The sequence below is a fragment of the Marmota flaviventris genome, chromosome 16, assembly GCF_047511675.1.
Source record: "Marmota flaviventris isolate mMarFla1 chromosome 16, mMarFla1.hap1, whole genome shotgun sequence".
NCBI lineage: Eukaryota > Metazoa > Chordata > Mammalia > Rodentia > Sciuridae > Marmota > Marmota flaviventris.
The window spans coordinates 40,103,856-40,175,944 of NC_092513.1; the positions used below are offsets into that span (position 1 = coordinate 40,103,856).

At 36.6% G+C, this 72,089-nt stretch overlaps 2 protein-coding genes across 2 annotated transcripts in view; both read right to left on the reverse strand.

The window, feature by feature from the left end:
• Positions 1-847: 847 nt before the first annotated feature.
• Positions 848-28,697, reverse strand: Dsg3 (desmoglein 3). Its single transcript, XM_027935635.2, has 16 exons — positions 28,650-28,697; positions 19,200-19,235; positions 18,555-18,686; positions 17,527-17,682; positions 16,942-17,086; positions 16,123-16,289; positions 15,164-15,292; positions 14,720-14,905; positions 12,393-12,664; positions 11,355-11,494; positions 10,000-10,227; positions 8,281-8,538; positions 5,942-6,081; positions 5,559-5,622; positions 3,968-4,215; positions 848-1,942 (listed from the first exon to the last, which is right to left on the reverse strand). The coding sequence occupies exons 1-16, from the start codon at positions 28,695-28,697 to the stop codon at positions 1,328-1,330; spliced, it is 2,964 nt and encodes a 987-aa protein (XP_027791436.2). The 3' UTR covers positions 848-1,327.
• A 42,366-nt stretch (positions 28,698-71,063) lies between these two features.
• The window catches only part of Dsg4 (desmoglein 4), a gene marked incomplete at its 5' end in the record, with an annotated part of 25,751 nt that continues 24,725 nt past the window's right edge, over positions 71,064-72,089 (reverse strand). Inside the window, 1 exon segment of the mRNA XM_027935743.2 lies at positions 71,064-71,831. Within this exon segment, the coding sequence (XP_027791544.2) occupies positions 71,064-71,831 (768 nt within the window).

The window sequence follows — 72,089 nt, forward strand, 5'->3', positions numbered from 1 at the left end:
TTAAAAACTGTATTTTATATACAATTAGAAATAATGAAGTTGAACAATGACCCTGTAAAGATTCCGTTTAAACCATAACATGGGGAAGCAGGTGAGGTAGGGTGTTCTCTGTGGGGTAAAGGGGTAATATCTTGAACGAATAGAAATGACTGGAAGAACACCATTACCATGAGGGTAACATATGTAAAATATATTCTACACTTTCTCTCACCTAACATTGCTACACTCAAGTATTAAATTGTGGTAGCTGTTAAATTTAGAAGCGATGGTTAAAAAAAATAGTTTACATATAATCCCACCTCCACTTCCTTTTTTTTTTACTAGAAAAGCACGTCACTAATCATTTTCCTGAAATTCTGTTTATAATACATACTCATAAATTTCACCTTGTGTTATTCTAGTTCATAGCTCCTTTTGCTTATAAGAAAAGTTGTGTTTTGTATTTCCACAAAGTCTGTAGACACTGTTTACATAACATCACTCTATGTCATATGTAAATTATACCTACCTAGTGACACTTTCTAAAGAAGGACCCATTTTAAAGATTAACACAGGATTTACTACTGAGAAGTATTTAGGAGGGAGTTCAATGTAAAGTATTTTTTTTTTGATAGATTCTTTCAAGAATACAAAAATACACAAAATATTATTTACACTAGACTAGAATTTCTTAAACATTCTATGATGTTTCTATTTCAAAACTGTCTTAGTGTGAGCATATGTGGAATTTGTAGATGTAGCAAGTTGAATGCATAAGCCCACAGCCCGTTAGCTTGAGCAAAAGATGCATACTAATGGTTTCCCAACACCAAAAAGACAGAAAAAAAACTTAACTGAAGTTATTTCTTTTATTCTGAGCAGCTCAAAATGCTTTGGCAAATGCCTTGAGATTCTGAAGTCATTAGTAATAATGTTCTTATATCATTAGTAATGATATAAGAAAAGGCAACAGAGACAAGAATCAGGACTCTTGACTCCAAGTGCTAATCCAGTGAACCACATTTCTGTTCAAAGTGATAAACACCTTTCTTTGGCAATGCAAGCATATACATTTAAAAGTGTTTAGGAAAATTTCCCACCCAATATGATCATAAGATTTTTGAAAAACATAAATGTTTACCACAATTTGAAAAATATTCCAGAATTAGGAGTGATGACACATCCTATTTGAGGTACGAACCAGAATATTTAAATTATAATCATGAACAGTTTATCAGAGTATCCAATAAATGCTAAATTCACACAATGTAGAGAGGTTTGCTGCTATTTTAAGAAATTTGGTCCAAATACTCAGATTCTTCCAGAACGTTATTCTGTTATGTGCTGATCATAGGTGGGAGCAAGGACTTTCTGTATAGAGCATATTGCATGACTCCCGTAGCTCCGTTGGGACAGCTATGTTGCCAGGAACACTGGAAAGGGGACAAATCACCCTTTCTGTCACTATTACATTTTGTGTGAGAAGTGGATCAAAGATTGCAGTGGTAGGTTGCACAAAGGATCCAGAAGCAGAGTAAGACTCCTTTACCAAATAGTTACCATGCTGCAGAGGGTCATGGATGGAAATGGCTGGTTGGACAGACCCAGAAGCGGACCAAGCAGAAACCCCTTGGCTACCAGACAGAGTCTGGCACCTGTCAAATCCTGGCTGCTGGACTTCCATGGTGCCACCACAGGAGTCAATGCCAGAACCCTTGTCTTTAGAGCATGGCTGAGCTTGTTTGGCTTCATCATCAATACCGAGGCTTATCTCTGCAAGTTTTTTAAATTTGGGGCCGAGGGAGTCCAAGAAACTGTCATCCAGATCATCAGCAATAAAACTGCAACAACCCAGGGAACCTATGGGAGAACCCGGGGCATCATCCACGCCTTCATTATCATAGATCAACAAACAGTCATTTGCTTCCTGGGTGTCTTCTTCCTCTGCACAGGCAAATGCTTTCTAAAGATGGAGAGGGAAAGAAAAAGACTTCTTAAAAAAAAGAAGAAGAAGAATTTTAAGGAAGATTCTTGAACAATCTATAACTGTTCACAGAACTCTAGGTTGGATTATGACTGCCCAAATTTGGTAATCCATAGAAGTTAAGAAATGTTTTTATATGAACAATATTATTATAGAAATTATCTGGGATTTGGATAATAACAGGGTTGACATTCCGTCAACATTGAGTCTAGCTTGGGCTTATGTTTTAGTTCTCAACTTTAAAGCCACTTGCAAGGATTTAGGTCTACATAGCAGATCTGTATGATGTCTGGAGGTTATCACCTGACTTCAAGTGAGGGCTTTGTGGATGCTTGTCTGTGTTGGGGTGGTGGCAGTGGAGGTCTCCTACTGTGCATGGAGACAGTGCTCACCCTGACAGATGCACAGATTCTACAATCCTTGCAGGAGCCTGACTTATAAATAAAATAAAAATACTCTAAAGTGTCCTCACTCAAAATAAGCACTTCCTGCCAACCTTGCCTCAAATATAGTGTCAGTCTTGCTGGGCACGGTGACACATGCCTGTAATCCCAGTGGCTCAGGAGGCTGAAGCAGGAGGATGGCCAGTTCAAAGCCAGCCTCAGCAACGGGAAGGCACTAAGCAGCTCAGTGAGACCCTGTCTCTAAATAAAATGTAAAATAGGACTGGGGATGTGGCTTAATGGTTGAGTGCCCCTGAGTTCAATGCCAGGTACCCCTCCACCCCCCAAAAATATATAGTGTCAGCCTTTATCTGCTATCAGAATCTATCAAGGTTCTGGTATCAAAAATCTAGGGGGAGGTTCCATCTAAACATGCCTCTTATCCACTAGCCTATGGTTACTGTCGGGGGTGCCCTGCGCATGAGCTAAGAACCCCGCCTCAGCCTTGGGTAAAGGGGGTATTGGACTGGCATCACATGCCACACGCTGTGGGAAGCAAGTGGCCTTTACCTCCAATTGGCAAGGAAATGCCTCAGCTCTAGGCTTGAGAGTTACCCAATGGGATTGGGCAACCCCCCTTTTGAAACACTATCCCCTGCCTTATTTGGGTGGAATATTCTACCCAATGTCTTTTCCCTAATAAATAGAGGGGTTCTGGGTGCACTTGCTCCCTTTCCAGCACCATCCAGCATAGAAGCTGACCCTTAAGGTCACAGAACAGTCCCACCTCGGCCTGAGAAACTCATGTCCATGTGTTGCGTGATTTCTTCTCTGTTTTCTTAGTGTTGCAGCCTGCTCCTCTGAACCCAGTTCATCTTGACAGCGCAGGCAGTTGGCGAGAAGTTACCAAACCAGGGGTAAGCAACCCACCCCCGAAAGCCCTCTCTGTTCCAGCACTCTTGTCCCTTTTCTGATTCATCTTTCCAGACATTCATTCCTCCAACCACTGATCTTCAATTCCATTCTTTCCTCTCCTTTGACTTTTGGGTCATTAATTCAGTGGTCGTTCAACTCTTCTTTTTTTTTTATAATTTATTTTTTTTAGTTGTTGATGGACCTTTATTTTATTCATTTTATTTATATGTGGTGCTGAGAATTGTGAGGCAAGTGCTCTACTACTGAGCCATAACCCCAGCCCTGCCGTTCAACTCTTTTGGCCATGGATTTCTTTGAAGAAATGCAAAGAGTACTATCAATCACTCTCAGGAAAATATATGTTCACATGTCTCAGCATGCTTTGTGGTACAGAAAAAGCAAAGCAAACTGCTTTGTATTCAGTGCTGGCATTCTCAAAATGAGAAAGAGTTTTGCCTTTCATTGTCTTTCCAGTTGGGAAAGGAGGGGACACTTGCCATATTTTCTTGGTTTTGGGCTATCTCCCCACTCTTCTTTTTGACTGGTGACCCAAGTTATCTGTATTATTTTGGCAAAAAGAAACCATTTTTTTTTTAACATTTTAACATGCCTTAAGAACAATGAATTACCCAACTGAGGTATATCATCAAGTAAAATCAAATGAAAATAAGATAAAAAAAAGCCACACAATTTGCCATCCAATTACCTGAGAAAAGTAGGACTCTAGGAAACTCATGTTCACGGCCCCATCAGTGTAGTCCTTATTGGTTCCCCCCGTGGAATGCCTTGTCCTCATTGTTACTGACTGTCCCGAAGAGTAGGTGACAAGTCCGGAGGCTGCTCCAAACCCTGTGGCAGCTCCGGATCCAGTAGCTGCTCCAAGCTTGGTTGTCATTTCCATTCCCGAAACTCCTTCCATGACTGTGCCTCCAGCATATGTATTTGTACAAACTTCTAAAAATAGGGGAGAAAAATTCTTTGACATCTCATGCTGTGAATTGTATTTTTATTTTTTTTGTGGGACCAGGGATTGAACCTAGGGCCTTGTGCATGCTAAGCAAGCACTCTACCAACTGAGCTATATCCCCAGTCCCTTATGTGAATTATATTTTTAAAAAAGTGATTTCTAATGTCCAGGAGCCATTGCTATGTAAAGCATGAATGTGGGAGAAAATACAATTATGTGATTAAAGGCTCCAAGAACACCCCAGAGTGTGTTATGTGACAGTAACATAAGAGGGGACATCAGCAGATGAAAAGGTTGAAACCCTAATTTAAAAAGTGTACAGAGGAAATAGATTTTTGATGACAATGGACAGAAATAGAAAAGTAAGACTGGGGATATAGCTCAGCTGGTAGAGTGCTTGCCTCACATGCAAAAGGCCCTGGGTTCAACACCAGCACCAAAACAAAAACAAAAACAAACAAAAGAAATAGAAAAGTAAGAAGAAAATACTTGGCAGATAGGCATGGAAAGCTTCTAAGGAAGTCCTTGTTTGTTCTCATGAAAAAGAAAAAATTGTAATGTGCAGTTATGTTGGCTCAGTTTGGAATCAAAGAGGAAATATATATATTATGCAATCATGTATATAGTTGATGCTAATTTGGTATTTTGGTGCCTAGAGAAATTTAATGCATTATGATTTTTCTGCCAGATAACTTTACATTATGATTTCATGCATTATTTTTTTTTCTAGAGAATTCTGAATATAGTTCTTGCTATGTCATTATAATGGGAGAAGCATATAAAGACTAGAGCAGCTGACAAAGGCAAACAATTACATATTTTGGGAATTATCATGCAGATTCTGTAGGCTGGACATTTAAAAACAATCTAATGCTAATATGGAAGAAAGAAGAAATTTTACTAGTAGGCCTCAGGTCTTACCTTCCTCTAACTTACATTGTAGTTGTGGAATTGAGATAATATGAATAAAATAGTCACTTGATAAAAACAAATAAATAAATTCAGTTATAAGATAACAAAGCTATCATGTTACGTTGTGACTGAATATAAGAATTAGTAATTGAGCTCAAAATAAATATACTGTTGGTTTGAAGGAAGGAAAAAGGGAAAACAGGATTGAGGATGTGTCCACAGGAGACTTTAATGGCTAATGTGACTGCGATTAAGAACAGACAGAAGTTGGGCTGTGGATACATAGATGTTGGTTACCTTTTCCTTTACATTAACATACACAAATTAATAAAGTAATTTTGAATGTGTCTCAGTTTTAAAAAAATCTTTCTCATTTAACCCGCTGTTGCTATCAAATAGACATTTGATGTTTACTCACCAGAACTTTCCATGAAATCTGCTCCATTGGCCGTTATAGCTGGTACACAAATATTTGTGATTTCCTGCAAATATTCAGGTTTTCAAAACATAAATACATTTAAAAGCAAAGTAGACTTTAGAGCAATACAGATGAAATGTGGTCCTTTGTTAATGGTAACATTTGTTAAGAGTACCAAATCCTTTTAGGAGTAACCTTATTTTTAGGATTTGACATCTAAAGAGCTAAAATCCTAAAAGATTCTTTCCATTACATCAGTGACTCACACTGGGGTCAAGAAATCTCTTCTTTTTGTACTCCTCTCCCCCCTTTTCTATATCAACATTAAATACATTTTTTTCTCTATGTGATTATGATACATATGTTACAAACAGAACCCCTACCTTGTCCTCAGGTTGGGCTCCTTCGATTCCCCACTGATGAATTGTCCCTTCAGAACCATCAGGAACTGGGATGAAACCACCTGTCACCCCTCCGATGGGAGTTGTCCCACAGGAACAGGTCAGCAGCAGAAGGGGGGCCACTAGTGAAAAACAAGACCAAATAATCAGAACATTTCGATTACTCAAACACCATTTGACATGACAACTGTCAGACATGTTACAAAGAAAATAAAAATTTTAAAATACTTAAGGAAAAATTCCTAATAAAAAGTAAAATTGATTTATACAGAATAAAATGTAGGGGCTGGGGTTGTGGCTCAGCGGTAGAGTACTTGCCTGGCATGTGTGAGGCACTGGGTTCGATTCTCAGCACCACATATAAATAAATAAAATAAAAGGTCTATCAACAACTAAAAAATATTAAAAAAAATAAAATGTAGTAAATTGAGCATGCTAGAATTTCAAATTATTACAAAATGGAAGGAGACAGGCCAGATCATTTCTCGTTGCAGGTATATTGTTGTTGAAGACACACTTTGTTTGATGAATGATAAAGGGGGGGTTGCTCAGTTCCTCAATCCTTTTCCTGCATATATTTTTTGATGATTGTGTTTCTTTGTACATATTGAGGCTAAATATATATTGTGTTAGGTGAATGTGGAGATGACTATGATACCTGAATGCCCAAGACTTTAGGTGGGTATGATATTGTTTTAGTAATTTGGTTTCTAATTGGTTCTTAGTAAATAGTACTTGATCAGCAAACACCTTAAGCACCTAGAGAGATGACTCTAACAAATGGTGATGAATGGATTCTTAATTGTGACTTGAGAATGAGTCCCTGGCTCAGAGGGTTTTTTAAAAAAAATATTTTTTTAGTTGTATTTGGACACAATACCTTTATTTTATTTACTTATTTTTTATGTGGTGCTGAGGATCGAACCCAGGGCCTTGGTCATGCCTAGATGAGCACTCTACTGCTGAGCCACAACCCCAGCCCTATAAAAATGATTTTCTTTTCTTTTATTTTTTAAGAATATTTATTTTTAGTTGTAGTTGGACACAATATCTTTATTTTATTTATTTATTTTTATGTGGTGCTGCGGATCGAACCCAGGGCCTTGCACATGATAGCTACAATCCCAGTCCAAAAAATGATTTTCTTAATTGAAAAAAAAAGTGATCTGAGGACATATTTGTTAAGTCTGAGTGATGGTTATATGTATGTTTTTAATAAAATTTTCTGTTCTTTTTTAGTGGTTTAATTGATTCCATAAATCAAAAGAAATTTAAAAGAAGGAATTGAAGTAGAAAGTATCATCATGAAAATTTAGCCCTAAATATCTATGACTCTATAATAAATTGGGGTAGTTATTGTGAATGGATCAAGGATTTCTCTTATTTATACATGAATTTGTCACAAAATTCTTTTAAATAGTGACCTCTTACTGTTTGATTCACAGGATTTTGATTTGAATGAAAATTTCCAGAAATCTGTCTGCTGAATAAAATAAATTTTAATTTTATTAAAAAATAATACATATGTGTAGCTTCCCTAAATGTGTTCAATATACTTAACCCTTAAGTCTTAAAATGATATATATTCAGGTAGTTAGCTCTTTCTTTGAGGAAATGCTGGATTAAACAATAACTTCTCAGAGCCATGCTCTTTTAATGCACATTGTAAAGCTCAAAGTCTATGACAGGCCTGTTTATTTCCCCTAAGTTTGTTTGACTAGGGTTTTCTTTCTATTTTAGAATCTCATGGGACTTGAATATGGAGAAGCATCTTAGAAAGTGCTGGGGCTGGGGATACTGGTCAGAGCTGGAGTGTTAACAAGGCCCTGGGTGATCTTCAACACTGCAAAGAGAAAAAAAAAAAAAAAAAAAAAACCACAAAGAAGATAAAGAGGAAAAAAATGCACCATGCTTATGGCCCATGAATATTACTGGCAGTAGGAAGAGAATCTTCTTGATTTTTTGTTTATTTTTCAATGTTGGGGTTTGAACACTAGGCCTCATGCATGCTAGGCAAGTGTTCTACCACTGAGCTACATACATCCCCAGCTTCATGATTTCTTTTTCTCCCTCTTGATTCTCCTGTGCTATTCTAAATGTCTGCATATATGAGTTTCTTTGCTATGTTCATATAGATTGATAGCAAGTGACAAGTTAAACTTTCCAGATTCTTTCCAAAAGAATGCCATTTCCTCCCAGCTATGCGTATAAAATGATTTGAGAATGGCTCTTCTCACATTGCACAGAAGAGCACGGGAAACACAAAGTCTTTGCAAGTATTGCCACCCTAGTGGACACAGAGCTAGGCGGTGGATACTCACACAGCAACATCAAGAGTCCAAGGAGGAGCAAGCCAATGGCATCAGGTCCCAGTCTTGAGGGCCCATTTCTGTACGTGGGCTTAGGTTCTTTGTCTATGGTAGAAGTTCCACAGACATCCCTGTTGTCACAGTCACAGACTGTCAGAGTCAAGATCTCTGGTGTGTCACATTGCCTGTCCTGATTGTCCGTAATTATGAGGGGAATTCTGTACACTCCAGGAGACATCTTTTGCTGGGCTCTCAGGAGAGCAGAGGTACCTGTAGAGAAAGCCATGCAATCAATAGTAAGAACAAGTATATTCCTTTCTTAAAACGACTTATTTTTGATAACAGTGCTAGAATGCTTTACTGGCACAAACAGAGGGCTGATGTGAACGGAGCAGCAATGAGGGGCTCTAAGAGATCAATTGGGTAAATCTGTCTACATGCCTTCTTGTCCTCTCTGACCCAGACACCCCGTTGTTCCTCACCATGAAGACTCAATCTTGCTCTGCTTTTCTCACCAGAGGATAGGAGATGAGCATGATGCAAATATTAGGCTCCTATACCATGGCATTACTACTTTCCTGTATGTCTACACTCAGATGCATGTGGCCTTCTGAGTGTACGCCTTCCCCTGAACTCCATGTTCTTGGGTCTGCCTCATCAACAGTGAACTTCAGCTTTGGCTGCTGCTACTGCACCTGCTCCTCCTAGTTCTCATTCCAGGAGATGATGGCCTGTTCGATGGGATTCCCAGGGGTGTCACCTATTGCCTGACTCCTGAGCACCAGTTGTTCCCTAGTCTCCATGGCAACATTGCCCCTTTCTAAGTGGGATCCCATAGCAGTGCTGCTGTTTGAATCACTCTTGACCTCTCCATGTTCTGTCACATTGGGTCTTGTTCACCCTGTCCAACCATGGTTGCCCTGCCCAGACTCAACTGAGCTGGTTTCCTGTGCTGGCCCTCTCTTAGTGGCATCTTTAGTGACTATGTATCAGGTAAACTCATTTTGAGCCAAATGCTATATGTGTAGTTTGGAGCTAGATCTTTAACCAGCATCAGAAAGGCCCAAGGGCAGAAGGTGACACAGAACAAAATCTTTTTGACTCTGGTGATGGCTGTAATCTATGACTATAGGACACCACGGACCATGTCCATGAAAGGAGGCAGGACTGGTGTGGGTAAGAGCTAAGGAAAGTGAGTGAGTTTACAAGGGATCTGAAATGGACTGATGACCAAAATAAAATTCCCCAAAGGAACAGATTTTTATTAAGTCTAACATCTATATATATAAGACTTCTGGAAGACAGAAAATGTAAAATGAGCACAGTAAAGATTAGGAGAAAAGGAATAAATATTCTCCATTGGCTAGTGGGTTTTTCCAGTGCTTCCTGTCTGCTTACTGCCAGCCCCATTAGGAAAACCTTATGTATGGAGAGATATAGACATTTCTCTGAAAAAAAAATAGATGCCTGACCCTATTTTTTTTTCTACTGTGGAGGTAGAAATAAACACACTAGAAATATAAAAGTTATTCAATAAAAACCAGAAAATTTTAAGTGGTGCTAACATTTTATCTTACTATTTCTTTTCTGAAGTGAGAGGTCACATCTTTATAACAAAGATTTTTTTTTTAATAATTCTTGGAAACCTGCTCTCCAATGAATTCTCATACTCTTCTGGAAACGTAAAGAAGTGCAACTTTTATTTATGGAAGCAACTTTCCTCTTACTCACCATTGAGTGCTGTGATAGTCCAAACAACTGGCAACTTCTGCAGTTTCTTTTCCAGTGAAAATGTGTAGGGACCAGGGTATCTGTCCCTTTGCAGGTTTTGAGCAGAGACAACCACAGAAGGTGAGGGACCACAGACTTCGTCCTTCTCCAGGACCACTGGTGGACAATTTTCATTAAAACTGGGTACTTTAACATGCACGGTGCCTGTGGAAGTTTTACCTGTGTATTCTGTAAGAATAACATTTTAAAGTTAAAGAAGTATATCAAATAAATTTGTACCAAAAAGAAGAGAATCGTTCAAAGTTTCTCTTCGTGCAGGTAAATCAGTGTATCTTCTCATGAGAAATTATATTTGTTACTGTCAGAAGTAAAGAGATGTCGTCTTATTTCTACAGCTCACAAAAAACAACTTGAAATTTACCAAATTGCCCAGTGTCTCTAAAGAGTAGCATGGCCTATTAATTTAAGATGCTCAAAAGCAAAATCTATATGGTGTCAAGTTTACTGACTACAAATGAGATCAACACAATAATAGCTTTTAAAGCTATGTTGGTTTCATTTGCAATCAGTGTGTGAAAGATTTCTACTTCTAAAGCTTGAGCCAAAGTAAATTAAAAAAATGATTTATTTTTATTATCTAAAATATAAAATTTATATTTTATATTTATCAGAGAAAAATTTAAAATCTTGATAATTGAAAACAACAGAATAAATATCTCTTGATGGTGAGATTATTAGTCATGTCTGCTGTTACTCTTAATGCTTTTTGCAGTTTCCCCAGTAGTGTGTGTGTGTGTGTGTGTGTGTGTGTGTTTATATATATATATATATATTTTATAAATAAATAAATTTTGGGGCAGGGGTTCTATTTTGGTGTTGCTTATTACATTGGCCAAAAAAAATTTTATTCTTGAGGAAACACAAAATCAATGAGTATTATTTTAAAACATTTCATTAAAAGAAGTCTTATTGTTCAATGATATGCATAGAAGGTCTCTGTGGGTAACACACAGACTTTACTTTTGAGTTGAGCTTCCCTACTAGGTTTTCCATAGGAAACTGTATTGATTCTCTGAAACCCAGAAGTTTCTGTAGGTGAAAAATTCCTCCCTCAACCACAGGAAGGTCAGAGGGAACAAACAGAATCAGTGGTGACACAAACTCCACTGAGCAGCTGAAATTCTCAGTCTTTCTCTTAGAATAGGTTATCTAAGACTTTGAAGTCCACAGCCTCTGAAATAATGATCTTTATCTAGTGACAAAGGAAGTATGTGAAATGATTACAATCAACAAGTCACAAAGAAATGTGAACTGCACAAGCATTTCTCTAAAATCTATTGGAATATTTTTCTTACCATCTATGGCCAGAACCTCAGCTGTGATTGTGTTGTTAATGATGAAAGTAGAATCCCGGTCAATGTTTTTGACAAATTTGATTTCAGCCGTTTTTGAATCAATAGTTAGCAGACCACCATAATTATGACCCATGACATATCTGTTTTATAATAGAAAAAACAATAGTTTTCTTTCAGACTTGAAATGTTGTTTAATAAAAATGACTCATTTATATTTAATATATTTATGCTTAATATAAAACTTTGAAGTATAGGCTTATAAAAAGTTTCAGAAAATTATCATGACATGCGTGAACCATATTTTGTAATCCTTATGTATAAATTAGCCTGGTTACTCAATTTAAACACCTGTGTCCTTGTTTTTTTTATTTTTTAAAAATTAATTAATTTATTTCAATTAGGTATATATGACAGCAGAATGGATTTTGATTCACTGTACACAACTGCAGCACAACTTTTCATTTCTCTAGTTGTACATGATGTAGTGTCGCACCATATGTGCAGTCATACAAGTACCTACAGTAATGATGGCCATCTCAATCTGCCATCTTTCTTGCCCCCATACCCTCTCCCTTTCTCTCCTACCCTTTTGCCTTGTTCTTTATAATATAGCCATTGCATCATACTCTGATATTTTAGGCATTTATACCTTTGTATATTCCTTGGAATCATGTGCAATCATGTTTTATATGATTGAAGTGTAGTGTTCTGATGAATTTCTAATCTTCTCTAAGACTCAACTGGAAGTCTCTGTGAAACCTCTTCTTGATCTCTCTTGATGGACTAGGGTATTCACTTCTACTTTATACTTATTTCTGTTCTTAGCACAGTTTAGTCTAATAATTTATTTTTATTCTAATATTTATTCTAATTAAATATTATTCTAATATTTCTGCATGTCTCTTCTCAAGTTATCCAGGTCCTTATCTTCATCACTTTTGTATATTTTTGGCACATGATTGTCTGTGTATTATGTTGGGGTGGTTTATAGATTAAAGCTAGACCTAGGAATAACACGATTTCATAAAATAGTCTTACCTGACAGAGGAGGCAGCTTTGCCAGTGTCTTCATCAGTGGCTTGATATGTTCCCAGGACATAACCAATCAGTTTTTTACTACTTATGCCTTTTTGCACAGTGAATATCTTTGAAGAAGGGCGGAATGAAATTCCTTCTTTGACATTTACGACCTGGACTGTGACTGGGATTGACTGAACTCGATATTGAGAGACTATGGACCGGTGGAATTCGGCTTTGTTTTTGACAGCAATACCAAATTGCATGCTTTGCATTTGTTCATAATCGAGAGGCTGGAGAGAAAATAAAATTCGAAGGAAGGAAGTGTCACAAACACAATCCGACAAACCTAGCAGAGGACAGAGAGCTTGATGCGAGAGAAAAGATATAGGATTCTACATCATGAGATTCATTTTGGTAACTGATATTTACAAAGCAGGATCCCTCCGTTTAGGCTAGCAAAACATTACTGTAGTCTTTTTAGGTTGTGAGGTACAGGGGAAAGAATCCTAAATTTGCTGTAGTAACAGAGTGTGAATCTGGGTTCTGCTATTTAAGTGCTGTGTGGCTCAGGGCACAATACTCACGTTCTCTGAACCTCAAGTTTTCACATCTAAAAACAAACCTTATCTCATCAGGTTGTGAAGACTGAAGCTGTCTAGCTAGAGGCAGCAAGGCCAGGAAGGAGGACAGGTGGGAGGAAGGTTGAGGGGAGTGATATTTTAAAGGATGTTCTACTCAGTCAGGTGTTTGGCTGTGTGTTGTCAGGAAATGTCACAGTTCAAGGGAAAGACCCAGGTTTCTAGTTTGGGAGACTGAACAACACCCATACACGAAATAGGGAACATCTCATTCCCAGGCAGTGCTAGAAGTTTATAATAGAACACTTTCAAGTGGGGATGGCTGTGGCACAGTATGAAAAGTAAAGTCATAAGGAACAGTTTGCAAATCTTCTAGCAGTTCCCTTGTTAAGGGCCTGGGGAACATTGTGAATCTGTCATTCCACTGGACTTAAGGAGTTAAATAAGAAAGCTCCCATATGGCCCAAAGTCCTGTCAAAGAATGTCACCAGATTGTCTTTATTTTTTCTGGTTTATACTATATCCAGGCAGAAATATCCTTGTGTGTCACAGGGAAGCCTCTTAAATGCAAGCTTTACACAGTTATCTATTTTTTTTTATCTTGAAGGTTTTGTTCATCCATTCCTAATTTCTAGACACTGTGGTTTTTTTTCTCCAATCATTACAGCTGCGGCATTTAAACCAGGTTGACAAACGTGCAAGCCACAATTGTGTGTATTCTCATCCCTTCCTAACTTCAACTTGATTGCAGATAAAGAATTTCATTAATGGAAGAAATGTGCTTTGCTCTCTTGAGCTGAAAGCATGCCCGCCCATACGTGTTGTTAGGCAGTAGCCATCAATGAGTGGTGAAATGCAAGGGAAGGTCCTAAAGTGTTCTTTAAGTTTCTTTAGGGTCCTTCTTTAAACTATCTTAAGAAATCAAATGGTGGCAGTTAATCTGTAGAAAAAAATGCAAGGAGCTATTTTTAAAATGTGTCACAAGAAAAGATTTAATGGGACTGACTCTTGACAAGGTCCACTGAGGTCAATGTGAAATTAGGAATTATAGCTATAAGTGTCTTCATCTGTCTGGGAAGGAAGATTTCTTTAGCGTGCAGGCACACAAGGTAAATTCTGACCAGCTCTTGACCCCAGTGACACCTTAACATGGGATTGACTTGTAGATGAAGCCCCCCTAAATAGGATGACCCCTATGACAATTTTGAAGAGGACCAACTAAGGTCAAAAACTCCAAGTGAGAAGGAGGAGTTGAACACCTGATTGGCAAAGAGTACAGAAGGTGGTCCCCAGCTCTCCTGGTCAACATCAAACAGTAATGAACTTGGAGACAGCTTTTCTCCTTTGTCATTCTCTGCGTGGAGACAGCCCACTCTCTCTCTCTCGGACATGCTTCCTGCTTAAGCTTCACTTGCTTTTACTTTACTTTCACCGATAATAAAGTTTTCTTGCATGGCTTTTGGTGTCTGACTTTAAGGTTTCTTGCGTCAGAACGCAAGAACCGAGGTTTGGAGTTTCGGCTCCCTGCTTTCCTGGGACACGTGAACTCTGTAAAGTAGGAAGGCTTAGAAGGAAATAAACCAGCATGTTAAGAGAGACTGTCTTTAGGAATGACCCTGTCACGGGATTTTTAAAAGTCTGTCTACTTTTATGCATTTTCTGTTGTGTATAATGAAGTGGCATTATTATTAATAAAGTTTGTTTGCAGAAGTGATGATTTTGGTCAGTTCTGAGGATTTCTACCCATGAAGGCAACTCAGGCTTTACCTTAACCACCTTCAGGATGCCTTCGTTGGTTGTGGGATCAGTTTCTATTTCAAACCATTTCCCTTCATTTCCAGAGGTAAAGAAATACACGGCCAGCCAATTATCTGTGTACTCTTCATCCCAGTCTGTCACTTGAAACCGAAGCAAGTTCGAATTTAAAGCATTTTCTTCAATACGTGCCCAATACTGAAAAAGAGAAAAGCAGGATTTAAGAATCACATTGCTAGATTTGACCTATAAGGATTATAGTTATTTTAAATGGCATTAGTCATTACCTCTCAAATTATGTATTGCCTTCCTTCTAGATCCCAAATATTTTCATGAAGCTTATTTTTAAAGGAAAGCTCAGAAACTTTAAGAGCCAACAAGTAGGCAAATACTGCATTGGGATGGCAAAGTATTAAATAAATGTCAACACAATTCTTGAAGGAATAATGGGTTTACCTGAGATTCTGTAAACGTTGGGAAGTTATCGTTGACATCTTTCACTTTAATATTACATTTACATTGAGTCGACAGCCCTTCACCATCTCTGTCTGCACCACTCACAACCAGACTGTAGCTGCTAACTTGCTGAATTTGGAAAAAAAAAATAAAGACGTATTATCAATCTTCTAAGAATGTGAAAGGCCGTTACTTTCTTTCCACGGATAAGCCAGTGGAGACATTGAAGTTCATGGTCCCTGGATCACAAGCACTATTAGCTCTTCTTGAAAAAGGAAGTTTGTAGGGCTAGAACAGTTCCCATTTTTGTAAACTTCTGATGTCATTGAGTCTGGTGGAATGATGATGTGAGAAAAGCTCATTTATGGGGCTTCTCTGCTAGTCTACTGGGAAAACCATTTGCATGAAAGCAATATGGGATCTGACATGGCAGCCTGTGTCATGGAGGCAGATGTGGTGGTGGGAGGGGATGGAAAGAAAAGCCGAAGGAGACTCTTTGGTATAAACATCAGAGAAGGCTTGATTCCAGATAGAAATATCTTCCTCCATCTAAGAGATTTCCTTTCTCCATTTTCTGAGAAATTGGCCACGTGCTTCCTTTGTGCATGTAAGCCAATGGCTTCTTTTTTAAAAATATTTATTTATTGACACAATACCTTTTATTTATTTTTATGTGGTGCACACATAGCAAAGGAAGTTACAATGGCTTCTTTTACTGTCATTTTAACTTCCTTTGCTATGTGTAGGGTGCATTTGATTGTGCAGCAGGTCACAGGTACACATTTCATACCACCAGATTCACACTCAAGAAGGCAAACCATGTCCCTAGGTTGCTCTGGTAAGTGCTGGCACATTCTTTTCCTTTGTCTTTTAATTCTCAGTTAAAATAGAGTCACCTCTCTTGGGTTTCTTAAAATCAAATTCTTTATTTTTACATGCTTCCAAGTGACTTTCTTTACCTCTCGATCAAGAGAATTGGTCAAAGTTCGGACTTCTCCAGTATTTCTGCTTATGAGAAACATGGACATGCTTGAAGGTTCCTGGGAGACAATTTTGAAGGCAATTTTCGAGTTCAGATTGTTTGGTTCATCTGCGTCTGTAGCATTCAGTATCATCACCAGTGAGTCTGCAAATATAGGAAAATATTCATGAAAGCATATGTAAAGATTGACATTATGTTCAAATTAAATATTCAACACAGTTTCACTTTGTTTTTTTTTTTAATATTTTAAAAACCACCCATACACTCAAAAAACTTGCATATCACTTGTGATAGCTTTCTCTCTTAACTAGATAGAACTTGCTGTTTTCCATAAAAACCCTCTGATTTTCCTAAGCCCTGGTTTTGTGGCAGTTGAGACCATTTTCTGTATTGATTTCTTCCCTTAATGGATGGTCTTATATTTCTCCCCCTTCCCCAAGTTATCCAAATAATGCAAGTATGTCTCTGCCCCTTATAACCTAAAAAAAGCTTAGATCATGCATTCAGGCTGCCTGAGGATGCCCCCTCAGCTTTGCGACTTCCTGATACTCATGTAAATTACGTATGAAGAATAAAATACTATCAACCTTATAACAGGACTACAATCTAGAAACACAATGGTGCTGGGTAATCAGGTGAACTACAACATTTACAAAGAAACAAACAAATTATCTTGATTTTTTTTAATTACTGAGGAAACTAAGAGAAATACTTGTTTTCTATGAATGACACCATAGTGATACTTGTATTTGAAAAGCAGATTAATTAGAAGTGGTAGATAGCATAAAAGACTTACTTGAAGCACTATTTTCTTCAATTTCACCCTGGAATATACTTTGTGAAAACACTGGAGGATTATCATTAATATCTAAAATTTTGACCGTTAGTATAAGTGGTTTTTCTACATCTTTTCCTAAGGCATTTAGAGCTCGACATGTGATCTAGAAACAGAAGGAAAATGTTCATTATTACTCTACAAACTTAGGTTGCATATTATTAGAACTTGTATACATAAAGTCTCTGCTGGCATGTACAGAATTTTTGTGCAAAGAAGAAAAATACTTCCCTAAACGGTAGACAAAATGGAAAAAGATGCCTACTCTTGCCATGGGGCAAATTGTCCCTTCCTCCAGGCTAACGTGTCTCCCAGCAGGACAAAGCTCCTGGCAGGCTGTGTGCTGGAGTCTGGCCCTCACTCTTGTTCTCCATTTAGGTATTCCTTCAGGTGCACAAACCATCAGTGGACGCTCTTGGTAGGGGAACTAATGTTACTTGTTATTGAATTGACTCATGTACTCATAAATTCACCAGTAGAAGAGCCACCTTCTAAAGCCAGGAAGTACAGGGAGAATGTAGACTGATGTTGAAGACACAAACTTACCAGGAAGCTTGGTGTTTTCTCTCGATCAACTATGGATGTTATGTTAATATCACCAGTGTTTGGGTCAACAACAAAGATTCCAAAGGGGGACTGATCAATTCCAACTCCAGAAATTCGGTAGGTTATTTTCTGGGTTGCTTGAAAATCTGAAGAAATCTGCAAACAAAAATAACCCGCTGTTGATAAGGTGATGATCATCCCTCAGGTCTTTTCCTCCCCTCTGCCTTCCTTTCCCTCCATAGTTCAGTCACCTGTTTCCTTAGTCCACTTTCTGATACTGTGGCATTTACTTTTTGTCTTATCAGGTAGTAGGAATAGGAAATAAAGTCAAGTAGTTGCTTCTGCAGACCAGCATGGACCAATATGTGCTCATCATTGTGACTTTTAGAATATTTACTCAGATTGTGGCCACAACGGTGACAGTAAAATGTTAAGAGAAGGTCAAAGGCACTTAAAAAAGCCAATTGACAAGGCTAGGTCCCTCCTTACCTGATAACATTAGAAAAAGAAAGATTTTTTTTAGCTTAAAGAGGACGAAATGGAGAGGAAGAAAGAGAAAAGAATTATATAGTAGGTGTTGAAAATATGCATTAAAATTATTTGTTTGTTAAGTTTTAAAATGGGGGCTATTTAAAATGTGTACACAAAGTTAGAACAGTATAATGAACTTGATACATTTCAGCACTCACCTTCACCAATTATCCATACATGGCTAATCCGATGTTTACCACCAACCATATTTCTAATTGTCTTATCTCTATTTTTTTTTCTTTATTTATTAAATCTGGATCCAAATAAGCTTAAACACTAAAATTAGTCAGTATGTCTCTTAATTCCATTTTGTAATTCTAGAAGCCAGAGTTCCTTCATTTTTCTTTCTAATTTTTATGTTATTATAATTATTGTACTTTTTTGTTGGATATTCTAGTTCTTTTGTTTTATGGACATTGGGATCTCTATATTATTTTAATTTACATGTAATGCATTTATTTAAAAAAAATTCACATGTCTCTGCTGATATGATTTACCTTGGCAATTGGGTTTCTTTTTGAGTTGTCTTCTCCTTCTCTGCAGGGTTTGGCAAATTTCACCCATTCACGTTTGTGTCTTCTTCTGGTTTGTTGCATTGCTGTCTCGTCTTCTTCATGTTGTCCTTTTGTCTTATGCAAAAAGGAATTTCATTTTTTAATGCACATTGTTGGCAATTTTTACTTTGAATATTGATTATGAACACCTGTGTTGAGGAATGCCCTATGTTTCAAGGTAACTAAGACTGTTAGATGTTCAATTTGCTCAACCCAATATTTTAAGGAAAAAAATTAAGTAACTAAAATAATTACAAAGTTATATGACTTCCAATATTAGCATTTTAATCATATTTTATATTTTTTAAAGGCTTCACAATATCTAAGTGTTTTAGATTCATAGGATTTGACCTGTTGGGTTGTTTAAGGCGAAGAAGAAAGAATGCATGACATAAATCAAAAGAATAATATTAAAGATGATCTTTTTCTAAGTATTGTTGGTGTGGTCACTAGAATTTTAATTTCATGTATTTTCACAATTAAATTATCAAATGATTTTAAACATTAAATACTCATCTTTCCTAAATACAATTTTAAGTTTTAATATTAAACTTGTATTTAAATTGCAAAAAAGTTTTCATACTTTACCTCTATTCGCAATTCTCCATGAACCAACACCACCACCTGTAGACATTTAAATAGAGTCAAATTATATGAGTTCTTAAAATAAGTAATTATATACAATGAATTATCCTAATTATTTCATTTTCTTGTTCATGTTATAGTTTGTTTCCATTTTTTAAAAAGTAGTTTTGGAGAGGTGGTATTTAAAGCATAAATTCCCACCATGAAAAGGAATGCTGCTTTCAATGTAAACAAGTTCTTCCATTTCTTTAACCTGACTACAGAATTTTAGTAATGTAAGAAGGACTTTGCAAAACTATACTAACAACCAGTTGCAGCAACCAGATATTCTATTGTGGCTGTTCTCTGAACAGTTCCCAGAAGCTATGGAAGGTATTTCTTCTTTTTTTCTTTTATTTGTTTTAATTAGTTATACATGACACCAGAATGCATTTCGGTTCATTGTATATAAATGGAGCACAGCTTTTCATTTCTCTGGTAGTATATGATGTAGAGTTGCACCATATGTGCAGTCATGCATGTACCTAGGGTAATGATGTCCATCTCATTCCACCATCTTTCCTACCCTTATGTCCCCTCTTCCCCTCTCTCCTTTGCTCAATTGAAGTTATAGATAAGCATCCACTTATCAGGGAGAACATTCGGCCAACTCAAAGTGGATCAAGGACCTAGGAATTAGACCAGAGACCCTGCAACTAATATAAGAGAAACTAGACCCAAATCTTCATCATGTCGGATTAGATCCTGACTTCCTTAACAAGACTCCTAAAGCGCAATAAGTAAAGAATTAATAAATGGGATGGATTCAAACTAAAAAGCTTCTTCTCAGCAAGGATACAATCAACAATGTGAAGAAAGAAATCACAGAGTGGGAAAATATCTTTATTATATGCACATCAAATAGAGCACTAATTTCCAGGATATATAAAGAACTCAAAAACTCAACACCAAAAGAATAAGTAACCCAGTCAATAAATGGGCTAAGGAAATGAACAGATACTTCACAGAAGGAAATATAAAATTGGTCAACAAATATATGAAAAAATGTTCAACTTCATTAGTAATTAGAGAAATGCAAATCAAAACTAATATTTCATCTCACTCCAGTCAGAATGGCAATTATCAAGAATACAAGCAACAATAAGTGTTGGCAAGGATGCTGAGAAAAGGTACACTCGTACATTGCTGGTGGCACTGCAAACTGGTGCAACCACTCTGAAAAGCACTGTGAGGATTCCTTAAAAAAATCTTGGAAGGGAACCACCATTTGACCCAGCTATCCCACTCCTTAGTCTATACCCAAAGGACTTAAAATCAGCATACTCTAGTGACACAGCCACATCAATGGTTATAGCAGGTCAATTCACGGTAGCTAAACTGTGGAACCAACCTAGATGCCCTTCAGGAGATGACTGAATAAAGAAACTGTGGTACATATACATAATGGAATATTACTCAGCTTTAAAAGAGAATAAAATCATGGCATTTGCAGGTAAATGGATGGAGTTGGAGAATATCATGCTAAGTGAAATAAGCCAATTCCAAAAACCAAAGGCCAAATGTTCTCCCTGATAAGTGGAAGGCATTGTTTCGGGAAACAAGTAAGAAAGTGGTCATAGAAGCTGATTAAAGACCATCACCTATCCAATGGCTTGCAAAAGCAAACCATATTAGCTTAAGTTATAGAACAGTTTCTTTAGCTGTACAAGAGTCAAAAGAGTATAATGGAATTACTGAAGTCAGGCAAACTGCTCCCACTCTCAAGAGCATATGGGACCATCACATGTACAATTTTCCATATTGCTTACCACCAGGGATTCATCCCTCTTTCCCCTCCACTTAAATATTACTCATCTGTTAAGGTCTGTGTTCAAATTCTAAAATGCTCCATTAAACTCTTTTTACTGATGTCTCCTTTTTTGAGTTTGTGCAACTCACATTCTATACCATGCAAGTTAGCATTTTGGTTTATCATGATTTATTATTTTTTTTTACTGTTCTATGTGCATTAAAAAATTTCTCTGTTAAGCCAAGAGAATTGCAAATTTTCAAATTCCGTGCTTTTATCTTACTATTTTTTCCTTCAGCAGATGTTTAACCATTATTTGGTGATCCACTGATTATGTGACCTAAAGAGAATTTGGTAGGAAAATGACTGTGGAAAACCAATCAGAAGAAAAAAAAAAAGAAGACTAGTAATAGTAGCTAATGTTCATTATGTGACTTTATTAATTTTATTCGTAAAGCTTTACCCTTACTATCTTGTTTAATATTTGCAGAAGTCAGTGTGGAAGGAGATTCTATTGTTATAATCCTTATTTTATGGATGAAGAAAGGCAGCCATGAGAGAATGAATAATTTGCTCCAGCCACTGGCCCTGGTAGAGTCAGGATTTGAACCTCAGCAGCCTGACCTCAGAGTATGTACATCAGCACTAAACTAGATTCTAACCAAAGTTGGCAGAAATACATAGGAAAAAACAAAAAACAAGCAAAAAAAAACTAGTAGTGGGAAGAAAGTTACATGATAGTCAATTTAGGTTTCTATATGGCTAAAGGCTAGGGTTGCTCCTGAAACAACATAAATTTATTACATTTTTTATTTTTTTATTTTCAAAGGTTATAATGAAAGGGCAAGTCCAAGTCTGAACCAAAGGATTAATCATGTCAATCTTAGGATGTCCAGACTCTTCCATTCTAAACCTTTCAACTGAAACTCTGGTTTCAAAGAGTGTGTGTTCAAATTTTCCTGAAAAAGAATCATTATAACATGTCTCAAAATGATTTTTACAACATCGTTGTTCTTTATTAGCAAGGTAGTGATTGAACAACTCCTTCCTCAGATCATAAGTGGAGAGACTCAGCCACACGTGAGGGGAAGATGAGCCAGGCACATTGGCCTTTACAGGAAAATCAGAGTCATCCAGAAAATATGAATCACGTCTGTCCCAGCCCCAGAGAGGAGGATTCTTCTAGTAGGCAGTAAAGAACAATTTATATTTTCCTGGGAAGCAAAAGAGATACAAAGCCCAAACTATGCACAATTAACATTATAGACAGATGTTTATTTATTTATTTTTCTATGTTTTTCTAGAATCAGAGTGCTGAGAAAGGTTATTCTAAGTCTTTACTCTTTCCTGTATTTTTTTTTTAAAGTCAGATCACCAAGAATGTCTCTAATTTTATGAAACATTGCAAAACTGTGATGCTTTTGTTTTTTTCTTTTTGCTTTTAGGAATAAAAGGTAGTTGGTAAGACACGTTTCTGAATATTGCTATGCTCCTCAGATATTAGAAATCTAATCACAGTCTCATATTGTTTAGAATAGTATTTTCTAAAAAATATTATTATGAACAATGTTATTTTTAGTTAACAAATACTTATACAATGGGTAATTATTTAAGTTAAATTGTTAATATAATTAATTTTATTAAACAATTTATAAAATTATTTATAAAATAAGTTGTGTAAACTTTTTACATACAATGTTGTTTGAAATAAGTATACGTGTGGAATAGCTAAATTGAGCTAATAAATAAAATATATAGTTTCCTGACAACGTAAATCAATTAAGTTTTCTCTTTTCATAACATGGATTGGAAGTACCAATGTGGAAAAGTATTTCTTATCTTGAGAAATTCTGTACCTTTCTTTTTCACTTTTGTTTCCTGATTATTTGTAAATTTTGATTATATGATTTTTAGAGTACTGATACAGACTAAATAATTTGGTATAGATAGGAATTTAAGTACATATAAGCAAACCTGATCAGTAAGAAAACATATAAATAAAGTAATTTAATATTCATGTACCCTATTTGCTAGTGAGCATAATATCATTATTAATGTTTCAATTGAATTTAAGGATATGGGTGGCTAGATTTTTATAGACCGTTTGTAATGACACCTGATATTTTACTTGGTTAGGCCAAGATTTTGACTAGAATTACCTCAGACTTTAGTGTGAGGATTATTAGATTATGATCAGATGCAGGAGGCTAGTCCAGCTGGGCTGAGCCATGACCACTCTTTCCTTTTATTTTATTAATGTATTTGCATAAAAAGTCCTGAAATCCACATATGATGGTGGTTTTATTTCTATAATTGGTCAGAAACAGTGATTGTGAGTGTATCAGATCACAGAGATGGTTCCATACACAACTGATGAATAAATTATATATACACAATTTGGAAGATGTGAGTGCTTCATCTTTCCTGATTTCTCCCTGAACAGATGCTCCTCAACTTATGTTGGAATGATGTCCTGATACACCCACTGTAAGTTGAAGATATCATTAAGTTGTATATACATTTAATACAGCCACCTCACTGAACACCATGGCTTATCCTAGACCACCTTAAAGATGGTTGGAGCACTTACATTAGCCTACATTTGGGAAATTGTCTATTTCAAAGCCTGCTGTATAATTAAGTATTGTATGCCTCATGTAATTTATTGAATTCTATACTGAAAGGGAAAAACAGGATGGTGGTATGGGTGTGCTTTCTCACCAACATAAATTGAAAATTCACGAGTTGAACTATCATTAATTGGACTTATCTGCATTGAATTTTTCAAATTTAAGAACCCCCAAACATTCTAATAAACTTTGTTTCCATCAAGACAAATTATTTTAATGAATCAAAATTATATATGTTCATTACTTAGAAACTATTTACTTTGGATAATTCAAATTTCCAATAACAGATTTGTAAATTCAATTAAATTAGAAAGTTGAACTTTGCATTATGATGGAGATACTAAGAAAATCAAATACCCTTAGATATACACAAACATTCCTTTAGAATGCTGTTCAGGATGCCGCCTAGTGTGGCAAAGCAAAACTGGACCCCGATCCTGAATTTGAATCCCAGTTCCAGCCCTGTACCAATTGTAAAACTTGGGGACATTACTTCATCCTCTGTTTCCTCATCTGTAATATAGGTATCTTACTGCCCTTAAACTTGTGAGACTTTAAAAAATTAATTGATAGCCCTAGCCCATCCTGGCCCATAGTAAGTGCTTAATAACTGTTAAACAGAACCAGGTGTGATGGTGCATGACTGTATTCCCAGCAGCTTGGGAGGCTGAGGCAGGAGGATCCCAACTTCAAAGCCAGCCTCAGCAAGTTAGTGAGGCCCTAAGCAACTTAATGAGATCCTGTCTCAAAATAAAAAGTAAAAAGGGCTAGGGATGTGACTCAGTGGTTAAGTGCCCTGGGTTCAATCCCTGATATGCCCGCCCCCAAAAGACACTTTTGTCACTAAACCAAACCAAAACAAAATGGAAGGGGGGAAAAAAGCATAGAAGAGCTACTTTGACTAATATGGGTCATCTCTGACAAGGCGCATAGGAACACTTTCTTTCTTGAGCAAAGAGAGCTCCACTACACAACTGTGTAGGTTGTTCCTTGCACAACTCCAGGGGGTACTGTTCCCACTGTCGTTTATGGGAACTCCTACTGGAGTTGTGCAATGCACAACCTGGACAGCTGCCCAGCAGACCTGTAGGAAAAACGTGTGTATTAGATAGAGTCAGTTTTTTTTTAATCATATAATTATGGATAGTAACCAATTGTCTATATAATTTTCTTGTGATGAGTTTCCCAAAACAAGCTCTCACCCTAGGCTAGCAGATTGATTCTTTACCGGGAAGAAATGGCCAAAGGCTAAGAGGTTTATGAGAAATCTCATAGGCTCTGTGTGTTCTAGTTCCAGATGAAAACCAGTTTCAGGTATGAAGCAAGTGGGAGTGCTAATTGGTAGAAGTAATCACATCTTTCCTGACTCTGCCCAAGTCAGGCAGGGCCGGGCAGAATCCGTTGACAAGGTTATCCTTATTTTAGAGTCTTAACTTTTGGAAAAGTTCTGTAGGAAACTTATCTTCATATACTTATTAGTACTGAAAACAATTGTTTTATTAGTTAAGAAAAGATTTTCCTTTTGTTAAAATGGGCCATTTAGCCTAAAACCCTTTTTCTAAAAATTTAATTTTTGAATGTTTTATGGAAAAGGTGGTTGAAGATCTTTCTCCTGTATTTAGAACACGATCTACTCTGAACTTGATGCTTAGATTCCTTCTGTGTCTTTAAAACAACTGTATTAAAAATCTTTGGGTTTCAAACATCTCTATTAATTTTGCAGTGAGTAAAGCTTTATGTAATATAATAACATGAAATCAGATGGCTCATTATTCAAATATTTACAGGAATGCTAGATGACAAAATGTGTTTTGGATATTTGTGAACTGCAAAACAGTGAACAATGGTTTCCATTGAAGACAGAACTTTTAAGAGGTTTGTCTCTTAAAAGAGTCTTTTTATCTCTGAGGGTAAAGCATTTTCAACTACAAATCTTTTCCTAAAATTGTTTATCATTTTGTATTATGTGAAATATCAGACAAGCATAAGAAATAAAAAATAAGACTTTTTTTTTTTTTAAAAAAAAGAATAAGCAGGTATTCTTCATGCCTTCCCCTTCCAAATAATTAATTCAGAAGACAATAGCTGAAATTTTGTGAAAAGTTTCACATTTGAAAATATCCTTTTTCCCCGTATCATTTAAAATATAGCTATTATTTTTTTTCTGTCAAATTTCAAAAATATTAATTTCATAATTAATTTAAAAATTTGGTGGTTTTTAAAAATATCTGAAGACAATATTGAGAAGATGTCAGGAATTATCACTATTACTACAATATTACAAATGATAAATATTAGATTCTTACAAAGCAATTTATATTTCTCATAGCACTTTTTTTGCACACTTTCTGCTTTATTCTCACTATGGCCATTTTAAGTCATCAGAGGGTGGGGTACATTATTCTTACTTGACAGTTGTGGCCACCAGGCGTGGAATGAGTCAGTGGAACAGCTATAGATCCAAGCCAATGACTTAGTTGCTCTATCTCACCTTACTAAGCCACCCTTGTAAGGTCATTGAATGGCAGAATTTCAAAACCTCCAGATATGTCTTCCAGACTTCAGACCCCACCCTTCAACAACAAAAGGTGAGCGTTCTCACTCAACAGTGCTTTTGAGAACATTGCTTTTTTCCCATAACCACACTATTTCAAAACTTTGGGTGGTTCCCCATTTCTGAAAGGATTACGTTCACCTTCACAGAATGTACTTTTCAACCTCACCTTCATCTACCTTTCCAATTCATGTCCGGATTCTTCAACACAAATTTTTATTCCAGTCAAGCTGTTGGGTCCATTGCCTCTAGGCAAATACCATAATTATTCCTGTCTTTGCTTATGTTGGTCTGAAAACAGAAGATATCTTTCTTGGACCCATCTCCACTTATCACATCTCAAATCTCAATGAATTCATGGAACCTTATTTACCACCCTCACTCCTGACTGACACTGCCTTCCACTAATAACATTCATAGTAGGCCAGTACTGTCTAATAGGAATGTAATGAGAGGCACAAAGGCCAGCCAGTCGAATAATTTTAAAATTTCTGATAGTCACATTAAAAAAATTCAAAATGAATTTTAACAATATATTTACTTAAATGACTATATCTGAGATGCTATCATTTAACTGTTATCAAGAAAAAAATATTTGTTATGTATTTTACATCCTTTTATCATACCGAGTCTTTAAATTATGATGTGTATTGCACACTTATAAACACCTCTCACTTCAAACCAACCACATTTCTAGTGCTTAATACCCACATGTGGCTAGTGGCTACCATATTGGTCAGGTCAGGTCTGGATCACTAATTTTAATATTTTGTGTGAAGTTATACTATTGTTTAAATTGGTGTATGTGTGTGTGTGTGTGTGAAATTTTCCTGGGTGGAGAAAAATGTCTTCCATATCACAGTTTCCCCCATGTCACTAGCATTATAAGAGAACTGAAAGACGTTTAGGCCTTATTCAATCATTTATTCATTCTGCCAACAACTTTGTGTCCTCTGTAAGAAAGTTATTAAAGATGAAGCAACAACCCTGTTGTAAGAATTTCACAGTCACTGTAGGAAAAGAGAGGTGACTAGAAGTCAAAGCTCTCCTAAGCCATGGTGAGCCAACTCTACATTCTTATCACAACACTCTTCTGACATCCCTGGCCACATGACCCCTGACTTCTTGAGCTTTGTCCCTAACTTGGACATCTGGTTGATCAGGCTACCTGCAGTTCAGTCCAGAAATTTCCTATCTGAAAAGGTGGAACAGCCATGCAGCTATCACATTCTCTTTACAATATTCTTGGGTCAGAAAAATTCACTAGATACCCAAAGCAGTTACATTGTCATAATAGAAAGAGTCTTAGGAAGGGATGGCATTCATTTTCTGACTGTACCTTGTCTTGAGAGGGAAGGCTGGGGATTCTACCACATAAGGCATTCTGTTAGATAACTTGTAGTTTTTAGAAAGTTTTTTTTTCTTGAGATCAATTTCCCTGTAACTTCTGGAAGTTCATTTATTTCAATCTTTTGAGATGAGGAAATGAAATGAGCTGATGCCTAGGCCAATCACACTTACCATGGACAAAGCGGAATTAGCATTAGGAATCTTTCGATATTCATTTATGGTTATTTTGCTCTTTGGCGGTCTTCATGTAGCTGATAATGCTATGAAATATCTTTTTTTTCCTTATTAATACAATATAGTTAAGGTATAAACCAGCCTGTAACATCTAGGCTCCTGTTTTGCTACTTAGATTTCACTTCTCTTTTAGACCACACTCTATCAAACTTTCTCAATCATCACAAATATTACTCTCCTGAACATTTTTACATTATACAATGATTCATGTCTTCCCTGCCCCCTGCAAAAGGATGGATATGATTTGCACACGGTGGCTAAACATAGAAACTGATTTCTTAATAATCCCCCAACTTCTCTAAAAGCAAAATCACTTTGATTTTAAGTCAACAGTCCAGCGCCTCACACATGCTAGGTGGGTGCTCTACCACCTAGCCACAACCCCAGCCCCAGTCTTCAACTATTTTAAAAACATGTCAGGTACTAAAGTCCAGGCATGTAGAGATCTTAGTCATATGCTTTAGAAGAGACACGTAATCTTGGAAAATAGAAGGGATTCTCGTGTGTTTTACTTTGTGTGTTAAAAAAAAAAAAGAATAAGAGCATTACTTTGAGGAAAATGAATGTACTGTGAAAAATATCATTGGAGATTAGGTCTACTTAATTGGTTAACTTAAGAAATACTGAATGGTTACTTTAAAATCCAAAAATGGTTACTCGAAATTCCTTTCTGGTTTACTTTTCTTTGTAAAATACAACATTGAAAAAAAAAAAACACAAAAAACAAAAGGAGGCAATTGAAAATTTTGGCAGTTTCATTTTATAACCTTTAGTTCCATTGTTTTTGTTTAAGAATTTGATAATAGTGATTTAGCAATCAAATGTAATGTACTCTAGCAAGAAAGGGAACAAGGAAAGTTGGTGATTATTATCAGAAAAAATAAGACAGGACTTACCATTAAAACGGCCAGAGCCCCTGTGGTTCTGGGGAAAAGCCAAGCCATAGTTGGTCTCTGATTTCCCTGGTGAGCTAATTCAGGAGATCCACTGTGGCTGTCCTCAGAGCTGTCTGCTTGTGATGTTTGCAAAAGCCCTGTCTCTGCTGTCTGCCCAGGAGTCTACAGGTGGCCTGTTAGGCAGTTCCTCCCCACCCTAACCCAGGGATTGGTCCCAACAGAAACACTTGCATCACTCTTTTCTCCCAGGTAAAAATTCGACACACCTCATTTCCTCCAGCAATGAAATCCTTTGTTGGAAGCTGAAAGAAAAGCTCACAGGCTAAAGACAAAGTTGAACGGGAAGGTACCAGATGAGTGATAATTAATCAGAATGTGGAAGTGTCGCGGCTAGCCCTGACCACCCTGAAAAAGAAGTTACGTAACTTTTTGTGGTTACAATTGAAACTGAAAAAACAAAACAAGACATACAAAATTCCCCCAAAATCTGCATGTGGAGAAGTATGTGATTTCAGACTGAGTATGTGTGGGTACATCTAAAATTAAATAGAATATTTTAAGTAATAATGCATTTCACTGAAAACATCTGAAAATACAGGGAAAAATCATGTTAAGCAATTGTTAATGTAGATTCCAAGTAAAGCAATTAGAAATAAAATTGAAGGATCCAATGGTACCATGTATATATGAGATGTAGAAATCATGCATGGCAAAGTCAGATCTCTGATAATACTTAAATGACATCTTTCTCATTGTATTTCTTTTAATTTGTGAATTAAAAACAAACCAACAAGCAAACAAACAAATTGATAGTAAGGTGGGTTATCTTTGTGTTGTTTTAATTATTTTCCCCAGCAGTCAACCTGCCTGTTTCTGCATACGTCTAAGCTCCTCAACTTTTGGACTCTACCCCAATTTAGGGTGGTGGGGCAAAGCTAGTAACATCATTTTTAGTTAGTTTGCTTTTAACTTGGCAGTTAAAATCACTTTTAAAAGTTTCAAAATATCCAAAGAATTTTGGTTGGTAAGCGATCAATTTTATCTTTGAAAATGTGTATTGCATCAGGTTTTAGAAGCTTTTTGATTTCAGGGACTCTATTTGGACAGAAAGGATTACATAGCCCAGGAGTTGGAAAACATCTTGGAGGAAAAATTTAGTTTTTGTTTCTTTTAAACTTTGAAAAAATATACAGCACATAAACTTTATCATTTTTAAGCTCAAGTTTGGTGTCATTAAGAATAGTCACATTGCTGTGCAATCAACCATCACCACCATCTGCCTCTAGAAAAGTCTTGTTTTTGAAATAAAGTTTTTGTGGATAAAATGTTATTGGAGCACACCGTGACCATTTATTTTGTTTTGTGAATGGCTGCTGTGGTGCTACAAGACAGAGTAGTTGGACTCAAGACAGTGTGGCCATGCTTCATCCCCAGCTCTTTTTAGTTTGACACAGGGTCTTTTTTAATGGCTTAAAGTCTCATTAAGTTGCTGAGTCTGTTTTTGAACCAGGGATCCTCCTGCCTCAGCCTCTCAAGTCACTGGGATTATAGGTGTGCACCCCTGCAACTGGCCAACGCCATAACATTTGTGACAAATGTGTGGGGTGTTGAGTCTAGAAGAAGATGAGTGAATCTTTAAAATCAGTTTCTGCTTAGAAGGAAAACTTCAAGAGATTATGTTTGACATTTATTGTGGAGTTCCCTCCAAATTCCATAAACTTATATTATGCCGTTTTGGATAAAATCAGAAAGTGAACAATGACTGAGTCCTTTCCAAAATGGAAAAGTTGGGGCATGGGACAAAGTTTTGAGAAATTAATAAGTGATTTTTCTGTAACTAGACTAGTGGGCAAATATGAGTGAATGGAAGCTGGGACAAGTGTTACTGAATTTATTAATGATTTGTATAATGGGAAACTCAGTAACTAAAATGTTGGTTACCTTTCTGAGTTTAGTGTTTGAATTTGATTAACAGTGAGGAGAGGTTTGGGTGTGTGTGTGTGTGTGTGTGTGTGTGTTTTTCTTGTTGTATAATGAAGAAAAACAGTATGAGCAAACTCTAGATGGGACCAACAAAATACACTAGAACTTATTTTTCTAATGAGAGAGTTATGGATATAATATATTTTGTTTATTTTCTTCATTGCATCTTTATATATTTTCTGATTTTGTATTGTAATGAGAACATATTCGTTTTACAATTTAAAAAGTTATTTTGAAGTTAATGTGAAGAAAGCAAATCATCACGAATAATATTCTAAACTTTGGAGCAGGGGAAAAGGGGCAAAATTCATAAACTTCCAGTTCTTGCCCATAATATAATATTTTGCAATTCTTTAGAGTATTATTGTGCTAATCACAAAGGACATAGAAAAATAGCAGTGAATTACAATATTTATAGGCCTATAGCAATTGAGTTGCATTGTAGACTAAATTCTAGATATGTCTCACTTTATTCTTATTTATCTTTCCTAAAACTTCATTGTATTGACCAATTTAATGAATGCAGGTTTTAAAAGGATTATCATTTATTTCCTTACTTGAATAAAAGTTAAAGAACTCATTGGTGTTGCACTTTTGTATTTTGGTATGTACCCTAAAGGTTCTTGGTGAGGTGATACATAGAGGGTATGGGCACCTTCGATAGGAGAGTAATACAGTGTTCTTGGTTTGATGCAGGCTGGTTCACTTACTTGTACCAATCAAAGGGAGGTCATAGAAATCAGTGACGAATCTTATGGAGCACTCCATAGACGAACAGAACTCTCTGTGCTTTTTTATATGTGCCCTTGACATTGGAAGATGGGGACCTCAATAATGTAACAAAGCACCTTGGTGTTATGGTCACAGTTGCATGGTACTAGGAAGGTCTTCTGGAGGGAGCGTTTGCACGGTTTTCTGGGCTAAGCAGTGCTTTCTCTTGCCATTTAATTTGTGTTTAGATAAAGGAAAGAAGGGAGGGATTTCCAGTGGCTTCTGCTCGGGTGGTTGTTTTTACTCTCTGGATAATGACTTTGCAAACGAAAGCCCGACTTGAAACTGGCTCTTGTTCAAGAGGCTGAAAATAAAACGAGAATCATAACAATAATACTCATTAAAAGGGAACATCGTTTTATGTGTATGCTATGCTTCAATTAAAGTGCCATATTGAAAGCAGGAGAGTCAGGAAGTAGGCACAACACATCGCACGTTTAAAAAGCTAAAGAAAACTTTTCTTTGCTGAAAATCCAACCATGTCATACTGTGGCATAAGAAGCGAAATAGAGAGAGTGACTATTTATTCAAAGAGGCAGTGTCCTCAGAGGTTTCCATACTGCTTCTAATGCTCATTATCTACAGCAATTCTCTTGCCCATGAAGTAGATTAATTAAAATTTGGCTTCAGAGGCAAGCCTTCACTGGATTTTGTTTCGCCTGGAAACATGTATGTAATAAATCTTATATGTCACACATTGCTACTATATGATGTTCGTGCTTTCCTCAAATTCATGAATTGAGATGTTATTACACATATATCTTGAAATGGCCTGCAAAAGTAAGTGATCTGCCACTTTTTGTTTTTCAAGGTAATGGAAATCGTACACTTCTTCCATTAGGATCATCACCTGAAGTAATCCAGGCATGTCCGAAATTGTACGTGTGATTGTAGAAAACAATTTGTACTTTAATAATTGGCAAAAGTGGGACGGCTGGCCCAATATCCTTTTAGATGGTATGCAACATCATTCATCATGCTTCTGTGATTCCTGGAATTATTTTTTTTAAAGATTTGCATGATTTCTATCATATACTGATTCAAATCCAGGCTTCAGAAGGGTAAATATTGATGAATATACCTTTTTAAACATTTTACTTACACTGTGAAACAGGGAATTGACCACTCTTTGCTCTGATTTAGGTCTGATTCAGCAACTGCTTATTTGTGGGAGTATGAATTATAAATTTTCCAGAGAAAGTTCCTGCTCACTTCAACAAAACGTTTTCTGTAGGAAAAGCATTTTTTGTTTTTTTGGTTTGTTGGAGGTAAAATGAACAAGGTTGAACCTACTTACAAAATATATATTGAAGCTATGTAGTTGCTTCCTTTTCTGAGCGTCCTCACCAGCTATACTCTCTCATAGAGCTGAGTAGACCTATCTATAACTTTGCCCTTCTTCCTTTCTGGACTCTTGCCCAGGTCACCCCTCATTAGGCTGCCTGAGTGCTATTCTTAGAAAGATCATGGCTTTCAGTCTACGTGGAACAAAATTGAAGCTATAAACCATCATGGTTTATAGGAAACTGCCTGACCCAGGCCTTATTTTTCTTACCAAATATATCACAAATCCCTCCTCCCTTCAAAATGTCCCCTTTTCAGTTTTATAAACCCATAAGTTCTACTTCACGTTTTCATTCAGTTCCTCTCCTCACTGGCTGACTTCTCATTCAACAGCTGACAACTAATGGCAGCTTTTCCCAGAGGTCTTTCCTTGCTATTTCTAAAATTTGTGCACCCTCTTTCCTTTTTTTTTTTTTAAATCATTCATCCCAATTTCTTTCCTGTATAGAGCTTTGCACACATGGCATAATTTGTTATTTTCTTATGATGCTTTTTCTCCACCATCATACTGTGAGGTTTATTGGGAGAAATCAGGCCTATTTAACTTATTAGAATAGTGTCAGGACTTTGGAGAATAAATAAGTGAAAATATCTTTATGAAATCTGTGCAAGTATAGTTGCTGGGTCAAAGGGAAGATATAGTTCAAAATTTTAATAGATGTCATTCAAGGTCTATAGTCCCAATTTATATTCCTATTGATAATATAGGAGAGTGCCAGTCCCTCTTCTTGGTCCTCTTCCTCATAAAATGGATCACTGGTAATTATTTTCTGAATATGTTATGAGAAAAGAGTATTTTTATGAAAAAATATATTTTAGCATTATTAAGAGATATAAATGTGAAGAAGCTTTTTAGTTTGATTCCATCCCATTTATTGATTGTTGTATTTACTTCTTGCACTTTAGGAGTCTTGTTAAGGAAATCAGTTCCTAAGCTGACATAGTGGAGATTAGGGCCTAGTTTTCTTCTAGGCTTAGAGTCTCTGTTCTAGTGCCTAAGACTTTGATCCACTTTGAGTTGATTTTTGTACAGGGTGATAGAAATGGGTTTAATTTCATTTTGCTAGATAACGAATTTCCAGTTTTCCCAGCATCATTTTTTGAAGAGGCTATCTTTCTCCAATATGTGCTGGTATTGGATGGAATTGGAGAATATTATGCTAAGCAAAATAAGTGAGTCCCAAAGAATCAAAGGTTAAATGTTTTCTATGATATGTGAATATTAATTCACAATAAGGGGGGTTGGTAGAATAAAGGTATTTTTGACTAGATAGAGGGGAATGAAGGGAAGGGCATGGGGGTCAGAATGATAGCATATATGATTACAAGACCTGAGTAACTACATCATGTGCAACCAGACGAATGAGAAGTTACACTCCTTTTATGTATATCAAATGTGTTCTACTATCATGTACAGCTAATTAGAACAAATAAAATAAAAAAGAGATATAAATGTTATTTAAATGATAATATTTTGTTAGATTATAAGGAATTAAAATAAGGCTAAAATTATGAATACATCAATTTAAGAATCTAGATTTAGAACTAAACCAATTTCTGAATCTTGGTTAGATTCAGGAAACTTGGCGCACATTGTCTTAGCCTTTCTGCCATCTCAAGTGATATAATGATATGATACAAAATGTATGGAAACAAGGTATACAAAATCAATATGAATTTACTATGTTCTCCAATTATTTTATGTCTTCTTCATTTACACATTGTAAATCTTCCTTTTGGTGATAAAGCATTTCACAGAGGTTCCCAAGTATTTTTTTAAACATTTTTTAGTTGTAGGTGGACATAATACCTTTTTATTTTATTTTTATGTGGTGCTGAGGATCGAACCCAGTGCCTCATGCATGTAAGCTATAACCCTGAGCCACAACCCTAGCCCCAGACATTCTCAAGTATTTTTAAGTGTCATGGGAGCCTTGACTTCTGTTTTTCTAGTACTCAAATTGAATCAATATTATTATTATTATTATTAATTCCTGAGGAGACAGATTTTTTTTTAATTGTCTCATTTACTTAGTGGTACCGGGGGTTAAACCAAGTGATTGAACCAACTACTGAGCTACATTCCCAGCCCTTTTAATTTTTTTTTTTAACCTTGAAGCTGGGAGCAATGGCTCTTGCCTATAATCCCATTAAGGGGAGGCTGAGGCAGAAGGATAGCAAGTTTGAGACCAGCCTCAAAAAAATAAAAATGAAAAATAAAAAGGGATGAGGATATGGCTCTGTGCTAGGGTTTCTCTGGCTTCAATCTCTAGAACTACACACACACACACACACACACACACAAAATCGTAAGTTGCTAAGGCTGACCTTGAATTCACACACATACAAAATGCTCCTACATTAGCCTCTTGAGGAGCTGGGATTGATTACAGTCATGTGCTACCATGCCCAGAAAGAAAAACAATTGTTTTAAATTAAATCTCAACTCTCCACTCATGGGAAGAAATAGCAAGGTGAATATTCTGCTGTCAGGAGATGTGGCTGCCAGTGGAAATGGACACTCTGGTTTGTTGAAAGCAACATCTAAATTTCATGCTCTGCCACAGACGCTGATCTGTAGGATAATTGAGTCTGGGAGCAGCATGGAATTAAGAAGAAACAATCTCACTGTGAATTACTGAGAACCATCCACCTCAGCGTGGGAGGAAATGGGATGCTTCTGAAAATAAGCAGCTGATCGTTTTTCATTTTTCAGGGCCAGTGCATTTTTGCACCAAGGACTCACATGTCACTAGCTTTGTACTTAGGCTTCATACACTGATGACTTCAGGATCAGCAAGTTCCCAGTAGGTTTGTCAAAACCTGTAAAACTTGCACAAGTTATGGTACTCTGTATTTTACTATTGGCATCCTAACTGGAAGCTACTAAACCTCCTGAAAAGATTAATTAGAGAGAACAGAAATTTTAAGTATATTGTGTTGCTGATATTTTTCAAGGGGAAGAACAATATTTCCATCTCACATAGATCTTTTTCATCCTTACCTAGTGTGTAGGAAAACTTTGACTTTCAGTTTAAACACTTTTTCCCCCAATAGTTTTGGACATTCTAGTTGGCTTTCCTTTGAATAAACATCATTATCCCATCCATTGACAAACAAAGATTAGAATTCATTACCTACCTGAACTGTTTATAAATCTTCCCTGTATAATTTTTTCTATATTATATTATTTCTATATTTCACATTAACTTATTTTATTTTTTATTTGTTTTAATTAGTTACACATGATAGTACAATGACCTTGACATATCATACACTCGAATCAGGTGGGATATAACTTCTCATTTTTCTGAATGTACAGGTTGCAGAATCACATTGGTCATGCAGTCACATATATATACACAGTAATAATAATGTCTGTTTCATTATACTATCCTTCCTATCCCCCATCCTCTCCCCTCCCCTCCCACCACTTCTCTCTACCTAATCTAAAGTAACACTATTCTTTTTTTTTTCTCACATCTTCATATATGTATTTTGTGTAACGATGAGGGTCCCCTTCCATCATAAGCAGCTGATCGTATTTCATTTTTCAGGGCCAGTGCATTTTTGCACTAAGGACTCACATGTCACTAGCTTTGTTCTTAGGCATCATGCACTGATGCCTTCAGGATTAGTGCAATTCATGCAATTCCCCTTCTCCCTCCCTTTCCCTCCCAACTCTCTTCCTAGGAAGAGCATGGGAAGGAGATCAAATTAACTTTTTAAAAACATCATTTCAATTTACTTTCCTTTATAGAAATTTCTAAAGATTCCTATGGTTCATTTAGTCTGATTATAGGTGTTTCTCAAATTACAATCCCTGCAGCATGAATTTTTGCTCTTTGGTCAAAGACTGGGAAAGCTGCAACATATATGGACTTGTTCTGGAAAGTTTCCCTAAAGAGGGATGAAAGGGGGTTGGGGATTATAGCTCAGGGGTAGAGTGCTTGCTAAGCACGCAAGGGCTCACAAGTTTGATTCTCATCATTCTGGGGAAACAAAAAAAAAAGAGAGAGAGAGAGAGAGAGAGAGAGAGAGAGAGAGAGAGAGAGAGAAACTCCATCTCTATTGTCTCTTATGAGCACAGCATGTTCATGAGTCAGTTTAGGCTTCATTTTTGATGCCTTAGACAAAAGGCCAATTTTATGGATATGTGTACATGTTGCTCAACTCTGAAGCTTAATATTAATCTTCCACTCTCCAGGGTGAAGTCAGATTCTCATGACACTCTTATGTTTACTTAGACTTTGAAGTTCAATTGGGTTGCTCAGCTTTCATTTGAAGGAAGTGCCTTGAGCTTATGAAGTCTTACCTCTAGTTCCTAAGTGTTACCATACTGAAGCTCGTCAGTATTCAATTGGTCTATCAAGAGTTTTCCTTTTGGGGATGGAGAGAATTATCTTTTGATAATTTATGTTTTGCTAAGAAATTATTCTCATCTTTTAGCATTTTCAAATTTATTATCACATATTTGCACACAGCACTTTTCCTAGACATTTTATGGTGGATTTTTAAGGAATAAATGTAATTTTAGCAGTGAGACTCTAGGAAGTAAAAGGATCACAATTAAAAATTGTTAAATACTTAGGAGTAACTTTCTTAAAACTGTAATGAAGAATATTAATGAAGGATAAGATCAAAGAGAATAGAAAGATATAATTATATTCCTGGATGAAAAGAAATAAAATAAAATAATCAATTCCTATTAAAAAAAGGTTAATGCAAATCTCATACTTGACACCTAGTCTAAATAGGGGATGGAGGTTGGAGGAAGATTTTTTAAATCTGAAAGTTTATGTGGCAGAAAAAAATGTTTCTAAAAACTAATAAAATAATAAGTGGGGGTGGGGGTATAGTTCAGTGGTAGAATGTGTGCGTGCTTAGCATAACATATAGGCCATGAGTCAGGAAAAAAAAAAACTAAGAATAAAAAGAATATGGAAGGGTCTTGTCTTACCAGGTATGGAAACTTTATGCCACTGTAATCCAAAAAAAACAAACTTTAGACACAACTGTTGCTTCTGGATCGAGTGTTTCCATGTGGGAGAACTTAGGCTACAGCAAGGCTAGGCTGATTTAGCTTCCCATCCCTCTTTTGTTCCTAATTATGGATAGAGAAAGAAATCATCTAATTGATGATCCTGGGAAAAGGAGCTGAACTTGCTGGGCTCAGTCCCCGGGACTCTCCATCTAGGGTTGTCTCTTTCGGAAGCAGCCTGTTCACCAGATGCAGTTTGTGCCTCTTCTAGCTATAAGCTCATGGGTTGGGGGTGTGCCGGGGTGTACCACAGCCTTTGCCGTGGTATCGGTAGCTGTCTGTGACTGGGTATGTTCATTCTGACTTGAGATTCAGGATGCTCATTGTAGTTGCCCCCCATTCACATCTATTATGTTACAAATAAGAAAGCATATATTTTGTCTGTTTCCTCTATCTTATTTCACAATTGCTTCCCATATAAGAAGATGAGAGAAGTTGGTGCCCTAACATCTAACAAAGATGGTATTGTTCTAGAAGTGGATGGATTAAGTAGAATGCACAAAGAATATTCTGTGGACAATAAAAGGAATTGATTTGAGATATGCCTTTTGATTTGTTGGTAAACTACTGACTGCTGTTGAGTGAGAAGAGCAAGATGTAGAATAGTATATCTAACGTTGTTACATGTGTTTATATGTGGACATGGATTCATATGTTTTGTAGGACTGTAAATGATTATTTGAACATGGAGAAAATATGATGGACAAATACCAAGCTGCTAGAATGAATGACTATGAAAAAGAAACCACAGTTATGGCCGGGTGCTGTAGCACATGTCCGTAATCCCAGAGACCTGGGAGGCTGAGGCAGGAGGATTGCAAGTTCAAAACCAGCCTCAGAAACTTAGCGAGACCCTGTCTAAATAAATAAATAAATAAATAGGTCTGGGAATGTGGCTAAGTACCCTTGGGTTCAATCCTGGTACCAAAAAAAAGAAACCACAAGTATGTGTTCAAGAGAGAGGGGTAATTAAACTAAAAAGGAAATGGAATAAGAAAGATTTCACTGACAACTTTTGACAGAATATTTGGTAACATCACATTTATTCATCTATGCCAAATATGTCAAATTAAATATACATGTATAAAATATTAAAAAGAAAAATAACATTTTGAGAAATTACAGTTACTCTTTTTCCTTTCAAAGCATTAACTATTAAGAAAGCAGGGATGTTATTATTTGATGTTTAAAACCAGTTACATAAAAATGGGACTTGACCCCAAACCTGAAAAGGTATACATAGTTATTATTTTATGGGCTTGTCTTGTAATAAAAATAGCCTGAAAATGTGAAGCTATTAAATTTTTTTGAACTATGTGTTTTGCTTTGAATAAGAACAACACGGTCTAAAGAAATATGAATCAGCTATACACATGCTGCTCAAAGTGTTGTCAGAATGATCGATTTATTGTGTGCATTTATTTCTGGTATGACTGGTAGAGATGTGCATGAGAACTGAAAGAGTCAAGAGCAAAAATAAAAAGGAGCATTAATTTTACAGTAAGTTTGAAATAAAACTCTCAAAGAGCATCTTTCATTATTTTGGAAATAACACTTTTTTTATTGCAGAAGATAAGAGAATTGCTGTTCTGGCAAGGGGTGTTAATAAAAAGTGACATTACTAGGTGCACTGGGAGTTGCTAGCCATTTTTAGGAGCATAGAAATTTCTAGAAATTATCCCAGCTGTGTTGGTGGAGGGCCTGGCCCAAGGCAAGTAGGCAGATCCCAACAGATAATTATGGCAGCCAGCTGTTCTTGTCAGCAATTTCCAGGCAATGCTCTTGAAGAATCTACTTGTGTACCATTCCTTTGGTTTCCTAAAATCATGGTATTTTCTGGAATTCCAGACATCAGAGATCGATACGCATATCAAAATGAGATATTGCAAATATTGTTATAGTGTAAAACATGTATCTCCGAAGAGGAGCAGCGGCCTGCTGAGGGGCAGAGCCGCCCCCCACCCCCTGTGCCTGCCAGGTAGGCGGAACTGTGACCACCGACAGAAAAGGCCCAGTGGCCCGCGGCGGGACAGAGCTTCCAATCACTCCTGCAAGGTAGGTGGGCCTGCGACCCACCGGCAGAAGAGGAGCAGCGGCCTGCTGAGGGGCAGAGCCGCCCCCCCCCCCCCCCCGCGCCTGCAAGGTAGACGGAACTGTGACCACCATCAGAACAGGCCAGACCTGCAACCGAGAGACAGAACAGGCCCAGTGGCCTGAGGAAGCGTAGAGCCGCCCCCCCCCCCGCGCCTGCAAGGTAGGCGGACCTGCGACCCACTGGCAGTACAGCCCCAGAGGCCTGCAGAGGGGCAGTGCCGCTGCCTGCGCCTGCAAAGTAGGCAGAACTGCGACCACCGACAGAACAAGCCTAGCGGCCCGCAGAGGGACAGAGCCGCCGCCCGCGCCTGCAAGGTCGGCGGACCTGCTACCGACCGGCAGAGCAGGCCCAGCGGCCTGCCGGCGTGGTAGGCACATTGCCCCAATTGGAGGAGGGGCAGAGACGCCGCCCGCGCCTGCGAGGGAGACTTTGCAACTATACAAGACCAATATAAATATATAGGGGGAAAATTCAATAGCACAACAGTTTCACCAAGTAGAAAGGAACGCGAACAGTATGAAGAGACAAGGAAAGAAAGGACTACAAGCAATGCAGGTCAACTCAACGTTAGAAGAGGTAATAGCTGCAGCATATGGAATGTCAGATAAAGAATTCAGGATATACATGCTTCAGATGATCTGGAGTCTCAAGGAAGACATCAGACAGCAAAATCAGACAATGAAAGATCACTTCAACAATGAATTACATAAACAAATCCAAGAAGCAAAAGATCAACTATACAGGGAGATAGAGGTTACAAAAAACAAACAAACAGAAATCCTAGAAATGCAGGAAGCAATAAACCAACTTAAAAACTCAATTGAGAATACTACCAGCAGAGTAGAACACTTAGAAGACAGAACATCAGACAATGAAGATAAAGTATTTCAACTTGAAAAGAACATAGACAGCTCAGCAAGACTGTTAAGAAACCATGAGCAGAACATCCAAGAAATATGGGATAACATCAAGAGACCAAATTTAAGAGTCATTGGGATACAGGAAGGGACAGAGTTTCAAACCAAAGGAATGAGCAATCTATTCAATGAAATAATACGAGAAAACTTCCCAGACTTGAAGAATGAGACAGAATCCCAAATCCTAGAAGCCTACAGGACGCCGAATGTGCAAAATCATAAGAGACGCACACCTAGACACATTATAATGAAGATGCCCAACATACAGAATAAGGAGAGAATTTTAAAAGCTACAAGAGAAAGGAAGCAGATCACATTTAGGGGTAAGCCAATCAGGATAACAGCTGATCTTTCAACACAGACTCTGAAAGCTAGAAGATCCTGAATAACATATTTCAAACACTGAAAGAAAATGGGTTCCAACCAAGAATTGTGTTTCCAGTGAAATTAAGCTTTAGGATGGAAGATGAAATTAAAACCTTCCACGATAAACAAAAGTTAAAAGAATTTGCAGCTAGAAAACCATCTCTTCAAAACATCCTTGGCAAAACATTACAGGAAGAGGAAATGGAAAATAACAATGAAAACCAACAGTGGGAGGTAGGACAGTAAAGGGGGGAAAATAATCAAAGAGGAAAACAAACCATGTTTAGTAACATAAATAAACAAATATGGCTGGAAGAACAACCCATATCTCAATAATAACCCTAAATGTTAATGGCTTAAACTCACCAATCAAGAGACACAGGCTAGTAGAATGGATCACAAAACAAGACCCAACAATATGCTGCCTACAGGAGACGCATTTGATAGGAAAAGACATACATAGGCTGAAGGTGAAAGGTTGGGAAAAATCATATCACTCATATGGACTTCGGAAACAAGCAGGAGTGTCCATACTCATATCAAATAAAATAGATTTCAAGCCAAAGTTAATCAAAAGGGATAAAGAGGGACACTACATACTGCTCAAGGGAACCATACACCAACAAGACATAACAATCATAAACATATATGCCCCAAACAATGGTGCAGCTATGTTCATCAAACAAACTCTTCTCAAGTTCAAGAGTCTAATAGACCACCATACATAATCATGGGAGACTTCAACACACCTCTATCACCACTGGACAGATCTTCCAAGCCAAAGTTGAATAAGGAAACTATAGAACTCAATAACACAATTAATAACCTAGACTTAATTGACATATATAGAATATACCACCCAACATCAAGCAGTTACACTTTTTTCTCAGCAGCACATGGATCCTTCTCAAAAATAGATCATATATTATGTCACAGGGAAACTCTTAGACAATATAAAGGAGTAGAGATAATACCATGCATCCTATCTGATCATAATGGAATGGAACTGAAAATCAACGATAAAAGAAGGAAGGAAAAAGAATACATCACTTGGAGAATGAACAATAGGTTACTGAATGATCAATGGGTTATAGAAGACATCAAGGAGGAAATTAAAAAATTCTTAGAGATTAATGAAAACACAGACACAACATATCGGAATCTATGGGACACATTGAAAGCAGTTCTAAGAGGAAAATTCATTGCTTGGAGTTCATTCCTTAAAAAAAGAAAAAACCAACAAATAAATGATCTCATACTTCATCTCAAAATCCTAGAAAAAGAAGAGCAAAACAACAGCAAAAGAAGTAGAAGGCAAGAAATAATTAAAATCAGAGCTGAAATTAATGAAATCGAAACAAAAGAAACAATTGAAAAAATTGACAAAACTAAAAGTTGGTTCTTTGAAAAAATAAACAAAATCGACAGACCCTTAGCCATGCTAGCGAAGAGAAGAAGAGAGAGAACTCAAATTACTAGCATACGGGATGAAAAAGGCAATATCACAACAGACACTTCAGAAATACAGAAGATAATCAAAAATTATTTTGAATCCTTATACTCCAATAAATTAGAAGATAGTGAAGGCATAGATAAATTTCTTAAGTCATATGATCTGCCCAGATTGAGTCAGGAGGATATAGACAACCTAAACAGACCAATATCAATTGAGGAAATAGAAGAAACCATCAAAAGACTACCAACTAAGAAAAGCCCAGGACCGGATGGGTTTACAGCAGAGTTTTACAAAACCTTTAAAGAGGAACTAATACCAATACTTTTCAAGCTACTTCGGGAAATAGAAAAAGAGGGAGAACGTCCAATTTCATTCTATGAAGCCAACATCACCCTGATACCTAAACCAGACAAAGACACTTCAAAGAAAGAAAACTACAGACCAATATCTCTAATGAACCTAGATGCAAAAATCCTCAATAAAATTCTGGCGAATCGGATACAAAAACATATCAAAAAAATTGTGCACCATGATCAAGTAGGATTCATCCCTGGGATGCAAGGCTGGTTCAATATACGGAAATCAATAAATGTTATTCACCACATCAATAGACTTAAAAATAAGAACCATATGATCATCTCGATAGATGCGGAAAAAGCATTCGACAAAGTACAGCATCCCTTTATGTTCAAAACTCTAGAAAAACTAGGGATTACAGGAACATACCTCAATATTGTAAAAGCAATCTATGCTAAGCCTCAGGCTAGCATCATTCTGAATGGAGAAAAATTGAAGGCATTCCCTCTAAAATCTGGAACAAGACAGGGATGCCCTCTCTCACCACTTCTGTTCAACATAGTTCTCGAAACACTGGCCAGAGCAATTAGACAGAAGAAAGAAATTAAAGGCATCAAAATAGGAAAAGAAGAACTTAAATTATCACTATTTGCAGATGACATGATTCTATACCTAGCAGACCCAAAAGGGTCTACAAAGAAACTATTAGAGCTAATAAATGAATTCAGCAAAGTGGCAGGATATAAAATCAACACGCATAAATCAAAGGCATTCCTGTATATCAGCGACAAATCCTCTGAAATGGAAATGAGGACAACCACTCCATTCACAATATCTTCAAAAAAAATAAAATACTTGGGAATCAACCTAACAAAAGAGGTGAAAGACTTATACAATGAAAACTACAGAACCCTAAAGAGAGAAATAGAAGAAGATCTTAGAAGATGGAAAAATATACCCTGTTCATGGATAGGCAGAACTAACATCATCAAAATGGCGATATTACCAAAAGTTCTCGATAGGTTTAATGCAATGCCAATCAAAATCCCAACGGCATTTCTTGTAGAAATAGAGAAAGCAATCATGAAATTCATATGGAAAAATAAAAGACCCAGAATAGCAAAAACAATGCTAAGCAGGAAGTGTGAATCAGGCGGTATAGCGATACCAGACTTCAAACTATACTACAGAGCAATAGTAACAAAAACAGCATGGTACTGGTACCAAAACAGGCGGGTGGACCAATGGTACAGAATAGAGGACACAGAAACCAATCCACAAAACTACAACTATCTTATATTTGATAAAGGGGCTAAAAGCATGCAATGGAGGAAGGATAGCATCTTCAACAAATGGTGCGGGGAAAACTGGAAATCCATATGCAACAAAATGAAACTGAATCCCTTTCTCTCGCCATGCACAAAAGTTAATTCAAAATGGATCAAGGAGCTTGATATCAAATCAGAGACACGCCGTCTGATAGAAGAAAAAGTTGGCTACGATCTACATACTGTGGGGTTGGGCTCCAAATTCCTCAATAGGATACCCATAGCACAAAAGTTAATAGCTAGAATCAACAAATGGGACTTACTCAAACTAAAAAGTTTTTTCTCAGCAAAAGATACAATAAGAGAGGTAAATAGAGAGCCTACATCCTGGGAACAAATCTTTACTCCTCACACTTCAGATAGAGCCCTAATATCCAGAGTATACAAAGAACTCAAAAAATTAGACAATAAGTGAACAAACAACCCAATCAACAAATGGGCCAAGGACCTGAACAGACACTTCTCAGAGGAGGACATACAATCAATCAACAAGTACATGAAAAAATGCTCACCATCTCTAGCAGTCAGAGAAATGCAAATCAAAACCACCCTAAGATACCATCTCACTCCAGTTAGATTGGCAGCCATTATGAAGTCAAACAACAACAAGTGCTGGTGAGGATGTGGGGAAAAGGGTACACTTGTACATTGCTGGTGGGACTGCAAATTGGTGCAGCCAATTTGGAAAGCAGTATGGAGATTTCTTGGAAAGCTGGGAATGGAGCCACCATTTGACCCAGCTATTCCCCTTCTCGGTCTATTCCCTAAAGACCTAAAAAGAGCATGCTACAGGGACACTGCTACATCGATGTTCATAGCAGCACAATTCACAATAGCTAGACTGTGGAACCAACCTAGATGCCCTTCAATGGATGAATGGATAAAAAAAATGTGGCATTTATACACAATGGAGTATTACTCTGCATTAAAAAATGACAAAATCATAGAATTTACAGGGAAATGGATGGCATTAGAGCAGATTATGCTAAGTGAAGCTAGCCAATCCCTATAAAACAAATGCCAAATGTCTTCTTTGATATAAGGAGAGTAACTAAGAACAGAGTAGGGTCGAAGAGCATGAGAAGAAGATTAACATTAAACAGGGATGAGAGGTGGGAGGGAAAGGGAGAGAGAAGGGAAATTGCATGGAAATGGAAAGAGACCCTCAGAGTTATACAAAAGTACATACAAGAGGAAGTGAGGGGAAGGGGAAAAATAATACAAGGGGGACAAATGAATGTCAGTAGAGGGGGCAGAGAGAGAAGAGGGGAGGGGAGGGGAGGGGAGGGGGGATAGTAGAGGATAGGAAAGGCAGCAGAACACAACAGACACGAGTATGGCAATATGTAAATCAATGGATGTGTAACTGATGTGATTCTGCAATCTGTATATGGGGTAAAAATGGGAGCTCATAACCCACTTGAATCAAATTGTGAAATATGATATATCAAGAACTATGTAATGTTTTGAACAGCCAACAATAAAAAATTAAAAATAAAATAAAAAAAAAAAACATGTATCTGGTCTTTCCCCCTTATTCTATAACTCCCTCTCCAAGGCTGGCTGTAGAGACTTGAATTTTTGCTCCCCAAGGGGAGTTATAGAACCTGTTCTTCTCTTGTGCCTCTCTGTCTTATAATTGACCATGGAGAAATTTTCTGACCTATGCTTTTGGATCCTAGTCCAGAAGACACTTCTCATTCCAGAGGGTCCTGCCCCGCACCCTGGAGAGAGGAATGCTGCACAGAAGGCCAAGAAAAATGTTTAAAGCAGACAGGCCTTGCAGGGTTTCCGCACCCAGCCTATTAGCAACGATGCCAATGCAACCAAGGCTCCTTTAAAACCCAAAAGTTCAGGGCTGAGACGGAGAGCTTTTGCACAGCTGAACACATGGAGGCTCCTAGAGGGTGCTATGTCTGGAGAGGACCTGAAAGATCAGTGTCTCTTTTCACAGACCTTGCCCAATACATCTTTTCATCTGATTCCTTTGTAATAAACCAGTAAAGGTAAGTAAATATACCCCTGAATTCTGTAAGCAGTTCCAGCAAATTGATATAACCTGAGGAGGGAGTTGTAGGGAACCGTGATTGATAGTCTGTGGCCAGAAGCACAGGTAAAGTTGGGTGTGGTGGTGCACACCTGTAATCTCAGTGACTCAGGAGGCTTAGGCAGGAGGGTGGCAAGTTCAAGGCTAGCCTCAGCAATTTAGCAAGGCAGAAGCAACTTGGTGAGACCCTGTCTCAATATAAGAACTAAGACGGGCTGGGGATGTGGCTCAGTGGTAAAAGTGCCCTAGGTTCAATCCCCAGAAGAAGAACAACAAAAACAAGTAAAACAATCCAGGATTTGGGGACTGGCATATAAAATATATCAGGTCCTGGGCCAAAGCCCCCAGCTGTGGGATTGAAGCTATCTCCAGACAAACAGTGTCTGAACTAAATTGAATCAGAGGACAGCAACTGGTGTATGCTGTAGGGTTGATTGCTTGCTGGGGACGGGAGAGAATCCTCACCCATTTTGAGGTCATCGAAGTGTTGCTATGGTGTAAGAGAAGGGGGAGAAGTAGACACTTTGTTTTTCTGACAATCACAATTGTATTTGCCTATTTTGTGCTCATTTTCTTCTTAATTTTTAAATGTTTATTTTGGAAGTTTTACTAAAAATAAACAATCGATGAATTACAACTTCTTAATATTCAGCTAGGAATTGCTTATTCTTGCCCTCCCCCCCCAAAAATTTTTAAAAGCTTTATATTTTTAGACACATCGTAATCACCAGAAGTCCATAGTTTATATAAGACTTCATTCTTGGTGGTGTACATTCTGTGGGTTGGATAAATATATAATAATATGTATTTGCTGTTAGAATATCAAAGTATTTTAACTCTCCTAAAAATCCTGTGTTCTGCCAATTTATTCTTCTCCCTTCTCAAGCCGTAGTAGCCACTGATATTTTCTGTCTCCCTAGTTTTGCCTTTTCTATCATGTCATATGGTTGGACTCAGACAGTATGTACAGTATGTAGTCTCTTCAGACTGGCTTTTGTATGTAGTAATATGCGTTTATGGTTCTTCCACGTCTTTTTATGCCTTGGTAGCTCATTTTTTTTTTAAAGTGTTGAATAATATTCCATTGTCTGGATGTACACTCTGTTTATCATTGACCTACTAAATGACATGTTGGTTGCTTCCCAGTTTGGGCAATTATAATTGAACTGCTGCAAACATTGATGTGCAGGTTTTTGTACGGATGTAAGTTTTCACTTCTTTGTGTTGATACCAAGAAATGCAATGGCTGGATCACATGGTAAGAATGTTTAGTTTTGTAAGAACCTGTCAACTATCTTCCAAAGTGGCTGTATCATTTTGCATTTCCACCACCAAATGAATACGTGTTCCTCTTGTTCTACATCTTCACCAGCATTTGATGCTTTCAGTGTTTTGACTATTTAATTGGTGTGTAGTGGTATCTCTGTTTTTAACTTGCACTTCTCTGATGACATAAAACATGGGGGATCTTTTTATAAGCTTATTTGCCATCTATTTCTTTTTGATGAGGTAATTGCTCATGTCTTGGCCCATTTTTAAAAAAGATACTGGGGCTTCAAAGTTGATTAAGAGGCAGACTGTGTCTTCTAGAAGCCTTAAATGTAGAGGACTGCGGACATAGTGCCGTGTGACATGTGCCTTACTTGCTGTGGATATAAAGTGTGAGGTAAGGAAGGACTCTCATTTGGATTAAAGAATTAGGAAATCTTTCTGAAGCTAAGTAGGAGCTAGAAGGGAGGACATTCTAGAGGGAAAAACAGGATGGCAAACAAGTGTCAAATTACAGGCCATCCTTTACTCTGGAGGCCAACATTGTCTGATATAGTTGGCACAAGGGTGCTTTGGGCAATGTGATTGCAGGAGACAGTGTAGAAAGATCATCAGGGATCTTTATCCTTGGGTGGAAGATCACCAAAAGCTTTAAGAAGGGGAAATGAAGTCACATTTGTTACTGTAATGATAGCTTTGGCTTCAGTGTGGAGGAGGGAATGAGACAGGGTGTTGGTCTATCACTCAAGGCAACAGAAGAATCTCTTTGACCAAAGCTACAAAGAACATTCTGTTTTTCATGACATTCTGATTGCTTTCAGAAAGGCTATGTTAAAACTTGGAAGCCACTATCAATATTAGAGAGAAAGTAAAGCAAAGAAAACAGTAGATCCTCCCAGCTCCCAATAGTGCTAATCTTTGCAATGCAAAAATTAAATTTTTTAATCAAAGCCATTATTACCAAAATCAATTAGATGAGTGTTGGAAACTCTTTTTCTTCTATGAAAAAGTTTTATCATTTCTTTTCATGAAAACTTAAAGCCCTTCTGCTCTACAAGAGACAATGTGAAGAGAATGAGAAGACAAACTACTAACTGGAAAAAAAATGCAAAAGACAAATCTGATAAAAGACAATTATCCAAATCATATGAAGAAATCTTAAAATTCAACACTAAGAAAACCTGTGTCTCTGCAGGAAGTTAGGTCTTCATCTACTAAGGAATATTCATGGCTCTTAAATTGCTCATGAGTCTCATTACAAGAGCCCCAAATATGACTCCAACTGATGTCAGCAAATGTAGCAAGTGGGTTTATATGATTTATGCAGAAGGAATGTACTATAGCCATTCTTTAGAGTGATGGACAGGGAAGCTGTCATTTGATTTCAAAGAAGCTGACATTTGACTTTTCAAAAGTAGGCAGTGCACATCAGCAGGTGATACCGTCGGGTGCTGTGCTCTATTCTGTAGGCTGAAGTCTTCCACTATTCCTAAAGAGAGCCTGTTTTGTACATATACATGAAAGCTTGTATACATATACATATACATCTGTCAACTGCTGAAAACACTGACCTGAAGGTCATTTAATGTGTGTCTCTTAAAATCTCAGACACTGTGTCCCCCACTGAAATTCCATGTAGTGTATAGAACTCTTTACTTTTTATTCATCTTTTCCTCACCACCATCTTTTATTTTTATTTAAGAAAGTACACTAAGGTCTGAGTGATGGACTGTGAGCTTCCAGTTCTTGAGGTTTTGTTGTTTTAGATATCACTTTTATTTTGTTTTCCTGGAAGGTTACACTACAAGTCACTTTTCTTGGTATATGTATGCTAAATCCAGGATAAGCCAAGCGACTCAGGTTGAATTAGCATCATAGTCCATGCCCCAGACCCTGGAGATTGGCAATTGCCATGAACTTAATCCTAGGGTTGTGCCATGCGTTTTATCAGGAAATTGAATCACTTCATCCAAAGTTGCTAAACTAGCAGAACAGAAGCTTTAAGTCCCAGGGTGGAGTTGTGCAGGAAGAGCTGATGGAAAATGAAGTCAGAACTGAGGCATGTGGATCTGGGAAATCCATACATGGAGGGAGTTGCTAGCGCTAATGCCTGAAGTGATTTCTGCTCTGTACTTTTCAATTGCATGAATTAAAACATTCCCTCTCCCTCATTCCTCCCTCTTCCTTTAAAAAAAAAAAAACAACAGAGAGTCACTTGTTCATCTTGGACTTTTCAGATGCAGGGGACAGAAGATAAGTTCCCTCCCTGCAAACCACTAGTATCTAGAAGGACATCAGGGAGTATAGCCCTCTGCACAGCCTGATTCTGTTGATGCAGAGTTGGAAAATTGGAATTTGACCAGTTGTCCTTTTTTCTCCTTCCCTTCCTCCCTCCCAATCCCCTGCTCTCTTTCTTTCTTATTTCCTTGTCCTTCTTTATTCACCTGCTACATTTGCTGACATCAGTTGGAGTCATATTTTGGCTCTTGTAATGAAGACTCATGAGCAATTTAAGAGCCATGAACATTCCTTTGTCGATGAAGACCTAACTTCCTGCAGAGACACAGATTTTCTTAATGTTGAATTTTAAGATTTCTTCATATGTTTTGGATAATAGTCTTTATCAGTTTTATCTTTTGCAATTTTCTCCAGTTAGTAGTTTGTCTTTTCATTCTCTTCACATTGTCTCTTGTAAAGCAGATGTTAATTTTAATGAAGTCTACCTTATCAATTATTGGGATTTTTGCAGAAAAAAAGGTCATTTCTACACCTAAGATAATCTAGATTTTTCTCCTATGTTTTCTTCCCGGAGTTTGATAGTTTTGCATCTTACATTTAAGTCTATGGTCTACTTTATTTAATTTTTGTGATGTTTGTATCTAGGTCCACTTATTTCACATGTGGGTGTCCAGTTGTTTCAGAACCATGTGTTGAAAAGACTATCATTTTTCCATTGTCTTGCCTTTACTCTTTGCCAAAAATCAGTTGACTATATTTATATGGATATTTTTCTGAGTCTCTGTTCTGTTCCATTCATCAATTTACCTATTCTTTTGTCAGTATTACACTATAAATGCTGAAGCTTTATAGTAAGTCTTGAGGTCAGGTGGGATAGGTAATCTAACTTGACTTTTCCACTTTAACATTGTTTTTCTCTACTTTGGGTCTTTTGTCTCTACACAAAAACTTCAGAATTGATTTGTCAATATCAACATATAACTTCTTGGGATTTTGATTGGAATTGAATTGAATCTGTAAGATCATGTAGGGAATAATGATGACAATATTAAATCTTCCTATCCATGAACATGGAATATCTTTCTATTTATCTAGTTCTTCTTTGACTTCTTTCAAAACTTTATAGTTTTCTTCATTTAGATCTTGTGTGTAATTCATGAGATTTATGACTAAATACTTAATTTGGGGGATACTAGTTTAAAAAGTATTGTTTTAAATTTCAAACTCTACTTGTTCATTGCTAGTATATAGGAAGGTGGCTGACTTTTGTATATTGACCTGTGCTCTGCAACATTGCTCTAATTACTTAGTACTTCCAGGAGATTCATTTTGGTGATGTTAATTCTTTCAGATTTTCTACAAAAACAGTCATGACATTTGCAACAAAATCAGCTTTATTTTTTCCTTTCCAATGTATATCCCTTTTATTTCCTTTTCTGTTTTATTGCATTAAGCAGAACTTCTATTATGGTGTTCAAAAGTAGTGGTGATAGGGAAGATTTTTGCATTCCTGATCTTATTAGAAAACTTAGTGTTTCTTACCATTAAGTATTATGTTAGTTATTTTTTTTTTCTGTAGAAAGTCTTTATCAAGTGACGACATTCTCTTCTGTTTTAATTTACTGATAGTTTTTATTATGAGTGGGCATTGGGTTTGGCCAAATACTTTTTCTGAATATATTGCTATATCATGTGATTTTTTTCTTTAATATATTGTTATAATCATGCTATTTTTCTTTCTCATCCTGTTGATGTGATGGATTACATTGATTGATTTTGAATGTTGAAATAGCCTTGCATACCTGGAAGAAATTCCACTCATCTATGGTGTATAGTTCATCATATATATTGTTGTTGTATTTCCTAATATTTTGTTGAGGATTTTTGCAACTATGTTCCTGAGAGGTGTTGGTTTGTGGGGTTTTTTTTTGTGTGTGTGTGTGTGGGGGATGTCTTTGTGTGGTATCATTATTAAGGAGTTAGGAAGTATTCCTCCTGCTTCTACGTTCTGATAGAGACTGTAGAGAAGTTGTGTAATTTCCTTCAATGTGTGGTAGAATTCACCAGTGAACCCACTTGAACCCATTGTCTTCTGTTTTGGAAGGTTGTTATTTATTGATTTGATTTCTTTAATAGATATTATATTAATGTAGTTTTATGTATAAAACTAAATTTAGGAATAGTGTAGGGTTAGCCATAGGGTTAGGGAATGAATATATATATCAAAAACATGAATATTCACAAGAATGTACATATGAAAATATATATGTTTTGAAATAGGCAAGGGTTTAATTTGAATCATAAATACAGATTTTTAATTTGCCAGATAGTAGTCTTTTTTTTTTTTAAAATCTTTGTGAGCTTTGGAAGAATGTGCCTTTCAAGGAATTGGTCCATTTCATCTGGATTATCAAATTTGTGGGCACAGAGTTATTCACAGTATTCCTTTATAATTCTTTTAATGTCCATGGAATCTATAGTCATGTCACCCCTTTCATATCTGATTAATAATTTGCGTTTCCTCTCTTTTTCTTAGTCTGCCTAGAGGTTTATTGATTTTGTTGATCATCTTGAAGAATTAGATTTTGGTTTCATTGACCTTTTCTTTTGGTTTTTAATTTCATTGATTTCTGATCTAGAAAGTTTATTATTCTCTTTTTCTGTTTACTTTGGATTTAATTTGTTCTTCATTTTTTAGTTTCTTAAAGTAGGACCTTAGATTGTTTATTTTAGATCTTCCTACTTTTCTGGTATATACATTCCATGCTTTTCCCATTTATTTATTTTTTACAAAATAAGTCATTGTGCCTGGTTTTAAGTTAGAAAATAACAAACAAAAAAGAAAATAAAGTCATCAAATTTCAATCATCCACAGATTACCTCTGTTAATGTACTTCTTAATGTTTATGCCTTCTCTGGAACATTGAGATAATTATCTTTGCAGAGTTTGGGGGAGAATAAAGTAATTTAAAAATGACTTAAAATACTTAGCATTACATTTAAGTACATAGAAAGTACCTATGAATATTAGTTCCCCTTTCGTCTTGAAATTTTTTTTCTAGTTACATGTATTCATTTTTTTAAAACCAAAATAAGATTCTACTGTATTTACTATTTTGCCACTTGCTTTTTCTGACCTATGAATTATCTCTACTTTGTCATGTCAAATAGTCATCTTCTCTATATTTGGTTCATATTCAAAATTCAAATAAGACAAAAATGACTTATATATAGATGATTTGTCCAAATCAGGATCTGATTCAGGAAAATTACACTTCAAATTTCCTTTACTTTAGTAGGGTCCTTCTACTTTTCATTATTTCAATGATATCAACTTTTTGAAAAGCTGAGTCAGTTTTCTTACAAATGTCCCACCTTTGTTTTGGTTTTAACTTGTCTTATTGTTACATATTTCTAGTCCTTTGTATTTTCCTTATTATCTCTAAAGATTTGTGAGACTCAAATAAAACATTGTGCAGAATGCATTCTGGATATTTCATACTGCATCAGTATTAGAAGATAGAGTAATGTCTGGTTGACCCTCTTCTTTCTCTCTCCTGTTTGGAGACTGCAAATTAGTTCAGGTTAAAACAAGGAATTCAAACTTCAAAGAAGATTCTAGATTTGAAGTGATGGTCTATTAAACTATGACTTGATTTCCAAAATATTCACCTGTTGTGCAAAGTTTCAGAAATATATCAGATGTTAAACTAACTCCTTGACCCTTCAACTGCCTTCAGTGGTGCTCAATAGATCACAGACCATACAGGTTCAGACAGGAGGGCAGATGCAAACCTGAAAGATGAGTCAGCTCAATTTCCTCCTTTCTTCTCATTTTATTATCCACAAAATCAGCATCATAGAGGCACACGGGAAATGCAAATCTAAACATGTGTTTCCTTGCTTAAATCCCTCAACATCTCTCCCACTACTGCAAGATGAACTTGTGGCTTTTTAGAATCCACAGTTTTCCATGCTTTGGTTCAAGGAACATCTCCAGCTGTGTTTCTTGGCATGCACTTCATGCTCTTTGTTGCCTGTGTCACAGCAGACTGCAGACTGCTGGCGGTTGCCAACCCCACTCCCTTGAACAGCACTTTTTCACCTCTTTGGTAGCACTATCCTAACTCTAAGCTCTGAATCCATGGGTACTTTTCCAGGTATCCATTTCTGATTACCCACTCTAGCTTGTGCCCTGTGTCTGTGTCTTCATGCCCAGAGAACATTGCTAGAGCAGTCTTTCTCTTTTTCTTTTCTTTCTTTTTTTTTTTTTTTTTTTTTGGTGGTGCTGGGCATTAAGGCATCTTGTCTCATGCATACCAGGCAAGAGCATTACCACTGAGAACTACCTCTGTTCAGCCCTGAACCCAGAGCTGACTTCAGGGTTACACTGAAATGTTTAAGGGTTGATCTGTTAGTTAATCTATTGATTAGTCTGCAATATCCCCAAGAGTGTGGACTGTCCCTTGTTTCTCTTTGTACTCCCAGTGACTCAGCGATTCATGGTAGATGTCCAATGAATATTTGTGGAACCGAAGTAAACTTGGTGGATTGAAATGCTGAGCAAAATGTGGGCTGAAATTTGTGTTTCTGAGGAAGATATCAAGGAACAGGGTTGGGAGTCCTGGGAGGAAGTCTAAAATCAGGGTCTGAAATACAAGGTCTTACTCTAGGATGTGCACAAGATTCAGTGGCTGATAAAGTATTCATTAAGATAGCATTTAGAAATTGAAGTCAGGGTTAAGGGGATGTACGATCAGAAAAAGACTTGGCCGTAAAGACTGGGTTGAAAGAAACAAAAAACAACCCCTCCCCCCAAAAAATAGAAATGGGGTACAAAATAGGAATAATACATCAGGAATCCGTATAGGCAACTATTTTGGTTACCCAACTCCAAACTCAGAAGTGACTCTCTGTCCTAGAACAAGGACTCCAGCTCTGCCCTGTGCTGGCTTCCTGGTAAGGTTGAAGAAGAAGGCTGGGCAGAACAGCAGGCTCCTGCAGGCAGGTGAGCACAGGCTTCTAATGCCTTTAGGGCACACCCTTCCTGCTCTCACTCTTCCTGTGATTTCTGTTCTGCCTCCTCCTCCGTCTTTTTCTTCTTCTGGATACTCCCGTTTCCCCCTCTCTGCCTATTCCTTCCTATTCCTTCCTCTCTTTCTACCCCTCCACCCCCCAGTACTTTTTCCCTTTGTCTTGTCTCTCTTCTTCACTACTTCTGGGCAGAATGTAAGTTCAAGTTTGTATTACCAATTGATCAGAGGAAGTTTTATGTTTTGTATTTTCACTTACAAAAGTAAATGCTCCCAAATGCCCCCTTCCACACTTTTAGAAGATCAACTAATTAAATTGCTTGATCATCATTTAGAATTAATTAAAACCCACCATGTTAAGCTGGGCGCGGTTCCCAGTGGCTCCCATAGGCTAAGGCAGGAGGATCGCAAGTTCAAAGCCAGTCTCTGCAAAAGTGAGGCACTAAGCAACTCAGTGAGACCGTGTCTCTAAATAAAATAAAAAATAGGGCTGGGGATGTGGCTCAGTTTTCTAGGGCCTCTGAGTTCAACTCCTGGTACCCAAACAAACAAACACCTCACTATGTTAGAACTTAAAAATAGGCTACTATGAGTTGGGGGTGAGGGTGGGATGGATGCCCTAAGCCTGACCCCGATAACAGGTGGATTGCTGGAGCTCAGGTCCCTTTTCTTAGGACACCAGTACAGGGAGAGTGGAGGGTACAGCACAACATCCCAAGGGATCCCTGAGGTCTTTCAGAACTTAGGGACAATGTTTAGGCCCCTTAGGTCTATCCCTTAGGGACAATGGTTCGTTGCCCTCCTGGAGGCTTCATTCCTAACTTACTCAATTGGCCATAAACATGGTGGGAATTTCATACCTGTAGTTTTCTCACAAAGGAGATTCTTCAGAATTTATTTCCTCTTGAAAAAAATGACTGGAATGCCCCAGACCATGTTGTCCAAGGAACTTACTTTTTGAAAACAATGACCATGAAGCCCAGAGAGGGAAGGGACTCATTTGTGGTGGTACCTGAGTCAGAATCTCATCCCCAATTTTCAGGTTACCATGACAAAATACATGGGTCCATGTATCAACGTTTACAAAATGCAATCTGTGTATAACTCCAAAGGTTGAGATCAAAACAAAAAGGGAGTGAAAAGCAGGTTTGCTTGGTTTAATTCAAATGAGCAAAGAAAATGAGGCACCTACAACCCATTGCCTATACTCCACGTAGGCCAACTGTCTCCTATTAGTGACAAAGACAATAGGCCCATGGTAGATGATTCTCGTTTTTACAAATTCTTCCACTGAACTCCAGGGGAGTGACCACTTTCTTCCCAGCATTTTCTAGGAAGAGGTATTCTGTATAAAAGACCTATCCTGTGCTGACCTTCATGTAATGTGAATAATATCAAGTGCACTGAAGTACCTTTCCTATGCATAGTATTTGATCTGCTCTAAGAGGTACTGCCCTGTGACTAGTGTGGAAGCTAGGGATAGCTTCCCCATTCCTAGAATTAAACACTTCTTAACTCTTTCAACTTATCTATTGAATTCAGGCACTTAAGAACTAGAAGCAACCTGATGAAGTAGTATAATAGCTCACAGATTTCTTTGAACCACAAATCAGGGTCAAAAACATAGTTGATGTCATCAAAAATACATACTTACACAAATACATATATAGAAATGAAACAAAAGTTTTATAGAACAATCCTGTTACTTTGTGTAATGTATTCTGATTTTTAAATGTTCTATTTAATTCCATTAATAATGTTAGTATAAACTGGGCATGGTGGCACATGCCTGTAATCCCAGAGACTTTGGAAGCTGAGGCAAGAAGATTGCAAATTCAAAGCCAGCCTCAGCAATTTAGTGAGGCACAAAGCAACTTAGAGAGACCTTGTCTCAAAATAATAAACTAAAAGGCTGGAATGTATCTCAGTGGTTAAGTGCTCCTGTTCAATCCCTGGTACCAAAAAAAAAAAAAAAAAAAAAAAAAAGAAAGAAAGAAAAAAAGTTAATATAGCCAGGTACGTAGCACATACTTGTAATCCCAGCAACTCAGGAGACTGAAGCAGGACGATAACATGTTCCAGGCCAGCCACATCCACTTAGTGAGATACTATTAAAAACAAAAAAAACAGGGGGATTGGAGGATGTAGTTCAGATGGTTGGGTGCTTGCCTATTGTGAGAAAAGCCCTGGGTTTCATTCAATACCCGGTCCCACACACACAGAAACAGTATAGGTAGGCATATCAAACTGACTTCATAACATTTTTCAGATTGACCAATAATCTGAAAACCACTGATTTAATCCAATACCCTAATTTTATAAGTAAGCAAAGTAAGGTAAAAAGACTTTAGTGACTTCTCCAAGAATTGAACCCAAATATAAATATAGTTATCAATCTAGTCAAGGAGAGGTATAAGCCTTGGAATTTGAATTATCTGATCTTTATTTTTTCCCTGATAAGTTGGCAACATCTTTTGATGATTTACGATTTCTGTTTTAGCAAGTTAGATTTTCCTATTACCAACCTTCAGCTATTAGAAAAGATATTTTTTTAGCGGCATTAAGAAGTGATGAAGATAATTCAATCAATAAATATGCATTCCACAAGCATTTATGAAGTATCAATATGTGCCAGGCACATCCTGAACCTAGAGATAGTGATGCGATCCTGGATTAGGGTCTTCACAGGTTTGAAAAAAAAAAAAAAAGAATTCAGTGCATGTTGTGAAAGATAATGTATAACTGACTGGCCGTGTGAAACTATTTGATAAGTATTTAATGAAAGCCCTTTATGATGATTGTATTTTTTTAAAACTGAACTTGACCTAACAAGACTCTATATAAGGTGGCAACAAGTGACCATCATAAGACTGAGAAGGGTGGTGAAAATAATTATGAGCTGTCTTGAAAATCCAGAAAGTGTAGTTCTTACTAATTATGCACTCAAACCTTAAGACTCTCCAGATTTCAAAATTCATTATAAAGCACTTCCTTACTTTGACTAGATTTTCCAGGTGACAGTGAAAGATGTGAGATTCTCTTTCAACTTCTTACTGTGAATCAGTGAGATTCATATCACAGAGCTTAGGAGCGTCAGCTTCAGATTTCATTTCTGAGTCTTTTTCCTGCTAAGCCACATGCTTTGGGGCCTTAGCAGAGGGTGCTTCACGAGCCCTTTGCCAAAGCACACAGTGAATTGAACACACCCTCATCTTTAGAGAAAGGACCTCTCTTTTTTTTTTTATTCTGCAGAAACTACAACTCCTAAGCCAGTGGGACTTCCTGGAATCTTCTCTCCTTTCCCCTCCTTTTACCTCTAGGGGAGGGAAGTGTGTGGAGGGAGGAATCTGGTTTGCTCCCCAGACTTTGTCTTTGAAGGTAGCCTGCTGCGCTGGGCAGAAGGGAACTGGTGTCTTGAAGAGGCTGGACGAGCTAGAGTCAAAGAAGGTAAGTGTGCTGCCCCCTCCTGTTTATCTATAGAATTGCTCCCTCTTCCAGATGCTCAGCTTGCTTTCTCCAGTAGAAAAGAAGCTCCTTGCACCTTTTAGCACAGATTCCTAAGGTTGACCCGAGAGGCACAACTCCTAAACTAAACCAGGTGAGTTTCCCAGGATAAAATAAAGGATTTTCCTTTACCTTCATTTCTTCAAATAATTGGTTATACTTTTTTTTTTTTTTTAGTTGTCAGTGGATCTTTTATTTTATTTATGTATATGCAGTGCTGAGGATCAAACCCAGGGCCTTACACATGCCAGGCAAGTGCTGTACCAGTGAGCCACAACTCCAACCCTACCGATACATCTTTACAAAATTGGGATGGTGTAAATTTCCCGTTAACTCCTGCACCCTCCACTCAGTAAACTTTTTGTAGTGCTTGCTGTGTGTGTGATTTGGCCCTCAAGTACTGTTAGATTTTAGTACTTAGTGAAAGCATTCAGAATCACTGTTAAAATGTTGTGGAGATTATGCTGCTGTATAAAAATATAATAACCATCAGAAGAAAAGGTTAATGAATCTTATTAGCTTGAGATATTTGTTTCAGGGAGTTGGCACCCAAGCTTATAGTTGCTAGGAAATTGGTGACTGTATAAGCCAAATATTCCTTCCCATGTTCAGGCCTTCCATCTTTTTTGTTCAAGGGATAAAACTCAACATTTTTTAAAAAAGTTTAATTGCTCTTTCTAGTTATACATGACAATAGAATGTATTTTAACATATTAAATATACAGAGAGTTTAACTTCCCATTTTTGTGGTTGTACATGATGTGGAGTTACACTGGTTGTGTATTCATAGATCAACATAGGAAAGTAATGTCCAGTTCATTCTACTGTCTTTCCCATTCCCAACTCCCCTCCCTTTTCCCCCACTACCCGCTGTCAAATCAGGTGAACCTCCACTCCTCCCTCACCCCCGCCTATTGTGAGTCAGCATCCACATATCAGACAGAACATTTGGCCTTTGGTTTTTGGGATTGGCTTATTTCACTTAACATGAGAGTCTCCAGTTCTATCCATTCACCTGCAAATGTCATAATTTCATTCTTCTTTACAGCTGAGTAATATTCCATTGTGTATATATATCACATTTTCTTTATCTATTTATCTGTTGAAGGGCACCTAAGTTGGTTCCATAGCTTAGCTGTTATGAATATTGATGTGGCTGCGTCATTGTAGTATGTAGATTTTAAATCCTTTGGGTATATGATGAAGAGTGGGATAACTGGGTCAAATGGTGGTTCCATTTCAAGTTTTCTGAAGAATCTCCATATTGCTTTTCACAGCGGTTGCACCAATTTGCAGTCCCACCAGCAAGTATGAGTGGACTTTTCCCCCCACATCCTCGTCAATATTTATTGTTGCTTGTTTTGTTGATAATTGCCATTCTGACTGGAGTGAGATGAAATCTCAATATAATTTTAATTTGCATTTCCCTAATTGCTAGAGATGTTGAACATTTGTTCATATATTTGTTGAGCAATCGTATTTCTTCTTCTGTGAAGTGTCTGTGCAGTTCCTTTGCCCAATCATTGATTTATTTGGTTTTTTTTTTTTGGTGTTAAGTTTTTTGAGCTTTTTATATACTGTTGTGATATGAACTAATCAGTAAAATAAATAAGAGTGTAAGTTATAGGTTATAGATTAGTAAAAAATATAGATAATAGATAAAAGATTTTGATAAGTGAGATAAGACAATTATAAAGCAAGAATTGTCATAGACAGGCCTAAGAATTTTTTCCCCAAATTGTACTCAATCCAGGATATGGTGGTCTTGGTGACCTACATGACTTTGAAGTAGATTCTCACCCCCACTAGCCACCTGCTCAAACTCAGGATACGGTTGTCTAACAGCTGCTCAGACCCAAGATGCGGATAACTGAGTAGCAAGTTAACTGCTTTTTTTTTAGCTTCTGCAACTTGCTTGCTTGCTAACTGGGAAATTCCAGTCCTGCTTAGGGCTCACAGGAAACTACTGTTTTAGCTTCTGTGATTGGCTGCTTGCATGCTGCTGAGAAAAGTCCCTGAGCTATGGGTTTTGTCCTTAAATTCCCAAGATATAGGCAAGGAAATTGCTGTTCTCCCACAGAGCTTCAGTCTCTACAGGTGGGTGACAGTCCCTGGCCAGGTAAATAAAGCTCTCTTTGATTTGAATTTGGACTTTGAGTGTTTTCTGAAGTAGCTCCTCATAACAATACCCTGGAGATTAATGCTCTCTCTGAGGTGTAGGTAGCAAAGATTTTCTCCCGTGTAGGCTCTCTCTTCATGTTCTTGATTGGTTCCTTTGCTGTGAAGAAGCTTTTTAGTTTGATAAAAATCCTATTTATTGATTCTCGATTTTACTTTTTGCACTTTAGGAGTCTCATTGAGCAACTTGGTTCCTAAGCTGACATGATGTAGATTTGGACCTACTTTTTTTTTTTTTTTTCTAGTAGGTCTAATGCCTAGGTCCTTGATCCACTTTGAGCTGAGTTTTGTGCAGGGTGAGAGATAGAGGTCTAATTACACTTTGGTATATATATGGATTTCCAGTTTTCCCAGTACTCTTTGTTGAAGAGTCTATCTTTTCTCCAATGTATGTTTATGTTGCCTTTGTCTAGTATGAGATAACTGTATTTATGTGGGTTTGTCTCTGTGTCTTCTTTTCTGTACCAATTGGTCTGTATGTCTGTTTTGGTGCCAATACCAAGCCATTGTTTTTCTTTTTCTTTTTTTGGTACCAGGGATTGAACTCAGCCGCTGAACCACATCCCTAGCCCTATTTTGTACTTTTTAAAATTTAGAGACAGGGTCTCACTGAGTTACTTAGTGCCTTGTTTTTGCTGAGGCTGGCTTTGAACTCCCAATCCTCTTGCCTCAGCCTCCGAGCCACTGGGATTATAGGCATCTGCTACTGTGCTCTGCTTCATTTGTGTTACTATAGCTTTGTAGTATAATTTAAGGTCTGGTATTGTGATGCCTCCTGTTTCACTTTTCTTGCTGAGGATTGGTCTGTCTATTCTGGGCCTCTTTATTTTTCCCAAATGAATTTTATGACTGTTTTTTCTATTTCTATGTAGAATGTCATCAGAACCTTAATAGGAATTGCCTTAAGTCTGTATCGTGTTTTTCATAGTATGGCCATTTTGACAATGTTAGTTCTGCCCATCCAAGAGCATGGGAGGAGATCTTTTCATGTTCTAAGATCTTCTACAATTTCTTTCTTTAATATTCTGTAGTTTTCATGGTAGAGTCTTTCACCTCTTTTGTTTGATTGATTCCCCACCCCCTGCTTTGATGCTATAGCAAATGGGATAGCTTTCCTAATTTCTCTTTCGGTTGATTCATTAGTGATTATAGGAATGCAATTGATTTTTCTGTGTCAATTTTTATATCCTGCTACTTTACTGAATTCATTTATGAGGTCTAGAGGTTTTTGGTGGAGTTTTTTTTTTTGGGGGGGGGCATTCTAAATATAGAATCATGTCATCAGCAAATAGAAATAGTTTGAGTTCTTCTTTTCCTATTCATATCTCTTAAATTTCTTTGTTCTAATTGCTCTATCTAGAGTTTCCAGGATTATGTTGAATAGAAGTGGTGAAAGAGAGGATTTCTGTCTAATTCCAGTTTTTAGAGAGAATGCTTTCAATGTTTCTCTATTTAGAATGATGTTGAACTTGGGTTAACATATGTAGCTTTTACAATGTTGAGGTATGTTCCTACTATCTTTAGTTTTTCAGGTGTTTTGAACATGAATGCATGCTGTATTTGTCAAATGTTTTTTTTCTGCATTTATTGATGTGATGAATTATGTTTATTAATTTCCTAATGTTGAAACAACCTTGCATCTCTGGCATGAACCCTACTTGATCATGGTGCACTATCTTTTTAATGTTTTTGTATGCAATTTGCCAGTATTTTATTAAGAATTTTTGCACTTATGTTTATCAGAGAGATTAGTCTGAAATTTTCTTTCCTTGATGTGTCTTTGTTTTTGGTATCAGGGTGATTCTAGCTTCATAGAATGCGTTTGGAAGGGTTTCCTCCTTTTCTATTTCATGGAATAATTTGTGGAGGATTGGTGTTAGTTCTTCTTCATCATGATATGATATATTATATTTTTAACTCAGTCTTACAGATTTAGTCCCACAACTGAAAAGGAAACTGAACTCCAGAGATGAAAGTAATTCATATAGCTATGACTATTGCATATTGGTATATAAGGTTTTCACTAATATCAAGAATGAGCTTGTTAACAATATGTTGTAACACACAGATTCTTAAATATATGCATTCTTTGACCAGAAATTTCAATTCCAATGGAAAGGACATAAAATGCATGTAAAACTTCATGCACAAAGATATTACTCACATCATTATTCATAATATGAAAAAGAGTGGGGAAAACCTCATGCATAGGATGCAATATCTCTTAAAATGCTTTTACAAAGACTAATAAGTGCAAACCTTTATATATGATAATTTCAACTTTAAAAATATATACAAGAGTAAAGGTGTAGAGAAAAATTCAATAACAGTCATGACTTTGGATTTCATAGACATTAGCTGTCAGCTGAAAGATAGAACTATGTTAGCATTAACTGAGGAAAACTATCTTAGTATTAACAGTAGTTGTTTCTGGCTAATGGGACATGATTTCTACTTTATATTTTCCAAATTTTGTACAATAGCACACATTACTTTTATACTAGGAAAATAGTGCTTAAAAAAAAGGCTCAAAGTCTCAACACTGACTTTTCTTTTGATTTCACTACTTTTCCTTCTAAATGTAGAAAGCATATTATTCTGAAGGTGAAAGACTGGGTCTGAAATTCCCTGTTCTGCTTTTCCAGCACATGGCCCTGCAGGTAGAGTCCTACAGAAGGGCATTCACTGGGCTCTGTGATTTTAGGCCACAGTGCCCTCTTTGGGACAAAGTTGGCCTAACTGACTACCACCATTTGCTGCTGATGATAAAGGCACAATTGTAATATGATTTTGGGATATGGGCAATTAATAAATCAGTTACCCTAAGGATTAGGATGTAGATGAAACAAATCATTTTCTTAATATATTGGTTCATTAAAACATCTTCCCTGATGGTCTCCTTGTGAATAGCTCTATGGCTTTCTTAATCATATCAGAGCAAACTTCATAAGTAACTTCAAATTCACTGTTCTCCTTTAAACTTGATAATTCTCTTTAACCTTCAGATAGAAATAACTATTCCTTAGCATGTCACACACATCCAAGCATCTCACTGCTTATTCGTAGAACCATCTTCCTTCATCCTTCAATCTTACTATTTTCAGGGTTTGGAGGAGCCAATCTCTTTCTTCACCTTCCCTGTGGCTTAATAATTCTAATATTACAGCTATCCCACTGTATTTCCCATTCTGTTGGCTGGGAATGCCCTTCTCATTTCTTCATCTGGCTATTTCCTGTGGTCCCTGTTGGACTGGGCTCAAAGGTCAGTTCTGAGGAGAAGTCTTCCTCATGTCCACTACGTGGGACCCTTCTTCTCTCCTCCATCAGCACGCATCCATAACATGCATATAATACAATACTTGCTTGACTCTATTTTAACTCTTCACTTCTTCCTGTATCTCACTATGAAGACTTGATTGTGAAGACTGTAGTGTACTTCTCTACCCATGCTCTTAGCTCACTGGCAAATAGCGAAATCTCCTCAAAAACAAAAACAAAAAAACCCCAGTTAGCCAATGGAAGAATGAACATTGGAACTGCTCATGGGTCACAGTGGTTCCTACATAATTTTTAAAATTTTTCTTAATTTCCTTCATCTTTAAAAAGAAGATCATGAGGTGGATTGAATGAAAAAGATTTTGAAAAGCAACCAGCACTGTGCTAGACATGTGATAATCTATATTTGGTTTTTTTCTTTTTCTTTTCTCTAACCCCTATCTAGGTTCATGTTCCCCTCACCTGGTGGCTCATGCCTTACCAATACTCAAGTCTCCTCCCAGTCAGTGCCTCCCTGTTTAATGTGTAATGAGACGTCCTAGTCAATCAGTGTTTATGCTGATCACACAGTGTGCACTGTGACTTTTCTACCAACACCCACCATTATTCATCACATATTCACTGCCTGCCTTTAGACACACATTCAACATCTCTCTCACCTTTCACTTAGTCATCTATTAGTCACAGAGAAGTTTAGCTCTATGAATTCGTAACCAAAGTGTGATCCGTTTTCTAAGAAAAAGGTTGATCTTTTAAGTCAACAGCCACAAATATAGGTTGTGGTGTTCAATTTTCATTTGTTCTACTTTAGTTCAGCTTGTTTTATCTACATCATATATTGACCCTCCTACACTGCCCTTCGTATGCACAATTCAACTTGCATATGAACCAATGAGCAACCACTGTCTGGTGTCTAAGCACATGCTGGCTGTCTGCCAACACAATAATAACCAGAGAATCATTTTAACCCATAAAACAGAATTAATTTGTAAAATAGTTTGGATAATTTTCTTGCTTTTATTGTATTATTTTAAAGAATGGCATGGTTTCTTACAATCTTTTGTGTATTTGCTATTTTTATCCACAGTAGTTCTGGCAAAATCACTGCCAATTAAATTACTACTTCCCAATATAAACTCAGGCTACTATTATTTCAAGTAAGCTGAAACAACATTTAAAGAAGATGTCTTAGCAAATTAACTTTCATTATCTGTATTTAACATTTAGATTATGTTTAAAATATGGTAGTAGTTATTTAGATCTTGTAACATCCATGAAAAAAAAAATGATCACATTGTATTTTGTAATAATAAGTTGGCTTTCTAGGAATGGGATTTTTTTCCAGGAGCATGGGAATTTGATATTTTGGGATCATTTGGTTGGCTTTTATGATTGTTTTGAGAAATTTATTATAACTGAAAGCAAATAATTTTTAATACTGATTTCAATATTGGCAACTCTACTTTACTCCAGATGAGTGATCTTTTTGTTTTTACTGAATTTATATTAAGAAATACTTTTGAAAGAAAATATAAGCTGTTATTCAACCAATGGTTATAATGAAAGGCAATCTCTTTATCAATTGGCTTTGTCTTGCAAATTTCCAGAAGTTTTAACATTTTTCTGAAGTATTCTATGTAACATTCATACTATAAAAGGCAAAAATATATATTAATGCTTAAGTTTTGAGGGTCTCAAAGTTATTAATTTATAAATTCAATTTAATTAGATATTTCTAATAAAATCCTTCAAGTTTATATTTTTAGCTTAAGTATCAGAAATGTCCAGATAATTAAAAAAAAAAAGAAATTAGCGGTATTGTACCTAGAAAATACCAAAACATACTGAAAAATAGAGTGGGATAGCTGTAATATTAGAATTATCAGCATACATAATACTATATTATTGTAAGAGAATAGAAGTCTATTTAAATATTTATGATAATTTATAAAATTTATTTAATGATTTATTTTTTATTTAGTCAACTTATATTTACTAAGTATTAGATTCTGTATAATAGATGGGTAACATCAAGTAATCAAGTCACACTAGGTTATTAAACCTTAAAACTTGTTCAATAAATCAATTGTTATTATTTATAGTTAAGCAATCTTGCCAAGAACAGTTGGTGGAAAGAAAAATTGAAGTTCTTATTGAGAAGAAAATTTGGAAAAACTCTGTAAAAATGATTTGACATATCCTTTGTTATCCCCCTTTGAAGAGGGAATTTCAGTTTTTGTGTCTATATGAATGTGTGTGTAGAATGTGTATGTAAGATATAAGCTAATGTTCATGTAGCATTATTTATAATTGTAAAAACTGGAGTCCATCTTTTTGGTAATAAGAAAATGATAAAAACGCATGTTGCAAATATATGAATATTATACAGATTTTTTGGAAGAATGAAATCTGACATTGAATGATGTTTATTATAATGTGAGAAAATCAAGTTACAGATGAGTATGACAGAAAAAAATATTCAATGACGAAATCATGGTGCCAAACTCATATTGTAATAGCTCTATTTTGGTTAACTCTGGGAAAAGCTACTCTGCTGTCATGGCTGTAAATACTGGCTGTGTTGGATATTAGTGTTGGATTGCAATTGTAAATTTTGCATTATTATCATCATTCACTTTTAAGGTTTTCAAAGTCCCACCAAAGTCAGCTCCCAGTCATTGTATCCCTGTTAAATACATAATAAAGAAGTCCTTGTGAATCAGTTTATTTTGGCCATTTTTCAGATTCACATTCCAGGCTCACTTCTCTATAACACTTCTAGGATTTATTTTATCCATCTACACCATCATTGTTTCCAAAAAGCATGAGACCATAACTTCATTTTGGTACTCTTTATGCAAAACATCCATTTTGCCTGAATTTTCATTGTGGGTTATATACTTGCGTATTCTTGCTAAGGGTGACATTTGCACAAGCTTTTGGAAGATCACCCCAGAGTCTGCTATCTAGAGGGACACTGTTGAACTAAAGACACTTGGTTTCAGGTGCTAGAGAGAATTGAACTATATTCTTCTAAAATTAATAAGTGCATACTAAGTCCTAGACATTCTAATAACACTGTAGATAGAGAAATGAGAAGAGTGTTGTTTTTGATTTCAAGGAGTTCACAGTCTAGCAAATAAAGAAGAAGTAGTGTGTTTATTATTCAAGGGAGCAAGGAAGGAGAGCTAGATAAACAAGAAGGTTGTGGTTGTGGGAGGAAGATCCAGCAATGCTCCTGAGAATTGGCAGTGCTTGAGGTGTGTTGAGGGGTAAGAGAAAGCTAAACAGATTAGGGGAGTGGAGAGGGTTCTAGATTAAGGAACTAGGGTGGTGCAGGGTGACAGAAGTATGAGGAAGCACGCCTTGTTCCAGAAATTATGAATAGGCCATACACCTCTCTTAAAGTAATAAAAAAAGTCAAGGGCATTCATTGTGTAAATTTAATCAACACAGAGAATGACTAATCAGCATCACTTTAGATAATTCAACCCAAACCAGAGCTCTCTTTAGTGGTGATCTGAAAGATCTCCTTGTCTTGGGGTGTTGACTTAACAGATCCTGACTGCTACAGAAGCAAATACCAGGCTCTCAGCTTCAGTGATCCGTTCATGAGGGTGTGTCTGTTGTGGTGATCAAAGCACACCAGCTGTCCCATAAAATAGGATCTGGCTACTGCTTGGCACAAAAGTTTCCCCAGTTAAATCCAACCCCCTAATGAGATTCAAGATCCTCTTTCCCTCATGTATCCTTCCAGAATAACAGTAACAGATTTTGGTGAGTAAGAATAGTCTTTGGAGTTAGATAGCCCTGAATTTGATTTTAATTCTGTTACTCACTTAAACTCTAACATAAAAGTAACAATTTTTAGCTTGAGCATCTTCATCTGTGACATGGGTATAAATCATACCTTATTAGTATTGTTTTGAGGATTCAATAGGATAATTTATGGTAATTCAATAGAATAATTTATAATTATATGGCAATTTTATAATTATAGATTCAGATATTTTTATTATATTTAATTTGAATACTTAATAGTTTTTAGATATGTTTTTGACCTTTGAAATCTTTGTAATTCCTGTCAGACAAAATCTACTTGACCAAGGCTAGATGTCACCATCTTCAAAGCAACTTTCTGAATTCCCCTAACTGAAATTAATCATTCTTTCCTTATTTCCATAGAAATTGGTGCAGTTAGTACATAAATCATAATAATAATTTTGTTGAATTTAAATCCAGTGGGAAGAGACAGTATAAGAGACTATAATTACAATGTCTAGAATAATTTCTGATGTTTATTTATATGATTTGTTAGTTTATAATGAGCATTCAAAAATAAAACAATGATTCTATTAAGAATTCTCCCATTAATAAACAAATGGATTATTGTGATTTCAATTTACAAATGAATTCATGCCCCTGTATCATACACACAATGAGAAGAATGACACTCATCTAGTGACACAATGGGAAAAGCTTTCCCCAATGGGTATCTGTGTTTATGCATGGAATACGATGTGTACCCAGGATAAAATGAAGCATTTTTTTTCTCTCTTAGCACACATTTTTTTAATTGAAGAATTATATAAAACATTATTACATTTAGTAAGACATTGCAATCAGAAATATTTAAACAGGGAATTTTTAAAAGAATAATTCCTTTTGAACAAGTTAATAAATATGCTCATATTCTAAGTGATTTCCTTTCCCCTCACCTAAGATTTTTCCAAGAGAGCCCATTCATTCATTTAGTAATGCCATCTACTTAAGCAATTCCATAGGTCAGGCAATATGGCTCAAACAATATGCTGTTATATTTATTTATCAAATCTCATTTCCTAGACTTCTGCATTCATTTTCAAACCTTAACATAAATGCTATATTAAGTTTACTTCTTAGACAAAACAATATTCTAACTCTTAAGCAGTGAAGAGGGATCTTGGTTTATGCTTTCTATTTTGTTTGGGATGATATTTAGAAATGCCTCACTTTCAGAATCTGGAAATACATGTGAACAACCCTCACCATCGGGGCATGATGGTTAAGTTGCCTCTCACTGTATGCTGAGAGAGAAAATGGAAAGCTTCTGTTCTTGTTTCCACAGAGAATGTGGGGGGAAGGCATCCATAAGAGGTGGATTTCCTCTTTTAGAGGTAATTGTAAGTTTTTGCATATTGATAAAGAGAGAGGAAAAACTCACAGAAAAAATCTCTTACCCTTCTCACAAGTAGTTTCATCTCCTTTCAAACTTTTAATCTGTTGATCAATGCTTATTTCTATTTTATTTCTCAAATTTCATAGTGTTTTCAGTTTTGACTTCACTAACACTTTACATTCAATTATCCACTAGTCATTTTATAATTCTGAGAATTGTTGGTTTAATAGAATGCACATTTCAAGAGTAATGTCCATGTCAGGACAGAATTGAGCACATGAAGAGGCTATGGGGTGGGCCATTGATTGATTGTTAAAATGACCACAAACCAGTGATGCTTGGCTACACCCTGAATTTCATCAAATTATAGATTAATAAAGTGTAGCAGAATCTTTGTTATAAATAACTAAATTGAGGAATGACTGTAACAGTTGGCAGTACCCACAATTTGAAAACTATTACAAAATGTGCAATGCTTTAGTTATTTTGCACTTAAACTTCATAAAACCTATTTCTTTAAGAGATACTTTTTGTTCCAAATAGCAATAGCAAAGTCCATGCAATAGACAAAATTTAATCCTCTTCATTCTGATGAAGTTATAGTATTGAAACACTGGCTAGGGTATATGAGCAATGGGTTCAAGGTTTTGTTCTACAACTAGCTCCTTGTGGTCATTTAATCCACTTTTAGATTCGTTGACTATAAAATTGGTGAAATGGGTAAACGATTATGTAAGATGACTCAATTTTTATAATAGTTTTATTCATAAAGGAACAAGCAAACAAACAAACAAACAAACAAAAAAAAACAACAAGAAGTCCAATTACTTCCTTATGAAAGGAAAAAGCCCTGAAAATGTTTATTTCATTTCATTTACATTATCTTTCTAGTAACATTATAGTTACTGCTATATAGTTTACATATTTTACAGAATTAAATAAAACTACTCTGCAGAATTTCTTTTTCTTAAGCCAACTTTTATGTCTACTGAAGCCATCTGTGCACGTTTCCATTTCATTCATTCAGTGTGAGTAGTAATATTAGAAACCCAGCTTGGTAATGGATCAAATAGGTTACTAGTTATTCTTGGTAGGAACTCAAAGTCATATTTCAGAGTTTTATTTTAAGTATAGAAATGAATTAAAGGCTCTATGAAGATAGGAATCATGTTTGTCTTTTTTACCTCTGTGCTCACAGACCCAAGACCAGTGTTCAACACCTAGTAGCTTCTAAGTAAATATTGTTGAGTATATTAAAAAAAGATAGGTGTGCTTTAGAAAACATCTGGCTGCCAAATGAAAGCCCTATGATCCAGGTCAATAAAACTGTTTAAACTATGTTTCACATCGTTTTAGACAAAATTAGAAAAAAGTAGTGAAAAAATTCCCTTTACTGGGGAAAATGCTAAGATTTCTCTTAAGATCTGTTTTTATTGTAGATTTGTCATAAATTTTCTTTTGCAATTCTAAATTAATATTACAGTAATGATACAAATTGATAAAGTGCAATAAAATTGGTATGTGTATATATACTTCCTTTTGAGGAGCCACTTCCTGTTGGCAAACTCTTCTTAAAAAATTAAGCATGCCCTATCACTTAATATTGCTTATCTTGAGAAATCGTTTGAAAAAACAAATGACTTCAGATATCTATTAACATATGTTCCATATTCCTTTACCATTTCCTTTCAGAAATGTACTTTAAAAAATTTTTTTAAAGAAATATTTCTCTAAAGAAAATACGGCCAGATAAAACTTCTTTGAAAATCCCAAGAACGTGGACATCTTGATTTACGTGACTTTCTGTAGGCCTCAAGACCCATTGGATTTGTGAAATGAGTTATGCACTTTAGACAATATCAAAGGATACAAAATATTTTCTTTAAGTTTTTTGGCATATATTGAAAATCAGAAAAAACTAAGAAAGACTTATCTAAAGTGCTTAGCCATATTTATCCCTTGAAAGATCCAATCAAAGCCACATTAAACTTAGAACATCTGAATGTTTGTTGACTATTAATATTTTAAATATAGTACATTATACATCTTTGATGAATGTTTTGGTGACTATTAGGCTGCAAGATCAGCTTCTAGTATACCGGTCATAAATCACTTACTGTTGGGAGTAATGTATGTTACTATATCTTGTCACTCTGTGTCGAGACGTCATTGGGGATGTAGAGCCAATGGTTTGGCTTATGTGAATGTCTGGACTCACCATTTGTGTCACTTGAATTTCTGGCCCTACCAAAATACCGCCACTCATCACAGGTCCCATACAACCATCAGTCATGCTACCATTGTTCATGTCAGGCATACCAGGGCTAGACAGGACTCTCTCAGCATAGTATACATTGTGTGTGTTGGCTAACTCGGCAGGCACACAAATATTCCCTTGAACATCATAGACAGGTGCCATCACTGTTTCTGTTACTACAACATTGGGAGGAAGCTGAGGATCAAAAACAATTGTTGTGGGTTGTACACATGGGTCAGCAGTAGTGTAAGTCTCAGTCACTATGATATCCCCATGAATCACGGGTTCAGAGGCTGCCATTTCTGCTTGGAATTCAGCTTCTGAGAGAGTCATTCCTGAAGATTCATTAACAAAGTAATTAGGTCCCAGCAAAGGGAGGTCAGTACTGATAGGGATACAGGCCTGGTGTGAAGGAAATGGCTCAATTTCGGTGTCTAAGCAGATTTCAGCAAGAGTCCTAAATTTTGGATCTAAAGTTTCCATGTAGCTTTCATCCAGGTCGTCCACGATCCAACTGCAGCAACCAATGGAGCCCACAGGTGACCCAACTCCCTCGTGGTCGTAGATAAGCAAGCAGTCATTGGCTGGTCGGCCTTCATCCTCATCTGCATATGCGTATGCTTTCTAAAATTAGAAGAAAAATGGAGAAGTAGAAGTTTCCTTTCCCTTAAAATAATCAGAGAAGCCCTGCCAGTGGCCCATGCTTATAATCTCAGAGGCTGGGGAGGCTGAGGCAGGAAGATTGTGAATTGAAAGCCAGCCTCAGCAAAAGCGAGGTGCTAAGCAACTCAGTGAGACCCTGTCTCTAAATAAAATGTAAAATAGGCCTGGGGATGTGGCTCAGTGGTCCAGTGTCCCTGAGTTAAATCCCTGGTACCTGCC

Coding starts and splice junctions, on each gene's coding strand:
- Dsg3 (XM_027935635.2), bottom strand. CDS start 28,697: ATGGCTTGGCTTTTCCCCAGAACCACAGGGGCTCTGGCCGTTTTAATG. Junction 15,293..16,122: donor CCAATTCTCTTGATCGAGAG/GTAAAGAAAGTC, acceptor TTCCAAATTCAG/CAAGTTAGCAGCTACAGTCT. Junction 5,623..5,941: donor GAGCCCAACCTGAGGACAAG/GTAGGGGTTCTG, acceptor GAATATTTGCAG/GAAATCACAAATATTTGTGT.